The following is a 72,089-nucleotide window of genomic DNA, read 5'->3' as shown; positions in this document are numbered from 1 at the left end:
TGCAATTTAGACATCACTAAATTGACCAAACACTAACCACACCTGACAAGAAGCCATATCCATTAGGTTGAGTATGTGATAAAGCAAAGCTACAAGTGACTAGACAATGTAAACTTAGGTTTTCTTTTGGGTCAGCGTTTGTAGATGAGGTTGAGTTAGATATCGTTCCCTTGGATATTTGTGGAATTGTTTTAGGAAGTCCTTACTTGTATGATAGAAAAGCCATTTTCTATAGAGCTGAAAATAAGTATCAACTCGTTAAAGATGGAATAGAATATATTGTAAGAGCTCATAAACTCAAGAATAATTATACTCTCATAAACTCAGGGCAGATGAAAAGAATTGTAAATTCATGCAAGCAACTTTTACTGATGGTTGTAAAGGAAAAGAAACCTGATAAAACCAATGTATTTGAAGGTTGTGATGCTAAACAACAAGCTGATTTAGAAAAGGTTGTTTCAGAATATGATATCCTATTTCAAGAACCTAAAGGTCTGCCACCCAAAAGGGAAATTGTACATGATATTAATTTGCAACAAGATGCTCCATTGCCTAACATCAGAATGCACAGGTTATCCACTTTAGAGAATGAATAGGTCAAGAAGCAGGTACAGGAGCTGCCCGAGAAAGGTTTCATAAGACCAAGCACATCACCATATCTCCAATCGTGTTGGTGAGGAAGAAAGATGGTTCGTGGAGGATGTGCATTGATTACTGAGCACTGAATAAAATAACGATCAAGAATCGTTATCCCCTTCCTTGCATTGATGATCTATTGGATCAGTTGAAAGAAGCTGTTTAATTTTCCAAGTTGGACTTGCATAGTGGTTACCATCAAGTTAGAGTAGTAGAGCCAGATGCATGGAAGACTGCTTTCAAAACAAAGCAAGGGCTGTATGAATGGCTAGTTATGCCTTTTGGCTTAACTAATGCTCCTGCCACTTTCATGAGAGTTATGAATGATGTACTCAGGCCTTTTATTGATGATTTTATAATTGTATATTTAGATGACATTCTCATTTTCAGCAAAACATGGGAAGAACATTTAAAGCATGTAAAGCAGACTCTAGATGTTTTGAAAAAGGAAAATCTCTATGTTAATTTATCAAAATGTAAATTTGGAAAAACATCTTTGAATTATTTGGGTCATATAGTAGGGGTTGGTGAATTGAAGATAGATCCCTCTAAGGTTGAATTCATTGTAAACTGGCCTAAACCCAAATCTTCTATAGAAGTTAGAAGCTTCCTAGGAGCAGCACAATATTGGAGAAAGTTTATTGCTAACTTTTCCTTAATTGCAACTCCCTTACATGCTTTGACAGGATTGAACAAGGTGTTTCAGTGGGGAGGCAAACAGCAGAAAGCCTTCAACACCTTGAAGGAAAAAATTAGTACAACACCAGTACTAGCATTGTCAGATCTTCAAAGGCCATTTGAGATTGAAATAGATGCTAGTGGCTATGCCATGGGAGCAGTGTTGATGCAACATGGTAAACCCATATGTTACCATTCTGAGACATTTAATTATGCAGTAGTTAATTATCCCACATATGATAAAGAATTGTATGCATTAGTACAGAGTGTGAAAAAGTGGAAACATTACTTAATGGGCAAAGAAACAGTTATACACACTGATCATCAGCCACTTCAGTATTTGCACTCACAAACTAAATTGCAGCAATCAAGACACTATAGGTGGATGGGTTTCCTACAACAGTTTCATCTAGTCATCAGATATAAAAAGGGCATACACAATAAAGTTGCAGATATGTTATCCAGACCAATTATAAATGCATCTACTATCCTTAAGCATAACTCAGTAATGCATGAAAGCTACATTGAACAATATGCTCAAGATATAGACTTTAAAGATGTATATGCAACTTTAAGTCATGGCAAACAAGTAGAAGAATTGGATTACTATGTCAAGGACCAACTCTTGTATCATTTGGGAAAGCTAAGCATTCCATAAAATGAAAGAGTTAACATAATTAGGGAAGCACATACTTCTCTGGTATCATGTCATTTTGGTGTAAGTAAAACAATTGCACAGCTGCAAAGATTCTGCTATTGGCCAAAAATGCATGAAACAGTTTCTAGATATGTAAAAGGGTGTACCATGTGTGCTAAAAGCAAGCCCAACAACAGAAAACTAGGCTTGTACACTCCACTTCCAGTTCCTTCTTGTCCTTGGGACAGTGTTTCCATGGACTTTGTTCGGGGATTGCCAAAATCTAGAAAAGGTCGTGACTATTTATATGTTATTGTGGACAAGTTCAAAAAAATGTGTATTTTAATACCTTGTAACAAGCAGATTACAGCTGAACAAACAACAAAGTTGTTCTTCCAGCATGTTTGGGTGCATTTTGGGTTACCCACTTCCATTGTATTTGATCTAGATTCCTGATTTGTTGGGAATTTATGGTCAAGTATGTGGGAACTAATGGACACCAGACTGAAGAAGAGCACAGCCTTTCATCCACAAATAGATGGCCAAACAGAGGTGGTCAGCAGGACAGTGATCCAATTGCTCAGGGGCTATTGCAACAAGCATCCCAAGCTTTGGGATGAACATTTATGTTATGTGCACCATGCTTACAACCGTGCTAAACATTCTTCTACACAAAGATCTCCTTTTGAGACTTGTTTTGGTTTTATACCAAGGTCTCCCTTGGATTTTGTCTTTGAAAAAGACATAACGGTTGATGGACACAACGATGTGGACAAAGAAACCAGGTTCATTGAACAGATCCAAGAAATTCACCAGGCAATGCAGGAACAGCTATAAAAGAGCCAAGCCAAGTAGAAGGCAAGGCATGATAAGCATCGGATGGAGCATAGCTTCCAAGTTGGTGATCAATTTTGGCTGTATATTAGTAAAGACAGAATGCAAGGTGAAGGAAAGAAGTTGAAGCCAATAAGGTATGGGCCTTTCAAGATACTTGAGAAAATTGGTGAGAATGCTTTCCACCTTGATTTTCTAGCTTACATGCACATCTATTCAGTGGTAAATGCAGAAAATTTAAGACTGTTTGAACCTTCATTAATTGAAGATCCCGAAGAGCAAAGTCAATTGCCTTCTATTGATGATCTGTTGCCTGAATATCTCAATGAGTTGCAGGAAGATACAGTTCTGGACAGGAAGGTGAGAACTACGCGCAGAGGGGATGTTGAGTACCTAAGAATTGGACTCAAAGGTTCAAAACCCAGCAATGCAAAATGGATAGAGATTGGACAAGTGAGGAAGTTGTATCCTCACTTGAGTGATGCTTGAAAACCAACTTTTGGTGGTCCAAAAGCCTTTTCAGTGGGAAGGCGTGATCCAAATGGATCCTAAAACACTCTCTAAAGTCTTCGAAATCTACTTAAAATTGTTTAAAAGACCAAAAAAATCGCATGAGAAAACCTTTAAAAAAGGCGGAAAACACTATTGGCAGCCAAAATTATGAAGAAATAGTGAAAAAATGGGTTATCGGCAACTTTGCATAGTAGCCGTCAGATCTGGCCAATCAACGGTCCAGATCTGATTAGAGAATTGCAATCGGTAGTGGCAATCAGCGGAGATCATATGTATGTTGCAATAGAGACCGACGGGGTCAACGAGGACCGTCGATCAAGCGCGTAGATTGATGGCCCATGTTGCACCGCCATATCGCATCGGCGGATTTCAATAGAAGCACTTACCACGACCCGGGGCCCATGCGACATGCGACTGCAACTAGTCGCATTGCAAAGTCGCATCGGAGCCATGCAGAAGGGCGGACACACACACACACACACACACACATATATACGTGACAGCTGGACCCAATAGAATTACAAATGACATGCTATAAAGTTTCGGATTCGTCGATTGACATTTTTAATATAATTCCGTGCATTTTGAAATACAAAGAAACAACGCCAATGCGATAAAACTCGGACCTGGAGGGGTTTGGAATGAAAATACATAATGTTTGAAGTCTGGAGGGAGCCATTTTTATGTTATTTTCACAATTTTAATGTATTTCCAAAATACAAAGGAACAAGCCATTGCGACATGCGATAGTGACTTACAGGTGGACCTGATAGGAGAATAGGGTGCAATTCTGAGGATTTGAAGTCCAGAAGACTGCGTTTTGGCGGATTTTCTTAGTTTCGAATACATTTCTCTGTGTTGACAGAGAGCGGCTATTTCAGGGGTTCCAAATGCCCAAGGCACTCTTACGTTGTAGAATAGGTGGCCACCTCCCCTTATTGTGTTATTCAATGATTGTGTAACGCTAGAAGAGGGATTCGAGCGGGCAGAGGCTGGGAGACAGAAAGCCGAGAAGGAGAAACGAACAGGTAGCCCAGATTGTCTTTAAAGCCACACACAAAGAGCAAACAGAGGCAAGCAATATTGCAGGCAGTGCTAAGACAGAGAGAAAATATAGAGACAGAGAGTGATTGAGAGAGTCTGTGTACTCATAGAAGCTTGAGAGGTTCAAGCTAACTCTTGCTGTTGTATCTATTGTGTGTTGAGACTCATGTTGAGCTCACACTATTGTAAAACTCTGTTCTAAAGACATAATAGAGAGATCACCACTGAAGGCTGGACCATGAGGTGTAGCCCAGGAGTGTTGGGTGAACTCCATATTAAATTTGCTGTGTTTATGTGTGTTAGTCTATTATGCTTCTTTACTGCTTCATTGTCTGTATTTCACAATCTTATCGATCCATTGCATAAAATAACATAGGCACATCCATGCACATGAGTCTGTAATACCTTAATACATGTCTTAGATCTCATTATCAGATCATTTCACTAGGGAAGTTACATTTATATTCTCATTTTGAAATCCTCCCACATCTTTGAACATATTTGAAATAGGGTTTAAATTCATCTTTGAGCATATTTATGGAATAGTTTGTCTATGTCATTTTAATTTACCCAATAAGGAATATATCAACTTCAATAATGCATCATACGCCTCATATATGAAGAATGTTACCCATATGTGAAGAAAATTATATTCTCTTTTATGATTGAATGAATTATCTTGGATGAACTTTAACTTACTATATATATATATATATATATATATATATATATATATAAAGAATGAGAAAATTCTATTTTTAATTATTAAAATAAATCAGATTTAATAATAATGGTTTTTTTAGGTCATTAATGCTTTCAAAAAGTTTTATAGATGTTAATAGAGCCATTAAAACTTAAAATATAAATTCTTTACTCCATATTTAATTTATATCAATTTTGTGGCTCAAATAATTGAGATAAGTCAATATTATTCCACTCACTTAGGTTTAGGTTTATTCCTTTTCCCTCTTAATTTCTCTTCATTTTCGCAGCCTAGGACTCTTGGCATAATACTTCAAAAAAAAAGAATTATTCAAAAAAACTGACACATCAACTAGAGAAGGGTACATTACTGTTTTGTTCTATGTCTGGATGTCGCATCATTATTTTATTTTATGTGCCCATTTATTTTTCCAAGTAAAAGAAATATTCACCTTAAATTATAAAATGTGTAATATTCCAAATTCTTTGAAAAACCATTTGACTGGAATACAATATATGGCCGTCAATGACCTGATCAAACGGTAGACATTCTATCCCATCTTTAGATTCAAATCCTCTTGGTAGTTTTGCACCATTGCACTTATCCCTCTCAACGAGCTAGAATTTTAACAATTTTGGTTTGCAATCGCATAAACATTCCCCCAAAATCGATCCACCATCCAGCAGATCTCTCTCTCCATGACTTGCAACTGTTCATTTGCATTTCTTCATTGTCAAAACGAGTTCATAAAAGGTATTTTTCTGCAAGAGAGTGCTAAAATTGCAAAGTGCCATTATTTTTCTTGTTGCCGTCATGAATCCTCTACACTTTGTCCTGATGCAATTATTCAGAGTTCTTGATAGGAAAAATTGGCCATATTTCGACTTTCTGGAAATATTTCATTAAATAAGCCACCTTATTCTATGAACTAAATCTGATGAAAGAGGCCGTACTCAAAACACTGTTTTAAGTGGCATAATTAGAGAAAAAAAGTTCATTAAGGTATATTCACAAGGGTTCTTTCTGGTTCAGTTATTCTGAGCTTTCAGTGGAAAATTTTGACTCTATTTTGGCTTATAGGTAAGATTTCATAACCTAAGGCTCTCTATAAATGGACTAGAGGAAGTTGTGTTCAAAATTTTATTTAAAAAACGGAGGTGAACCATCTTCAACATAGGAGCATCCACATTCAATCACGAGGAAACTCAGATCCACATTCAGCAAGCCGGCATCAAGCAGAAGAAGGTCGACAGACGGGACACACAATAAATGCGCCCGAATCCTGCAATGTAGAATCGAAGATCTGAAATAAGCCCCTTAATTAATCCAGCATGGCATGAATATGGGTCACAACAACAGGGCTCACCCCCCACATTCAACTGCCACCATCTCGATACATAGTACCTTCTTGGTGTGCAGGACTACGAAGACCGTCAACAGGAGATAGGAAGGGATCCAGGTACCGAAAACCATGCCTTCCCTACCAGTGTTTGGGAAGAAGTTCATTGAGTTAATGGATCAGTATTCAAATGCATTTTAAGTGGTTTGATTGAATGATTTCTCTCTTTGTTATGCACATTTCAAAGTTTTTGGAAAATGAAAATTGATAATTCTCATATTTGATGGTGTTCTATTCAAATTACACAGAAGAAGATAGAAATCTAGGGCTTTTAGAGGCTAAACGTACACAATGCCACAATCTTTACAGATTTTCGTGATATTTTTAAGACTGGAAAATAGGATAGAACATTAGGGATTTCACTAAGCCAAGAAAGCTAATGCCACATTCTTTACAAATTTACTTCAGAGTTCTAAGACTGAACATTTTTAATGTTCAGGTGGTTCTTAGATATCTTCAGGCAGTTTCTATTTGTATGGAATCAAGAATTTGATACCTCAACATGAAACACTATACTCCAATAGGTTTTCCCTTTCAACTCGTCTTTGTGCAATGGAATACACTCTTTAATGCTCTTTAGTGTCTGAAGAAGTCAAAATTAATGCATCAGGAAGCAGGGGCTATACGAACAATTAGTAATGGAGGGAAACACTATCCTTCACAATATAGCAATGTAGAGGAAAACGCATGGTACATTTTTGCAGTTTTGGCCAGAATAGGCCGTCCAAGCATGCTGTTAGAGATTTTAGAGAGAATCTCTTTGTTTTATTTAGCGCTAGTTGAAGTGGATAACTTTTTCCACATTCAGGGGCTACCTCTGTTCGATATAGAAGGTGGTCTTGTAACCTGCATGGAAAATTAGTGATGGGTCAAATATTTGGTGCAAAATGATACCTGTCACAGAGCCAACAAAGTTCCAAAATTAGATCCAACTTCACCAATTAAAAACTGCAAACAACTTGGAATCCTATCTTTAGGACAAGATTGTCTAAAGCACCTCAAAAACTCACTTATGTTACTACTATTTTTCCTTTCTATAGCCAGGAATTATATCATTTATTGCTGTAATATCCGTGATATAGTCTTGTTTCAAGCATTTGAAAGATAAACAGCGCACAAAATTGCGCATCCAATCTTTGCCGGGAAGTACAAAAGGAGAGGAAGTTGAATTAACAAAAAAGGAACGATTTTATAAAGGTACTATGGCTCCATGAAGTCGTTTGAAGCTTTCAACGTCAAAATTGAATGAATTTTTTAAATATTAAATTGTTAAAGGTCAAAAGAAGATCAAAAGAGGAAAGCTTTCATTCTTATTTAAAAAAAATGGGCTTTTCGAAATGTTTTTAGAAAGGATATTTTAAGGAGTTTTTTTTTTTTTTTTAATTTTAAAGGTCTTTTAAATATAAGGAATTTTGTTTTAATAGGATTCAAGGCATTGGTTAAAAGGCTCATGTAATTTGAAATGCGGTGGTATGATTTGAAAGGGGATTATGTAATTTTAAAGAAATGGCTCATGTTATCTATCTTTTAATGTCCCATAGAGCTCATTTAAATTCTTTTAAAAACAAAGGGGGTGTTGATGTTGGGTGTAAGAATTGTAATATTGTTTTTTTTAGAAATAAAATCAAACAATATAAGAGGGGTTTGTGAAATCATTTCTTTTGTAGAGAATTTGTAGACGGACTTGATTTTTCATCCAGTTGATTATGAGACTTTGTACTCAAGGTTGTAAGGAAAAAAGTCCAATACTTTTTAGTTAGTCAAGCATAAGTTCTCGAAAGTTAAATAGTAAATGTTGTTGGATATGTAATTATCTCACCACCTACTTCATATAGATGCTCAACCAGAGTTGGATATCCCACTCTCTGTTTTAGATTTCTTTGTTTAATTTAGCAGTCGCAATTTCGTTTTTAGTTTGTACTATTTTCCTTCAAGTGGTATTAGAGCCGGCCTGGGCCTACTCCCCTGTAGGAGGGACTAGGAACAAGAGTAGAGAAATAATTTAAGTGGTTTCTTTGTCCATCGACTGATTAGCGCTGGAGCTACCATCTTATGGAAAAAAACTATAGAAGTTGATATTGTCGCCCATATTCGCTCATTTGAAGAGCTTGTGAGGTTGAGTTGCATGGAATTTAAGAACCATGCATGAATGAGCTTTGTGTTATTTGTTGTGTAAAAGGAGATGTAGAACCCGTGAGCTTTGTGTGTAAATCACTAAGTGAGTATCCTGGAGATTGATTTTTGAGATTGGTCTAAGGATATGAGAGTCATCACATATTTGTTTGCCTGGAAAATCATTGTGTGCAGCTGCTAAAGAAAGGATAAAACTCAACAAATCTCCGACTATGTTTTATTTTTTTATGTTGTTTTCTTTCAGCCATAATGAGGTCTATACTATAACCCGATATTTCGTTAGAGTTTCTGTTTCTAATAAGGGAGCTCACAATTTGCTCCTGAAGTCCATAGTTTGTTCAAAAAAATTTACTAGGTGAAATAGTAAATGCATCCATGTGAGCATGGAAGATTGTTTATGAGATCCATCTTTGATCATGTCCGCCTAAGGCAATGATTTCTATTTGGATGCTTGGCATAGTGAGGCCCATGTTGTCTTTTGCCTCGTCGTCATTTAGCTTGAAGTAATTTGTGAAGTACTTATCACTCTATTGGAATTGCAATTCTTGTTGAGAATTTGGAATATTGATAGAAGGAGATGCACAAACTTTACTAGATTAATTGTTGTGCATGAATTGAGGGAACCTGTAAGTCATTTGGTCTGGATAGTTTGGCAAGCTGAAGCCCTAATCAATCGTTTTGACATCAAGAACCAGCAGCGTGAGCCAACAATATCCATCCATGCATGAGTGATGCCCTTCAAAAGGGTGAAATCACTGACTTTAATGACGTACATGTATGTAACATTCCATGGAACACATTCCATGTGGAACAGTTAATGTTCGAGCGGTTAGCGAGGAGAAAATTTCATGTGGTGCGGTAAGAATGGAATCGTTTACATGTTTTTAAACCTACGCGTTGAGTGGAGCCTACAATGTGAGGCTATATTTAATATGGTTTAAATGACATAAATCCATATGTTTGTTTTATTCTTTGAATTCATCCTTTAAATTAAAGTGGCACACATAAAATTTGATACATGGATTTGAGACATTGAAGAGGAGGGGCTTTGAAGTAAATTAAAGAGTTCATGAAAGCATCATTAGTATGCATAATTTTAAAGAAGATGAGGTGAAGTAGACAATTCATCTTGGGATGAAATTTAAACGAGCTTATATATTTGGGTATATAATTGAACTTTGCATTTATTGTATCTTACTTGAGATTATTGTAATAAGGCATTGTGTTGTAAAGGGTACATGATTGGTAGTATTTGACACCCTAAAGTTGATTTCTCAGGTGTGTTGTATGCCTTGTCGAGTAAGATAGGCAATGTTTATCCATATTAGGAAGAGAGAGGATGTGATACCAAGTTGTGGAATTGACCACTAGATACATACAAAAGGTGTACTTGTATCTATGCTTGATTTGTAATTATTGAGTTAGAAATGTAGTTTTTATCCCTCTTTGGTAGAGAGAGGATGTGACATCAAGTTGTGGAATTAACCACTAGGTAGATACGAGGGTGGTAAGTGTACTCGTATCTAATATTGATGTGTAATTGAGGAAGTTAAAATGTGAGATGGAACCTAAATTTAAGGAATCAAGTCAGGAAGAGTTTAACATGATTGATGAACCATGTCGGTGAAAAGGATTCCTAGAGAACTATCGAGTACAACGAATGGTACCCATGTACTTTGGTAGATGGATTTCTTTTTATATGGACATAATTAATCAATTGTATGTAGGTACAAATGAGAGAAGAAGAATGCCTATTGTGATGAAAGCCCAAAGAGAAGATAATAACAATAAAAAAGAATGTTTCTAGAGTTCTACAGATTACAAGATCAATTTGTATAAATATTTAGAAAATCCTCCACAATTTTTTGGTGAGATAATTAAGGGGGAGAACGTTGGAGGTGTAATTATCTCACCACCTACTTCATCACCACCACACTACCTCAGTCTTCACCCTTCACCACCTCTGTCGTCACCATCTCAACACACCAAAGTTCGAAGGGCCAAAACCATCTGGCCTCATCAATACTCGAAGAGGAAAATTTAATTTATGTAATTGACTTAGATTTGTATAAATATAGATGCTCAACCAAAGTTTGATATCCCACTCTCTGTTTTAGATTTCTTTGTTTAATTTAGCAGTCATAGTTCCATTTTTGGTTTGTACTGTTTTCCTTCAACTGTCTCTATCCAATTGCGCACTGTGCAGGCAGGCATATCACTGATTTTAGCAAGCCTTAGCATTTTCCTCTCTACCTGAATAAGGAAGAAAAGTGCAAATGAATAATTGTCAGTGACGCAGGGTCTACCCCACATATACCCACAGTATGCATGTTATATGCATAATCTTATCTTTCCCAGGAATTTTAACTCACAAAGGAGTCAAAATATTCAACATCTATTGGTTAAGGCCCTATTCATTAGTTCCTTTATATTGGAACTCAATCACCCTGCTTAAACCTTCTATAGGAACTTTGAACTTCCTCATAACCTTCATTATCCCATAAGCCACATATATATAACCTTATCCCTTTAATACATTGGTTACATATGTTTTAACACAATAAACCTTCCATCATTGGACTTATATATAAAATCCCATATACCCGCGCCTAATCCTTTATAAACTAATTACAAAGGAAATATATACACAAACATACCTTTTCCACCTTGGTACGACCTTGGCACATTTCTCAAGGTTTACCTTTATCGCAATCAGGTATCGGCTCTTCCGTGGTCACATTACATATGTGTCTCATCACCCCTTCCCCTTTGATATGTGACTATCAGAAGCATTTGAATAACGCTTTAGTCTTAAAAGACTTAGGCACAACACTTTAACACAATACAAAGGAATACAAGGAAAAACTGCTCTGAACACACATATAGCGGACCTAAAATATTATAGACTCACTACTATAACTCCATTGGGTCCGCACCTTCCAACTATTCTACAGCACTTCTCTGATCGCCCCAACCTTTGATTGCCGATTTACACTTTATCGCTATCGGCGTATCGGTGTATCCACTGCCCAACCTCTTCCACTTGAAACCGTCGATCCAATATGCCTTACAGACCCGATAAGATTATCGGTTATGTTTGATAAGGTTTTGGGTCCGGCTACCAAATCGCAAATTGCTCTTTCCTTTGCCAAGGTTCATTCTTCCCTTTGGATGATTGCGATGCAACTTTCTGGTTCCGATTTGATCCCGACCATTGATCTTAAAGATCCAATGGCTATTGTGCAACCATACTTCACTTCTCCGCTACTCTATTTACTTATGTTTTTACGCTATTTCTTCAATTTCCCTTTGTGGTTCGGTTTTCTTCAAAGGTTCTAGGTCTTCTGCTATTTCACTGTGCACTCTTCCTGAGCTTGTCTTCTGCGAATTCTTACATCGCCTTCTCTTCAGAGCTTCACTCTGATCATCCAAGTGGATTCAATGATCCCTTACGATTCCTCTGAATCATTCTTCTCCTCTGCATATTTCTTTAGAACTCTGCCTACAACCTCTGTTACAGAACCTATGAATTCAAGCATAATCAATCATTACACACTTATTTCACACATTTACACAGTACCAAAATGAACCTCTATATATAAATATGAAAAATTGATTACATTCGAGACTCTCTATCTCTCACAGGCCTAATCTTCAATATCAGTGGCCTCCTGTTTCCTAATCTACCCATAGGCTTACAATCACACTCTCCCTGGCTGGCTGGCTGGCTAGCTAACCTCCCCAACCTTTCTCTTTTTTTTCTTTTCAATACATCATTAGTAGTTTCTTTACAGTTGAGGAACTGTTCCTCAGTTACTTTTCAGTTGTTCAACAATTTCTTCAAATTAATCCCTAACTAATCCTAATCCTCTCATGTTCTCCTACATTCGAGAACATTTACAAATATGCCTCTCATTAAAATCACTCATAAGCCTAAATATTCACATTAATTCAATACTTAGGAAACCAACTTCCTTAAAACACAAGACCCCCTATGTCTACTAAAATACAACGATATTGCTGGGCTGAATGCTCCTGCATTAGACTCCCAAGGTAGAAAATAATCATGATCTCTTGATCATGTGTCTTCATATGTTGTTAGAAAAAAAAAAACCTCCAGGGTCCCAAACATTAGTTTGCAACCGCCAAAATGCTTTGCTCCTTTGTTTCTGTTGCATATCTGCTGTCTTTGTGATCCGGATTTATACAGGAACGCAATAGATTACAGAGATAACCATAAATACATAGATGCGATAACAATAAAAACAGAGATGCAGCGGAAATAATACTTCATTTCATTAATGGAGAATACTGAAATATGCTTACAAATAGAAATAACCCAGCTAGGGCGATGGTAGCTTATCTCTGAGAAGAGATGTGTCGGCTACATGCCTCTGAACTGTTCCGAACTGTGTTACAATGAGGCTCGAAGGCCTATTTATTATTGAGAAACAATGGAAAACCCTTCACATCCCAAAACCTAACCCTAGAAGATGAAACGCCAAATTGTGGGCCCTGTTTTGGGGTGAGTTGGACAGCCAACTTCCCAGGGTCGCGAATTGGTCGTATTATCTCCGTTTGACGCACATGATAGCCCGTTGGAAAGATCTCTCCGAGGACTACGACGGAGAAGGCGATTTTTATCAAAAAAATCGTTGGCGGTAGATTTTCCAAAAAACGTCGTTTAGGGCCTCAAAACAGCTCCGGAAGTTTAGGACCCGAAAAACTGCTAAAAATAGTAAACTGCGCTATAATTAAGGAAACTGAAAATGCTGAGAGGAACAATGGTGGGGGTCCAGGTGGACTTGGTAGGTGGCCACCAATATCCACCTGGATCATTCCTCCCCCCTTACGAAGCAATGGTCCCCATTGCGTTGAGTTCCTCCATGAGATGGGGAAACTTTTGTTGAACTTGGTCCCTGGTGAGCCACTTGCCATTGTGAAGGAGTTGGCCTGCTTTGACAACTCGATACAGTTGAATATTCTGTTGGCGAGTATTCTTGATCTGTGTGTCCATGATTCGATCAGTTGCAGCTTGTTCCATGCAATCTGGATTTAATTCTGTGGGTGTGAGCTGTTCTGCAATGTCGGATGTGTCTAGCAATGGTGGAAAGTATGGCCGAAGGCGGTCCACATTGAACACTGGGTGCAGGCCAAGGAATGGGGGAATGCTGAGTTCAAATGCATTGTCTCTCACAGCCTTAGTAATGGTGTAGGGACCATATCGGAGTGGTCTCTTTTCGATAGGGTCCAATAAGGCGTTCCTTTTGCAAATGCAACCAGACTTTGTCACCCACCTGGAACTTGTGTGGCACTCGATGTTGATCATGTCGCTGCTTGAACTTGGCATTTGATTTCTCCAGAATGTTGTGGACCTGCTGGCGAATATGTTGGATGTGCTCAATGAAGCTGTTCGCCTTGTTTGTTTCAGACTGGACATGAGCCAAATCTGTGTGAGTAGCTGCAAATGGCATGGCCACATCAATGGGGCATAATGGCTGGAATCCCAAGCCCACCTGAAAAGGGCTGTGGCCAGTGGAGCTGTGAAGAGCTCGGTTGTAGCTGTGCTGAACATAGGGGAGGCTCTCGTCCCATGTGCGTGGATGCTTTGAGTTGTACATGCGCAGAATGTGTACAATCATCCTATTGACAACCTCTGTCTGGCCATCAGTTTGAGGATGGAAGGCTGTGGACTTCGTGAGTTTGGTGTCCAGCATTGACCAGAGACTGGACCAAAATGTACTGAGGAATCGACTGTCCCGATCAGAGATGATAGACTATGGGATCCCAAAGTGCACCCACACTCGTTCAAAGAAGAGTTTAGCGGTGGCTTCTGCTGTGATGTTCTTCTTGCATGCCGCCATGATGGCCATCTTCGAGAACCTATCGACGACCACAAAAACACAGTCATTTCCATGCTTAGTGGAAGGAAGGTCGGACATGTAATCCATGGAGATGGATTCCCAAGGTTGGCTAGGGGTAGGCAGTGGGGTATAGAGGCCTTGCTTCTTGATGGTCGGTTTGGCAATGGCACAGGCAGTACATGATCTGATGTACTTCCCAACATCCTGTCGAAGATTCGGCCAATAGAAATACCTTTGCAGCATTGCCACCGTTTTCTCGACCCCGAAATGACCAACAGCTCGACTATAGTGTGCTTCCCAAATCATCTTGGCACGCTCGCTTGAAGGAACAAAAAGGTGACCCAGATGGCATAACAAGGCATCCTGGAGGTGAAAATCTGGAACATGCTGACCCTCCAAGAGTGTCTGGTATGTGTGGCCGAATTCTGGGTCACTTTTGTAGAGATGTGGCCAATCAGAAGTCTCGTGCCCACAAGAGTTGAGCACAGTGGTTAATGCCATGATCGGTGGTTGACTGAGGCAATCTGCAACATTATTGGTGCTGCCCTTCTTATACTTGATATTCAAATGGAACTGTTGCAGGTATGTAGACCACTTCTGATGGCGATCATTCTGCAATTTCCCTTGGGTCTGTATGAACTGCAGGGGTCGGTGGTCTGTGTGGATGATCGTTTCCTTCCCCAAAATGTAATGCTTCCATTGTCGACAAGCCTGCACAATGGAGTACATCTCTTTATCATAAGTGGGATACTTCCGGACTGTGTCTGAAAGTGTTTCACTGTGATATGCCACTGGATGCCCGTGTTGAGTAAGGACTGCCCCAATAGCATAGTCAGAGGCATCTGTCTCGACCTCAAATGGTTGTTGTAAATCTGGTAACACGAGCACGGGTGCTGTGCAGAGTCGATCTTTCAACTCTATGAATGCCTTCTGTTGAGATTCGGACCAAAAAAATTTCGCTTTCGCTCCTCCCTTGGTGACTTGACTCAAGGGCCAAGTGATATGAGAAAACCCCAACACAAACCTGCGGTAAAAGTTGGCAAGACCTAGAAAGCTGCGGAGCTCTGTCAGAGTGGTTGGAGATGGCCAATCCCGAATGACTTGGATCTTGGCTGGATCCACATGCACCCCCTGTTCATCAATAATGTATCCCAGATATTGAACCTGGGTCATGCCAAAAGTGCATTTCTCCAAATTGGCACATAGTTTGTGTTGCCGCAGTGTTTGGAGTACCTGTCGGATGTGGTGGAGGTGCTCTTCCCAACTCTGGCTAAAGATCAGAATGTCATCCAAGTATACCACTACAAATGAGTTGGTGAATGGATGCAAGATGTCATCCATTAGCCTCATGAAGGTTGCAGGAGCATTCGTCAATCCGAAAGGCATCACCAACCATTCGAAAAGGCCCTCCTTGGCTTTGAAGGCAGTCTTCCACACATCAGAGGGTTCGATTGGCACTTGGTGATATCCTGACTTTAGATCGATCTTGCTGAAATATTTTGCCCCCTTTAGTTGGTCCAGGAGGTCATCAATCCGCGGGATCGGGTACCTATTACGGACAGTGATCTTGTTCAGTGCCCGATAGTCAATACAGAGTCTCCAAGTCCCATCCTTCTTCTGTACCAACACGATTGGGCTCCCACAAGGCGATGAACTCAGACGGATGTGACCTTTCTGCAACAGCTCCTGAATCTGCCTCTTGATTTCATCATTCTCTAGAACGGAGCGCCGATAAATTGGTCCATTGGGTAGCGGTGCACCTGGGGTCAGATCGATGGAGTGCTTGACCTGACAGTGCAGAGGAACCCCTGCAGGGGAGGTGAAGATGTCCTCATACTCTGCCACGACCTTGTCCATCTGTAGCTGTCGTGTAGAGGGGCCCTGTCTGGAGGTTGTGGCCATCGTCTTCTTCTTTCCTTGAGGGCGTATCATCAGGAAAACAAATTTCCCAGTTTTGGAAATGAGCTTACTGCATTGTTTTACAGTGATCAAAGAGATGGCGGTAGGCAGTGCTACCTCTGGTATCCTGTACAACTTATTCCCCAATGTAATGATAACAGCACGGAGCCTTGATGCATACACAGCATGTCGCTTCCACAAGTATGGTTGTCCTAATAATACATCACAAACTTCAAGGGGAGCAATGTTACACAATACCTCATCTGTGAAGGGCTTGATGTTGTATGGGAGGCGACACTGCTGGCTCACGCGAAGATCCCGTCCTTGGTGAAGCCACCCGATGGTGTATGGTTGTGGATGTGCTGTGGTCGGTAAGCCCAACCGCTTCACGACCTCTGCCGAAATGAGGTTCTTTTGGCTCCCGCTATCGATAATGAACTGTAGCGGGGAGCCTTTTACCCACATCTGGGAGTGGAAGAGATGCTCCTCCTCCTCTGGATCTTCAGGTTCATTTTTCTGGATCTTGGAAGTAGCAACAGTCGCATTGGGATCCGCATCAATGATATGCTTCCCTTTTTCATTCCCTTTGTCAAGTTCTGACTTAGAGTTAGAACATGCATCTGATTCTGAAACCTTTAGCTCAGCCACCAGTGACTGCTTGGCCCGACACTCACTTGTGTTGTGAGTGGAGCTCTTATGGAACTCACACCATTTTCCCATGTCCTTTTTTGGTTTTGCGGCGCTGTTCTTTTCTTGCAGCTTTGGCGAGTTGTCTTGGGCTGTCCCACCTTGGCTTTGTCCTTTCTTCTGTGGTTTAGGGGCACCTTTCCCTTGCTTCAGATTCGCAGATCCAAAGTCGTGCTTCTTTTGTTTAAACTTATCCTCAACCTTGACAGCATATCGGTATGCTGTGCCAAGCGAGGAGATGTTTAGGAATTCTATTTCTTCTTGGATGTACTTGTGCAAGTAGCCGTGGTATTTGAGTATCAAATGCTGCTCCGTATCCCTGATACCCAACTTTGTACGAAGGGTATGGAAAAGATTGGTGAACTCCAACACATCTTGGTCCCTTCCCTGCCGCAGCGCGGTCCACTTTATGTATTCATCCTCATAGGTTCCGACAGGGTAGTACTGCTCCTTGATGGCATCCCGGAATGAATTCCAAGTGGGTGCAGCTGAAAATAGTGAGTCGGTATTTTCATCCTTCTGCTCGCAGTAGGTTTCCCACCAGTCCTTGACGTGGGGGGCTGCTTTGAGAAGAGCGAAAACAATCTTTTCTCGACTCGAAAATTCATGAACAGAAAAATAACCCTCTAGCAGATTTAACCATTTATCTACGGCACCGGCGTCTATCTGACCCTCGAATATGGGGATTTCAAAATTAACTTGTACCTTAAAGGGCGTGGCATTTCTAGAGTAGCTACTGGAAGCCGATGCGTCACTTCTGGGTAGCCGCTGAAGGATCTGGGCAAAGTTGTCCATCATCGCGTTCCGTTGTCGCTCGAGGGCTTCTTCGAGCAAGATTTTGATAGGATCTCCTGCCCCCTCGTCTTTCTTCTCATCCGCCATGGGAGGCCGTCGGGATTTGCGAGGCTGGTCTTGCAAAGGTTCGACCAGTTCAAGCCCTAACTCCTTATATTCCGACCTCGTTGGGGACATGCAGAAAAACAGAAAAAAAAGCAGACCGCTCTGATACCACTGATCCAGATTTATACAGGAACGCAATAGATTACAGAGATAACCATAAATACATAGATGCGATAACAATAAAAACAGAGATGTAGCGGAAATAATACTTCATTTCATTAATGGAGAATACTGAAATATGCTTACAAATAGAAATAACCCAGCTAGGGTGATGGTAGCTTATCTCTGAGAAGAGATGTGTCAGCTACATGCCTCTGAACTGTTCCGAACTGTGTTACAATAAGGCTCGAAGGCCTATTTATTATTGAGAAACAATGGAAAACCCTTCACATCCCAAAACCTAACCCTAGAAGATGAAACGCCAAATTGTGGGCCCCGTTTTGGGGTGAGTTGGACAGCCAACTTCCCGGGGTCGTGAATTGGTCGTATTATCTCCATTTGATGCGCATGATAGCCTATTGGAAAGATCTCTCCGAGGACTATGACGAAAAAGACGATTTTTATCAGAAAAATCACTAGCGGTAGATTTTCCAAAAAACATCGTTTAGGGCCTCAAAACGGCTCCGGAAGTTTAGGACCCGAAAAACTGCTAAAAATAGTAAACTGCGCTATAATTAAGGAAACTGAAAATGCTGAGAGGAACAATGGTGGGGGTCCAGGTGGACTTGGCAGGTGGCCACCAATATCCACCTGGATCACTTTGCTTTATCTTTCTCTCCTTGTCAATTAGGTTCATACTCTGATTGATCATCCTTCCTATTGCCATCAACTTTCTCCCTATGGACTATTTTATCATCAATTGCCACAATTCTTCAATTTCTTTTTCTAGCACATCTTTGGGTTGGTCCATACTCTGCCACTTACTTTTTCTTCTTTCTCTCTGCCTCAGGTTGTCGCTGCTATCCAATAACTCTTCAAATTGTTGTTGGTTACTTCCACCATGTAGTTGTTGGTTCCTTACTTGTTCCTCGCTTGTTCTTGATGCCTCCCTTTCATCCTTACCCTCTTTCACAGTTATCTTTGTCTGCACTGAATTCCGACTTTCCAGCATTCTCTCCAGCAATTGAACCTCTCTGTTCCATGGATTAAATTCTTCCATAGAATCTTCTTCTTTCATTTTTATTTGGCTGCTCATCTGTGCCAAATTTCCTCCAGCATCTGCAACTATACCTGCACTCACAAAACAATTGTTAAAATCACAAACATAAGGCCTCAGTGCCTCTTCTTCCTTTGGCAACAACTTAGTTTGCTGCTCTAATTCTTCCTCCTCTGTCAGCACATCAGTGTGTTGTTTTGAATTCTCAAAAGAATTCATGAGACTGTCAGCTAGTCTCTCCTCCACATCATCTGCTCCAATGATGTCTTCCTGTCTTTGTTCACTGTAGTGAACTCCTTCCTCTGCAATCACACTGTCATACTCTGAATTTCCCAGTAAATACTCCAGCAACTCAATTTCTCTGTGACACTTCATAAGTACTTCATCGTTACTTATGATTCCTCCTTCTTTCACAAGAAATTCTTCTTGTGTTGTCACAGCTTCAAACATCAATGCATTACTAAATTCTTTCTGTTGTAATAATTCACTGTTCTTCTCATTTAAGAGACATTCTCCATCCTTCTTTGCTTCAGAGTTTTCATCTTCTGAAAGATGCTCTTCCATACTTTTGACAGCTTCAAAAGATTTCTCATCCTCCTTTGTAAAACCTGTAATCACATCAAAATTATTAGATTCAATAATACAAGGTTTTACATCCTCTTATTGGTCTATCCAACAGTTCAGAAAATCATCAATGATTTCTACTTTTTCACCCAGAACTTCACCTTGTTCTGGTTCACAAATGGATTCTTCCATTTCCAACTCAGCCTCTCTAAGTTCTTCCACCTGCCACTTTACTTTCTTCTGTTGTAGCTTCCTTTGCAACTTATGACACTTCACTGGCTTTTTCTTCAAGACCCAACCTAGTATTTGGCTTTCCTCAAGTGTCATCCTCAATACATTGAGTTGTTCTTTTATCTCTGCAAATTCCATGTCAATCTCCTCTTGACTCATCCTCTTGCCATTTTCCTTGGCAACCTCTTTCTTCATCTTTCTTCTACTGTGGTCTTCCTCAGAACCTCTGTTACCTTTGTTATGACTATCAGTAGTCATCTTCTTCTCTATCTCTTATGAGTTCCTCACACTCACTATGAGCTGCACTAAAGCCTCTGCAACAACAAGTCCTCCTTGTTGCAACTTACCTCACCAAGCTTTCCTCTATACTTGGTCTTTTGGCAAGTACTTGGTTCTCTATCTCTGGAACCTCCTTTGAGAACTTCTCTCTAGTCCTTCTAAGCTTCAACTCATATGCACCTTTTAAGAACACAACTGTTAGGTTAGGACCACCTCTTCTTTCACTCAAAAAGTCTTACCAGCTTCTTTCATCCCTTAGCAATTCGGCCCACATCCTTTGTGGAATTTCTTTTGTGAGCTGCAACAATACCTCTGCAGTAACAAGTCTCCTCCTTGCTACATATGCCCCGCTAAGCTTCTCTCCTCTGACCTCAGTCTGTTAGCATTGCTATGGTTCTTTCCTCTTAAACCAATTGAGCACTCCTTGCTCTAGATTGCTACAACCTTCTCATCTTCTTATGTTGTTACTTGTGTATTAGTGTAAAAACACACATTCTCCAATCTTCAAATCAATTTAAAACAAAACATGTCATCTCACCTTCAAGATCTCTTCATGATCTTGTTCCACCATTCTCCTGCACTTTGAATGGATTGTTCTCTGTCTTCTTGCACCTGCAAGTTCTTCTACACATCACCTTATGTGTGCTTATTGTTTTTCAAATTAAAATTTTATCTCCCTTTCCTGCATAAACATCTTAAAACATAACTCTGTTCTAAGTTTTCTCAAAGAGATTTAACTTGCTCTAATACCAATTGACGTTGACGCAGTGGCTACCCCACGTATACCCACAGTATGCATGTTATATGCATAATATTATCTGTCCTGAGAATTTTAACTCACAAAGGAGTCAAAATATTCAACCATCATTGGTTAAGGCCCTATTCATCAGTGCCTTTATATCGAAACTCAATCACCCCGCTTAAACCTTCTAGCGGGACTTTGAACCTCCTCATAACCTTCATTATCCCATAAGACACATATATATAACCTTCTCCCTTTAATATATTGGTTACATATGTTTTAACACAATAAACCTTCCATCGTTGGACTTATATATAAAATCCCATATACCCACACCTAATCCTTTATAAACTAATTACAAAGAAAATATATATGCAAACATACCTTTTCCACCTTGGTACGACCTTGGTGCATTTCTCGAGGTTTACCTTTATCGCAATTGGGTATCGACTCTTCCACGATCACATTACATATGTGCCTCATCAACCCTTCCCCTTTGATATGCGACTATCTGAAGCATTTGAATAATGCTTTGGTCTTAAAAGACTTGGGCACAAAAATTTAACACCATACAAAGGAATACAAGGGAAAACCGCTTCGAATGCACATATAGCAGATCTCAAATATTATACACTCACCACTATAACTCCATCGGGTCCACACCTTCCAAATATTCTATAGCGCTGCTCCAATCATCGCGACCTCTAATTGCCGATCTATGCTTTATTGCTATCGGCGTATCCACAGTCCAACCTCTTCCACTTGAAACCACTAATCCAATATCCCTTATGGACCCGATAAGATTGTCGGTTATGTTTGATAAGGTTTCGGGTTCGACTACCAAATCACAAATCGCTCTTTCCTTTGCCAAGGTTCATTCTTCCCTTTGGATGATTGCGATGCAACCTTCTGGTTCTAATTTGATCCTGACCGTTGATCTTAAAGATCCAACGGCTGCTGTGCAACCACACTTCACTTCTATGCTACTCTATTTACTTACGTTTTTACGCTATTTCTTCAATTTCCCTTTGTGGTTTGATTTTCTCCAAAGGTTCTAGGTCTTCAGCAATTTCACTGCACACTCTTCCTGAGTTTGTCTTCTGCGAATTCTTACATTGCCTTCTCTTCAGAGCTTCACTCTGATCATCCAAGTGGATTCAATGATCCCTTACGATTCCTCCGAATCATTTATCTCCTCTGCGTATTTCTTTAGAACTCTGCCTACAAGCTCTGTTACAGAACCTATGAATTCAGGCATAATCAACCATTACACACGTATTTCACACATTTACATAGTACCAAAATGAACCTATGTACATAAATATGAACAATTGATTACATTCGAGACTCTCTATCTCTCATAGGCCTAATATTCAATATCAGTGGCCTCTTGTTTCCTAATCTACCCATAGGCTTACAATCACACTCTCCATCACTGGCTGGCTGGCTACCTAACCTCCCCAACCTTTCTCTTTTTTTCTTTTCAATAGATCATTAGCAGTTTCTTTACAGTTGAGGAACTGTTCCTTAGTTACTTTTCAGTTGTTCAACAGTTTCTTCAAACTAATCCCTAACTAATCCTAATCCTCTCATGTTCTCCTACATTTGAGAACATTTACAAATATGCCTCTCATTAAAATCACTCATAAGCCTAAATATTCACATTAATTCAATACTTAGGAAACCAACTTCCTTAAAAAACAAGACCCCCTATGTCTACTAAAATACAATGATATTGTTGGGATGAATGCTCCTGCATCAGTCAGTATTATCACTAGTTGAACAGGATAGGTAAAAAGCACTATTTCCTTAAATTCGTTTCATCGTTTACCCCTATAATAAGTTATTGTGTCAGGTTTCTGAACTCTTCCTTGACACACATGAAAGTCAGATGCAGTTTCTACAATGGAATTGACAAATAGTAAGAATTTATCGCACAAGAACATTCTTACAGTCCTTGCTTCTCAATTCAAAGTAGATGCTGCAACGAGAATTTTTTCCAACCATCCAAAATAGTAAATACATAGCTACTCCTTCCTTAGTCTTGTAGCTATTGTAGTATGATTAACGGATCAAAGATTTCACTGTGTCCTTAACATTAGCACTGAGATGATACACAGTAAAGCCTGCCATAGTCATTCTAGCTCTCCATTTTCCTTTAACTTCATACCTCTCAATCCTTTCTTTTCTCTCACAAGAAATTATGTTCATTGTGTCTCAGGCAAGGCATTGTTTTTCAACATTCATATGATCTCTACTATCCCTTTCAAGTGTAGCATCTAGAGAATCAAAAACTGATGAGTAATAGTTTAATTCTTCCATGAACCAGGGGAAGAAAGGTGTAGTATTAGTGTTAACCTCTTGTTCTACTATTGTGACTACTTTAGGGTTGAGAGATTTCAGTATGCTTAGAAGCCAGTCACGTGGGTTATTTCTAGACACACTTTGGTCAGGCATGTGATGCAGTTGGAATGCAAAGTTGAATACTAAAACCTCATCTGGATTTATCTTAAGAATCCATGGTTGGACATCTGATTCCACATCCATATAGTTTCTAATCTTTATGTTGGGATCTGATTCCACATTAAGACTCTCCTTCTAATTATGTGTGTGTGAACGAAGTGGTTTATAAGGAATTACATGTGCCCAAAATTTTTCCAATTTGGAAGTTCTCGATATGATGCGATGGCATCCTCCTGCACTTTGTTATTAACATCGTCAATGGTTTTAGTGTTATGCCTTGTAAGCCCTTTTTTATTTGTGTTTGTTATCTATGGTGTCCATGATAATTACAGATCTTAGGTCTTACTCTTAGTCATTGTCTTAGGCTGATTTTATTTATTAAGTTCTGCTAATTTGGAAGTTCTCGGTATGATGTGATGGCATCCTTCTCCACTCTATTATTAACATCATCAATGAGTTTAGTGTTATTCCTTGTAGGCCCTCTTTGGTTTGTGCTTGTTATTTATGGTGTCCATGATAATTACGATGAAGACATTTTTCACTGCGGGGTTAGGGTGAGAAGACATTGTTCACACCAACCAATGGCTAGTTTTTATTTTCGTCGTCCCTCGCCTAATAAAAAATGGCCACATGGCATATGGATAGTGAAAACTACTATCTCTATTGGTTGTTGACTAAGCGGTAGACCAACGAAATCGTGTCCCCACTCTCTTCACTAGTAAGAAAGGCTCAAGAGTCAAGGTCCATGCCGAATGTTGATATTATAGGTAGCCATTACTTTTATGAAGTCTAGGGTTCATCTTCCATGGCTATGATGGCTATTGTAGAAGATTGTGATAATTTGACAAAGATCTTCATCTACATCATTTTCAAGATTTGGTACAAGGGTGTTTGATTCGCGAAGTGTTTGACTTACAGAAACCGTCTCCATCTTTGACATTCGCAGACTAAATGGAAAGGGTGACCGACTTTCGCGCCATCACGGCAATGTGGTTTTTTTGGCATTCTTTATCAGATTCCATGTTTAGTATTAAACATGTAAGAGCCATTTTTTGGCAGACAATAAATGGGGAAAGAGGTCTTCATGAACTTTCCAATGACAATATTTGATGCAGAACCCACTAAATCAATGACTGCAAGTCAAATTTAGGTACCATTTTGATTGTTTTTTCCGTTTCAGCTATGCCCATGATTAGAATTTCGCACCTGTATTCATTTTCTATCTAGAAAAGATATATGTTATCCTTTTAAATAATGGTTGTTACAAGTTGGGAGCATAGAAATTCCCAAATATTTTTCCTTTGAAGGTTGAATTCCTCATTACGCTCGTGGAAAATATGGAAAATCGATGACCCAAATTGTATTAGTAGAGTTGGGAAAATATAATTTGGTTTTTTGAGTGAAAATTATGGCAAAACCAGGTTTGGGAAAACTAAGAAAATACTTTTGCATACTATATAATCTAGGGTTTTTAGTTATGTTGTTTTTCTTTCTGACCACAAAAAACCTTGTGAAATCCCCTTTCTTCTTTGTGGGGATTCTTCAAAAGCCTCTTTTAGATGGAGGTCGATGAGATTTGAATCCAACAGTGGCTCAAAAGCATCACAAAAATGGATATTTAATAGAGATAATTCAGTTTCGGATATAGACTGCAACAGGTCGAAAATTATTATTCAAAACCCATCATAACCAAGCCTTAATTTTTAAGGAATTTTGGCTAAAATCCCAGCTAATAAGCAACAACACCTGTAACAGAAAACTCGTCAAAAACAAGCCTTATGCTACCAAATGGTTTGGAAATTATACCGAATGTTTGGTCTGATTCTCTATGTGCAGGATTGAACACACAGGATATGGAAGCCCACAAGCAGTGCACATCCGAGGGAGTTTTTTAGTACATATCATTTTTCTATTTCACATGTGACAAATAAACCACCTTTGTTTGTCATCTTAGCTCTCTAGCTTGTTGTGTTATTCTATATGTTGGGTAGCACTGTGACAGATTACTTTTGTTGTTATTTAGAGAAATTTTCCAAGCTTTTGAAGCTACCACCAACAGTGGCTAAAGTGACTCTTCTTCCTCTTGGAAATGGAGCACCTCATTTGTTTGCAAGTATTGTTGCTTTTATGGGGGCTGATGCTGGTGAGGTGGGACTCAATACTATTTTAGGAGGAGCAATTTTTATTACCTGTGTAGTGGTTGGATTGGTTTCTCTATTCATTGTGGGTTCACATGCACAGATTGATCACCAAAGCTTTATACGGGAAATTTGTTTCTTCCTATTGACCCTTGCTTCACTTTCTCTGATTTTGTTCATTGGAAATATTAATTTATGCAGAGCACTAGCTTTTATTTCAATATACATCCTATATGCATTCACTCTCTCAGCAAATCAGTTTATGAGGAAACAAACTCGAAACTTAAAGTGGGATTCAATGACATCCATGCAATCTTTCCTTGGAATTATTATTGCTCTCAATTGTGAAGATGAATATGATTCCATGTATAGTCTTTTGTTGTATTTAGAGTCAACTACAACGGTTTTTTCTGGTCATGGACACTTGGAGACTTCATTCCCTCAGTGGATGTGGGCATCAAATGTAGCTATTTTCTCAAACCGGGGATTGTCAAAGACAATATAAGAGACTAGGCCCCTGTGGTGATGGAGTGAGGACAATGAAAATTATCAAATAAGGTGTTCTTTATTTGGCTTTCTACAATGTATATAGTGAAAAATTATAAAATACTAAAGGCCAAAAAATTTAATTTGGTACAAATTTCAAATAATCCAAGGAAAAATTTATTCCTCTTTCCTTCCTTCTACCATTTAGTTCCATCATCTTTCCCAAATATTTGCTTAGGTTCAGGTTAGAATAACATCAAGCTCATTTTGGATTAGGATGGAGTCTGCCTTGACCAGTTAAGACCCCAACACGAATTTACTTAACCCTTAACATTGATGTTTGTCGACTGGTTAGTATAGAGATTTCACCATAAATATAGAGTCTGTACACAAAATAGAACAAAATATAGATATCATCTAGGGCATAATATGTTTACTCCATCACTAACATATTAGATAAATCATAATACTCAGAATCTTCTGACAGATCTAACCATTATTTTTTGTAGTCTATTTCTCATAACCTAACATATTCATACCATCTCCATTTTGTTCTCACATCATCTCTTTATCACATAAACGAATTCAACTCTTCATGGTACAAACCCATTCGTCTTATATATGTTTACTTAATTCATAATTTATGATAGTTAATTACTATTGATGATACCGACACAAGCATATCACACGTCAATCCACTCTCCCAACTCTTAATCAAAACTTTATAAGCTTTGTTAAGCTACTGACCTAAGCTTCTAAGTCAAACTTTATGCTTACATTGAGACAATACAATACAATGTCAATCTGCATCTCTACACTTCAATCTATAGTCAATCCAATCAGCATAAAACACTCCAGCTCCATGAGTTTTCAATTTACTTGTTTGATGAAAACCTATGTTAATAATATATTATAATATGTACTTTTATAATGTCATCCTATACTGGAATTAGTCACTATGACCTTCATGTAGTCGTCACTCTCTTATAATATGTCCTTATCTATATCAATCCTAGTTCAATCCTCCTTGTGCTCAGTTTATGATTGCATAATAACCAACCAGTCAAAAATTCAATATTTTTCAGGTTCAAGTATACAACTAAAAAGTTAAAAATTTGCAAAACAAAAAAACTCTTAGGTATAATCACATAATTTTATACCTAGATAGGTTAGAATTTGGCCTTAATCCAAAGCTTTTCTTCACTCTCAGAGAATTTCTATAGCCAAGCTTTCATGGCTATAAGTTTATACATCTTTAAGGAAATTCCTTCATCAATTTTGTCCATAATGGAAAGTTGATCATTATTCATCCCCTGAGCACTTACTTGGCATATTGCATCCATAACATCTAGGAAGCCCTGTTTGAAAGAAAATCTTAAAGCCCCTCAAGCATTACCTGATGACAATAGCTCCTATGGAATAAAACCTAGAAAATCCTACTTGTTTCTCCTCTACAACCACTTCTATATTATTATACTTTATTTGTGTAAGCTCCTCGTTATTCCACTCCTTTTGCAAAGTAAACCTTGCGCTCATATTCAAATTTAAAATCTTTAAAATGCCCTATCCTTTTCAATGATGCCATTGGTTAATTGAGCACCCATTTCTCTCCCACTTAAACAATTATCCACTCTTCCTTAATTAGTGTTACACTTTCATGGTAAGTCCAACAAAATCCATGTAACAAGCAGCTAATCCCCCAAAACAAGTTCAATTCATCCAATCAATCAGGTGAGTTAGTTATTTGTCAAACTCAATATCATGTGCACACAGGGATTAATGACCTCTTCAACTTGGGAATATATTTGGGTTTCTACATTTTTCATCTTTGGAAAACCATCAACTATTACTTCTCTATGCTCTCTTGAAAATAGTTCTTTTACGAGTTTGATATTTTATTTGCTTTCTTAAGTAGCCTTTCCCCATGCTCAATGATTTGTTAATGCACTTCTCTTTGTTGTCTAACTTTCGTCACACTATTACAGTGTTGTGTCCTCGATCCAAATTCCAATTGGTACCATGAAGTAAAACTTGATGGTACTATGAAATCCCCATCTCAAATGCACAAACTTCATCTTTTGCTATGAAATCCCCATCTCATTCATCTCATGTCCAACCAAACAAAAACTTACAACATTGATTTTACATCTCCTAAAAGCCACATCAAACAAGCACAGATCTAGTGAAATAAGAATGATTTTTACCCAATATTTTAATTCTAACAAATCATGCAAATTACCAGAGATTTAATTAGTGATTAATCCCATCAAAGTGTATGGTCCTAAAGCCACCTCATAACACCAATCATTCATGAGTATTGTTTTTGGATTTTATTTTTTAATCCACTACAAGACTACCATTGGGAAAATCAATGAGATCATTCAGAGTGCTTGTCGAATTCACAGAATATTGAAGTGTTTGCCAACCATTTTATTATTGGTCATTGTACTGAAGAAAACTAAAAAAGAGTATTGAAAGAAAGGAGCCCAATATATAAGTTCTAACACCATTTATATCAAATGCTAAGATCCATTATCTACATATACAATATCTAGAATAATGGAATTCTCAAAAACCATTACAATAGTTGGACTTACAGTACTATAATTAGTAAAGAAAGCAATTAGAATAACTAGAAAATCAAAATTACCATTGGGAAAATCAATGAGAGCATTCAGAGTGCTTGTTGAATTCACATAATATTGAAGTGTTTGACAACCATTTTATCGTTGGTCATTGTACTGAAGAAAAATAAAAATAGTATTGAGAGAAACGAGCCCAATATATAAGTTCCAATGCCATTTCTAGAAAACCTTAAGATCCATTATGTACATATACAATATCTAGAATATTGGAATTCTCAACAACAATTACAATCATTTGACTTACAATACTCTAGCTGGCAAAGAAAGTAATCAAAAAAACTGGAAAAACTCTAGCTAGTAAAGAAAGTAATTAGAATAACTGGAAAAACTAGTTTCACTAGCAAGGTACACTCTAAAGCTAGTAAGACTCAAGGTCTAGATAATTAGCTAACACAAGACTTTTCCAGGGATCAAATTCCTTACTTTACTAGGGATGAAATTCCTTACACATTACAAATATAACAAAATACTTAAGTCATTGTCAAGCAAGTTGTGGTCAAGCAGTAAATCAAGTGAGTCTTCTTTACAAAACTTGGGTTCAACCCCGCCAAAAACACGTTGCTCTACTAACAAAGCCAGTTTGTTGTGCTATATTGTGATACCTCATATTCAACTGAGCCTCAGTGGTTTTCCCTATGCAAGAAGACAGGACCAAGTGCAAGCCCTGGGTGCTTTTTTTGGAATAAAAGTCCCTCAAATACATCTCCTCAGCCAAAAGTTTCTAGCCAATAAGGATCGTTCCCCAAGAGATATTTAACTAACTAAAAATCACACTTTAGAGTACACACTCCACACTTATTGGTTAGATGTCAAATAATAGAGGGAATCCTCCGACAACTCTAAGCACTATCTCTTCCACTCAGCATTTTTTTGGATAACATATTGACATCCTCTCCCATTTACATGCTACCTTGTAGCATCAAAGCCTACAAATTTCCTTAATACAATAAACATATTATTACCAATCACTTTTCTCTTTGGGTTTCATCAACAATCACCCGACATCTATCTTACTAGCTTAATTGAATTCTCCCCTATTCATTAGATACAATGCCACTCGAGCATTGTACTTCTTCATTTGGAGTTATGTTACACAAGTTACCATTCTAGAACTCTTAATCCACTCTACGCATTTTGGATTTGTCCTGTCAAGGAAACGTTGATATTTTTTGTATTATTATTGGTACACTCATCTAATGTTGGTTTATCCCAACAGGAGTTGATCTACCTGCTTAAGCCTATCTCACTTCTTTGGTCACTCAATTCCCCAGTAGCTTCATTGCTAGACATGTACAAGGCAGGTGGAAAATATTTCTTTGGCTCAAATATGCCAATAATTTCTTTGGAGAGATGCCTCGGGGTTCCAATAAATCCATGCTTATAGGTACCTACATTTTCACCATATTTTTACTGTTCTTTTTAACTTCTTCTCCCATATATTTGGGCATATTTGGAATAGGATTTAGGGTTATCTTTTGAGCATGTTTGTGGAATTACTTTTTTTGCGTTTAGTTTGTATACGTTGTTTCACTTTACCCAAAAATAAAATATATCCACTTCAATAATGCATCATGAACAATCACTATTTGTTTTTTCTGGACCACATATTTAGACTCATAATTAGGTTTTGAATCAATGATTAATATGTTTGCATTGTTGGAATAAGGAATTACTGAGAGGGGTTGGGGTGAATCAGTAATTAGTGAGGTTTGTTTTTGGATCTTAAGCTCAATTTAGACCACATATCTAGGCTCATAATTAGATTTTGAAAGAATGATTACAATATTTGCATTGTTGGAATAAGGAATTACTGAGAGGGGCACGGGTGAATCAATAATTAGTGAGGTTTGTTTTTGGATCTTAAGCTCAATCCTTGATTTCCTATCACTCTTGGCAATTATTTATGTGAGCATTCTTAATACAATACATAGGAAACAATGCAAACCATTCACATGAAAACACAATCCATCAATTTAGTAGCATGCACTTATTGACACAAGTATTTTTACGTGGAAAACAAAATGGAGTAAACCACAAATCTATTTGTTATTATGACGTAATTTAAGCTCCTACTTAATTACATCAAGTTGTTTGTGAGAACCCACTCAAAGGAGGCCCCAACCCCCTTTAAGATAACAAGTCACTACTTGCTAAGAGGCACCAACCTCTTATGAATGGAGGCCACCACCTGCTCTACCCACATGTTTTGATTTTCATATAATTTTCAAATTGAGGAAACAAAGGCCTATATAAATTCACAAAAATATAAAACTTAATCAGTTGTTCCACACAACACCTTCCTCTCTGCTCTACAATCCTTCTTTGTGTTGAAAAATGTGTAGCTGGGTTCGGTCTTCATAAGTATGAAACATATTCTTGTAAATAAAAAATGAAAAGGAAATTATTATTATTATTATTGGAGCATGTGTTTCATGCTCAAGTTCTTTTATTTTATAGGTGAAGCACCCATTGAGTGCTTCTAGGGTTTTTCCTAGGTATGAGAGTCATCATCATATATGGAAGGCAAATGGTCACATTGTAAATTGTAAAGGAAAATTTATTTTGTCTTGGAAGTGTCAAAATACTTCCAAGATCAAGTCAGCCTAAGGAGCTATCAAGTTGACCTACATGAAGAGCGACGTCCACCCTTGAAGAAGCCTATATATAAGAGGAACTCGTCCTCATTTTGGATCACCCACTCACTCTCTTGATATGCAAAGAAGCAGAAGAAGGAGAAGTGGAAGAAGGAAGTCAAAGAAGTCAAAGTGTTTTGTTTTGGGTCTTATCTATCTTTTTGGGAAGATGGAAGTTAGGGATTCTACGTTGGGATCTTCTAGGGTTCGATTTTGGAAGCAGAAGATAAGGGAAGGCACTAGGAGGTCTCTTAGGGAATCTTACTAGCCCTAGGACTCAAGTTAAGGCAAAAAAATTCAAGAGTAAGGCTATTATAGGGAGATCAAACTCTCCAAGAGAAGCAACAACAATTGTAGTAGTTACTGGGAAGTAGAATTTCAGATCTACTGGGAGGTCGAAGATATTCTAGTAGAAGGTTGTGGTAAACTTGATCTTAGAGGGTATTTTTTTGAGCCTCTAGGTCATGGTATTCTTCAATTGAAAGATATAAAATATAAGAAGAGATTTACGTGTTTTCCCCTCAAGAGGAGGGGTTTTGGCCTTGGCTTGCAACCTATATATTGTGTCATTGTTCTTATTGTTTTGGTAGCTATTTGATGTATTTCACATTGGAATAATAACAAGAAAATATAATAAGTAAAAGGTAACACAAAAAATTATCAAGTTAAGAGATTAACATATTCATTTCCCTATTAAATTCTCAACACTTTGCACTACACACTTTACTGCTCAATCAACTATAGCCTCAGTCCTCAATCGCTCTTTATAAATATCAACTCTTGGCCACCATTACCCTTCTAGTCACACTTGGTTACCTATATTCCCTCACACACTTCACTCTGCATAGAATAATTCTCTCCTAAAGGCTCAATGTTTTCTAAGCCTTTTTGTTCACCACAAACATAGTGCACAACACTCCCTGTCAGCTCATAAACCACCGCATTCAACACATATTGTGGCACACTATTCTTCAATTAAAATATTGTTTATGGGATTGGTTCAATCAACCTCTAGCACATGTATGGTCTCCATTCTGTTGACACATTTGATTACTTAGCCTCTGCAGCAGAATTAATTATGTGATTGAACTTCATAGTGTTCTTCCATACTGCGAATTAACTCTCAGCCAAACTATGTATGGGAAAAATTATCACTCTTCTTTGTACAACTCCTTGACCACTGTAACTCTTATTAATTCAAGCAATGGGCACCTGAGCATTCCTTTCATTTAATTCTTCATTCAGTGCAAGGAAGACTAGGGATGGAAAAATCTACTTGAACCGGGCCTTTTAATTTAATTCCGTAATTTGTGGTCCTTTAGGCCCATAAGACCAAGTTTAGAAACCAAAACCTTTAATCTTCTATGAGATCCTTTTTACCTTTAAGCCCCATGGGATTACCTTTATCTGCGTCCTTGGTCACCAACCACACACAAAACTACATCTGGGTCTCTTTGAGCTATAACCCTCAAGGGCTTAAGCACCACACATTCACCTTCCGCTCCCATGGTCACACTGCAACACAAATCCTTATCCTAGGCTTAACCTAAACCTTCCTGTCCTAATGTTTTTTCATCAAAATATGCGTAAAGGGCCATGATTTTCTACCATGTGAAACCTTCGCAAAACAAGCTCCTAGGTGTGCCTTCCGTCATTTGACAAAATTGTTAAATGCCGGAAAAAAAATCTATCTCTTGGATTTTTTATTCCAACCAAATCTCTAGTGCACCTTTGTTTTATTTCAAGGTAAGTCGTACATGCTTACATGTCCAGTAGGGTTTCCCTTTCTATTCTTTCATTGGCCTATGGTTATGCCCATACATGTCGATGTGTCCCAACACTGTCACCCCAATACTTTCTCCCTCTCCCCTTTTTATTTCCTCTAGGGTCATGCCTCAGGGATGATGTGTCTCATGGGTTCACCCAGAGCCTTTTTCATTGGCCTTATTCTCGGTTCCATTGGATTGGTCCAAGTCAACCCGCTACTTCTACCTGTGCACTTTAATAAACCTTTAGGATAAAGCCTCAAGGATGACATCATGCTTATTTCATTAGCCCCATGTGGTGCCTCCTGAGTGGTGACATGTGTCAGTTGGATTTAGCCCATTAGGCCACCCAAAAACACCTAATCTTCCTACCACGTGTCACCTCTATTGAAATCATGTTGATGTCATCAATGACCATTACAATTACGGAAAATTTTAGGGGTGAAATTTTGCAAATGGGCTATCTTTTGGACATTTTCTGAAAAACATATTCACCAATTTGTTTAAAAATTCACTTATTTTTTACATATATATTATTAAATGGATGATGTTTGCCAAAAATTTACCAATTTTAATAGTAAATTACATGTTTTTTATTGAATATTTACCCACATTCTACATATGAATTTTCAAACCTGAATAGTTGCCTACAATACTATATATAGGAAAATATTTAAATCCTTAAAAAATACAATGATTGTAATGCTTCCACATACCTTCCATGAGGAGAGAGAAAAAGGGTCCCAGGCCTTGTGTTTTTCTACCAATTCCTTTTTTTAAATTTCAAAGGAAAAACCACTCGATTCAAGCTTTTGAGCCTTCAATACTATCCATTTCTATGCTACTACCACTTTTCCTGACTATTCACCATCCCGAGTCTTCAATTTGTGCATGCTATGAAGTTTCTGAGGTACACGCACATGGATGACATCATCCCTAGCTTACGTCATTTCTATGGTTCCCTTTTCTCCCAACCTTGAACCTTCCAAGGAAGAGTCTGTCGGGATGAGTTGTGAAATGGGCCTGCCTCTGGGCTAATAAAAAGTATTTGCGCTACTCTTTTGTGTGCCCATGTTTTCTCGGTCTTCTCCTTTAGTTTCTTTGCTACCTGTTCCACTTTATTTGGAATTTCGTCAAACAAAACTTGCTCCAAAGTGTCCTCCACCATCATTTAGCTCCGCAACTTTGACTTAGGGGCACCTAACTTTGATTAAAAATAAGTTGTGATCTAGGAGGATCTTTGGGGACTTCATCATACCGTTGGAAAGCTATTTCGAAGAAAAATCCAAATATGCCATTTCCTATAGCATCTTAGCTGATATCCTGAGGAAGAAATGCCTTCAAAACCTGGGACTCCTAACCATCATAGTCATAATATTATGGCTTCTCCAATAAGTCTTCTACTATGATGATTCTCTACAAAATACTACAACAACCATGGGAGTCCCCGTGAGCATGAGACACGATGCATTTGTCTCCCTTTTTCATTTGACATCAATGCCAACATTATGCTAAAAACTATCACCCTTTAGCATTAATGGAAACAAACCAAACTCCCCATGAAACCAAGCATGGTTTTTCTCTATACTCCTCCTAACTTCTTCCCCCCCTTTGACATCAATGGAAAATGATGTATCCAATGGAAGAATCTCCCCTTGACATTTTTCAACCTCCTCTTCAAATGCTCCACTAAGCTAAGTAGCTTCCAAGGCATATTCAATTTGAGCCTTTTTGGTGCAGGAGCCACAACTCATATTTATTTCTAGAGATACCCAAAGGGTTCTCGTGCCAGTGGCTTAGTGAATATTTTTGCAAGATACTCATTAGTGGTCACATATTCATGTCAAAAAATGTTAGTGACAACTTGTTCTCATAGGAAATGAAAATTGATGGGAATGTGCTTGGTCTTTGAGTGCATAACAACATTTTTAGAAATACTAATAACACTAGTATTGTCACACATTATTGGAATTGAATTAGTCAATTTTACCTTGATTTCCTTTAAGGTCTGCGTCATCCACAAAATTTGTGTGCAACATGCAGCAACAATAATTTATTTTGCTTTAGCTATTGATAATGAGATTGAGTCTTGTTTTTTACTAACCCAAGGCACTAAACTATCTCCTAGTAAGAATGTTACTCTAGAGGTGATTTTCCTATCATTGACACTGCCTGCCCAATTAGCATTAGTATAAGCCTTTAATTTGAAATCTCTTCTTTTAGCATACATAGACCATAGTCTGTTGCGCCTTGCAAGTACATGAAAATTATTTTACAACAATGATATGGATTTCATGGGGGAAGGCTTGAAATTTGGCAGACAAACGTACTGCTTGCATGATTTTTTGTCTTGAGGTTGTGAGGTACAACAAGCTTCCAATCATTGATCTATGGACTATCTGATTTACTGGAGGTGTCTCATATTCTTTACATAACTTATAGCCAGTAACCATGGGGGAACTAAATGACTTGCATTCTTCCAATTCAAATTTATTTATTGTTTCTCTCAAATACTTGTATTGGGAGATGAATATGTCATCGTTTGATTGAGAATTATGTAACCCCATAAAGAAGGATAGCTCTCCTATCATGGAAATCTCAAATTCTTTCTGCATATAGTTTTCAAATTGGTGTCCCAACTACTCCAAGTCGCTTCCAAAGATTATCTCATCTACATAAACCACCACAATCAACAGGTGATCATCTTCAGATTTTATATATAGATTGTTATTCGTAGTGCCTCTTTTGAAGCCTTTTTGTTGGAGGTATTTATCCAACCAGACATACCAAGCTCTAGGAGCTTTCTTGAGCCCATATAGAGCCTTTTTCAGTGTACAGACATAATCTTCTTTCTTTGAGGGCATGAATCCTTATGGTTGCTTGATGTATACTTCTTCTACCATATCTCCATTGAGAAAGGTTGATTTTAGATTCATTTGATATACCTTGCTGTTCTTATGACTAGAAAAAAAAAGAAACATTATGATGAATACTAATATTGCTACAATTGTAAAGATTTATTTAAAATATATCCCTTCTATTTGAGCATACCCTTTATAGACTAGTAGATATTTTTTCCTTATCAATTGGCCTTTCTCATTTAACTTTTTTTTTAAACCCATTTAATGCCTATAGCCTTTTTTAGGGTCTGACCCTAACCCCTTTATTTATGTAATAGGTTTGAGTCATAGTTATAGTTAGTTAAAGTTTCAATAAACCTTGTATTAATAATTGTAAGTGGTTGACCCGCATTTAAGAAAGGGTCCTTAGTTAGTTGCAAACAGGCCATGGTATTAGATAGATGGTATTGAGAGAACCATGGTACTAACCCATGGTATTGCATGTATGAATCCTATATAAAGGATAGAGACCCCCGATTAAGGAGCGTTGTGTCTTATTTTGTAACCGAGATCTGCTCTGTTGGAGGTTGCCCCCTCGAATATGCAAGTGAAGATTGCTTTCATCTCTGAATAATAAAATATTTGTTGTTTTTCTCATTCTGTTTTGTATTCTGGGTTGTATTTCTTTGCATATTTGGCATCCTGGCATCTTCTCGTAGGTCAAGAGCATAACAAGTGGTATCAAAGCACTTTCCAGGGCCTGTGGTATCTCCATTTTTGGCAGAATGTTTTTTAGGCTAGAGAGGTGTTCCGACGTCTTTAAACCACATGATCTATCATTGAGCACATAAACCTGCAAATTTGGGGAGGCATGCACACAAGAAATAAAAGAGGTGGTCACGCTTGTTGGACTCCCTTATAACCCCTGTGGGTACCCCTTTGAGTAGTAGCACATTAGACAGAACTGCGCACGGACTGTCTTCCATGTACCCTCTAGGTATATCGGAAGCCCCCTAGACTCACCTGAAACCTTGCCTTAGATAAACAGTCAGCGTCTTGCTGCTATAGTACACCGAGAATAACACTCGAGGAGATTACTCACGCGTACGATAGGGTAGTCGAGTAGTACAACTAAGGGTACGGTTGATCCTCCTTAGTTAGTGCCCTGAAAGATTGGGCTGAGTACTATTGTTGGACCCTTATGTATATTGTGATCTGTAGCACTTGACACTCCTTGATACCATAGTTCCCTCAACTCTCTGAAGACTTCCCATTATCTTCTTTGTCAGATCAAATCTAGTAGTTGGGGTTCTGTCACCGCCGCAACAATTAGATCCACCAGTTGAGGTTCTACTGCCACAGTACCATTCAAATCTAGCAGCTGGGGTTCTGTCACCGCTGCAGTCCAACTCACATTCAACAGTTGGGGGTTTCGCAAGAAGATCTGACCATTTGTTCAGTGAGGCTTGTGGTTCCTATACCCTAGGGTGATTCTCGCATGACATTGGACAGGATTAAGTTTTCTGGAAATTGGCCACTGCAGTATTGATAAGAGGGGAGTAAAACTCCATTTAGAGTAAAAAGAGACTTAGCCCATAAGAATTAGGATGACGAGCTGATTGCCATGGTACCATTCACTTGTCAACTTCAATTTTTGGGCGATCCCAATTTTTTTCAAATTGATGACAAGTGACCAGGATCTGTGTATGGTAGAAACCAGAGCTAAGACCATGACCAACGAGAAGATCAAAAGCCTTGAAAAACAGTTGGATTCTTTCAAGAACATAGCATACCAGATGCAACAATTCATGGATGCATTCAAAAGGAGCACGTCGGGGTTGCATTCATAGGCACATGGTATTAATGAATACCTTGAAGGAGAATCTAACCATCATATTCACTTCCATGGAAATCACCAACATTCCCACCATCAACCACCCAAGCTGGACATGTATAAATTTGATGGCTCTAATCCGGCAGTATGGGTAGCACAAATGGACCAATTTTTCATTATGAGTGATATCTTAGATGATGAAACTAAACTACATGTGGGATCCCTTTATTTGGACCAAGAGAGATGGCAATGGTGGTAGTGGCATAGGAAATGTTATCCCGAGAAAATTACTTGGCACGTGTTCTCAAAATCCATTTGTGACCGCTTTAACTGCGAATCTAATTTTTTAAGTCGTCTTACTATGCTCCAATAGACAGGCACAGTAAAAGACTACATTTCAGCCTTTGAGACATTGGCCATCCGCACAGAAGGTCTGGGAGATGAATTCTATTTGGAATGTTTTATAAGTGGTCTCAAAGAATCCATCCAAGTCCATGTATGGATGCACCACCCACCTATATGGATGGACGCTTGCACAAAGGCTATCGAAGTGGAACGTGCTTTCGCTGCCCAGTCACCTCGTCCAAATTTCATATCCAAGGGACACCCCACCCAGGCTCAGGGAACTACCCAAACACTTAAGGTTCAAAAGGTGTCCCTAGCAAAAATGGTTGAAAGAAGAAAACAATGATTGTGCTACTACTGTGATGACAAATACTCCTTGGGCATAAATGTAAGGAACCAAAATTCTTTCAAATTGATGTTACTGATCACAGCTCATCTGAGGAAGCCCCACCCCTTGAGGGACTAGAGGAGGGAGTTGAGGACGTCCAATAGGACAATGAGCTCCCAACTACACCAGAAGAACCAATTATCTCGCTACATGCTTTGGCAAACATTTCTGCGCCACAAACTCTCAAAATTAAAGGTTTTATTAAACATCACCCTGTAGTAGTATTGATTGATAGTGGCAGCACTCATAACTTTATCCATCAGAGAGTCGTCGAAGCTGTTAATTGTTTTGTCAGGACAATCTCTAATTTCTAGGCTCAATTTGCTGATGGGGAGACAATGAAATGTGAAGGCCACTGCAAAAATATGAAACTTCAGATGGGAGACTACCACCTAAAGACCCACATGTTTGCAATCAACATGGGTGGTTGTGACATTGTCTTGGGTGCTGAATGGCTTCATGCACTAGGCCCAATCACAATGGATTTCTAGGAGTTATATATGAGTTTTAAGCAGAATGACCACATGCATACCCTCCGTGGACTCCAGGCAGGTGCTCCTTCTATCATCAGCTCGCATCGAATGGAAAAGTTTTTGAAAAAGGGCCATCATGGAGTTACCACCCAATTTAATGCCATCTAGGCCATGATCCCACTACTCTTCATATTCATCCTGAGATGCAACAGGTCTTAAACTACCACTAGCAGATCTTTGACAAAACTAAAGAGCTTCCACCCTCTAGAGGGGAACATGATCATAGCATCACTTTGGTTTGAGGAGCACAACCACCGAATGTGGGCCCATATAGATATCCTTTCGCCCAAAAGAATAAAATTGAAAAAATCATCAAGGAACTCCTGGAAGCAGGTGTCATTTGTCCTAGCATCAGTTCTTATTTATCACCAGTGGTCATGGTGCTCAAGAAAGATGGGGAATGGAGCATGTATCTAGACTTCAGGGCCCTCAACAAGCTCACGGTCAAAGACAAATTCCATATCCCAGTTTTTGATGATTTGCTAGATGAACTACATGGTGCTCAATTCCTTACTAAGCTAGATCTTCACTCGGGCTATCACTAAATGCGCATGAAATAAGTAGACATTCCCAAGACTGCTTTCCAAACTCATGAAGGCCATTATGAATTCTTGGTCATTCCATTTGGTCTTTGTAATGCCCCAGCCACTTTTCAAAGCCTCATGAATCATCTGTTCAAACCATATCTCAGAAAAATTGTCCTCGTTTTCTTTGATGACATTCTCATCTACAACCCACCTGGGAAAAACATGTTTAGCATGTAGACCTGCTCTTGCAACTGCTCTGGAAGCATACATTATTTGTCCAATTGTCCAAGTGCTCTTTTGGCATGGAAGAAGTCAAGTATTTGGGCCACATTGTGGGTTGTGAAGGTGTCTAGGTGGATCCCAAAAAGATACAGGCAATGCAGGATTGTCCCCAACCAAAAACCTTGAAGAGTTTGAGGGGATTCTTGCGTCTCATAGGCTACTATCGCAAATTTGTCCATAATTATGGGCGCATTACTAGACCCCTCACTAACCTTCTCAAGAAAGATTAATTCCTCTAGACTAATGAAGCACAACAAGCATTTATGGCTCTCAAACAGGCCATGTGTTCCACTCCTGTATTGGCACTACCCGACTTCACCAAATCTTTTGTGATTGAATGTGATGCTTTAGGTACTGGTATTGGTGCCATCTTAATGCAGGAAGGTTGACCCTTGGATTTCACCAGCCAATAACTAAGTGGGAAACATTTGGGACAATCTACCTATGAGAAGGAGATGATTTCCATCTTACATGCAGTAGATACCTGGCGACCATACTTATTGGGGAGACGTTTCCAAATCCGCACAGACTATCAAACCCTCAAATATTTTTTGGAGCAACTTCTATCCTCGCCCCAGCAAAATAAATGGCTGGCCAAAACGCTGGGATATGATTATGAGATAATTTACAAGAAATGGCGTGAAAATGTAGTAGTGTATGCTTTATCACGCGAATTTGAGGATGAAAGCACCCTGCTATCAATCTCTCTTCCCATACCAGATTGGATTGAAGAAGCCTGCAAGGAGTGGTTTTCACATCCCTCTCTCTCCCAACTCAATAATAACTTGAGATCAAATCCTAATTCCATAATGGGCTACTCTTGAAAGGATGATATTCTTCGCTACAAGGATAGAGTAGTGATATCACCGACATCCACCCTCAAAACATGCATTTTGGCAGAGTTGCACTCATCTCCCACTATAGGCCATGTAGGCTTTCAGAAGACTTATGCTCGCACTCGTCGTTCTTTCTTTTGGACAGGCATGAAAACTGACATTCTTACTTTTGTAGCTAAATGTGATGTGTGTCAACACCACAAAGGAGAAACAGTCAAGTCCCTAGGCACCTTACAACCATTGCCCATCCCTGCCTCAATCTGGACAGATGTTTCTATGGATTTCATTACTAGTCTTCTGAAGTCAGGCAACAAGTCAGTCATCATGGTGGTTGTGGACAGACTTTCTAAATATGCTCATTTTTGTGCCCTAGCCCAACCATTTACCCCACTTTGGTGGCTCAATACTTTATGGACCAAATCTTCAAATTTCATGGCATGCCCACTTCCATTGTGTCTGATCATGACCCGACCTTCACTAGTAACTTTTGGAAATAACTTTTCAAGCTACGAGGCAGCCAACTCCAACTAATTACTTCCTATCATCGCCAAACTGATGGTCAAACTGAAGCAGTCAACAACTATTTGGAGACCTACCTAAGGTGCTTCACTTTAGAAAAGCAACATCAATGGGTACAATGGTTACCTCTAGTTGAATGGTGGTATAATACTAACTATCATGCAGCCAAAAAGATGACTCCATATGAAGCAGTGTATGGTCAACTCCCACCTTCACCTACTTCTTATATCCCTGGATGCTCTAAGGTGCATGCATTAGATCAACTCCTACAGAATCGTGCAACCATGCTAGCACGTCTCAAAGATAATCTCCATCAAGCTTAGAATTGCATGAAGCAACAGGCAGACCAACATCGTTTAGAGTGCACATTTCAAGAAGGGGATCAGGTATTCCTGAGGTTGCAACCATACAAGCAAACATCACTGAAAGACAAGGGCTGTCAGAAATTAGCTCCAAAATTCTATGGACCTTATCAAATACTTCAGCACATTGGAGCAGTAGCCTAGAAGCTAGCCTTGCCACCAACTTCAAAAATCCATCCCATCTTCCATGTATCATGCCTCAAGAAAGTGGTGGGGAACAATTGCATAATTCAAACTAGTCTACCTGAATTGGATGAAGAAGGTTCACTCTGACTCCAACCTGAACAAGCCCTTGACATGCGAGAATGACATCTGCGTGGCCGCATGATCAAGGAAGTCCTCATCAAGTGGAAAGACACCTCTCCAAAAGATGCGACTTGGGAACCAGCCACTATTCTTCAACAATTTTTGTAGCTTCAACCTTGAGGACAAGGCTACTTTTTATGGGGGAGGCCATGTTAGGGTCCAACCCTAACCCCTTTATTTATGTAATAGGGTCAAGTCATAGTTATAGTTAGTTAAAGAGTTAATAAAGCCTGTATTAATAATTGTAAGTGGTTTATCCGAATTTAAGAAAGGGACCACAATTAGTTACAAATGGGCCATGGTATTAGATAGATGGTATTGAGAGAACCATGGTACTGACCCATGGTATTGCATATATGAATCCTATATAAAGGATAGAGACTCTCCATTGAGGAGCATCGTGTCTTATTTTGTAATCAAGCTCTGCTCTGCTAGAGGTTGCCCCCTCAAAGAGGCAAGTGAACATTTCGTTCATCTCTAAATAATAAAATACTTATTGTTTTTCTCATTTTGTTTTTTGTTCTAGGTTGTATTTCTTTGTATATTTGGCAGTCTGGCATCTTCTCGCCAGTCAAGAGCATAACATCATTTTTCTCTTTGGATCTTGGAACAAGCTCTTAGGTGTCACTCTTATTAATCTAATCTAATTCTTCATTCATTTCCTTCACCTAGGATTTATCTTCACTTTCCTAGACTCAATTTGTGACAGCAGGGTAAGGTTAGTGCAACTTAGATTACCAAGGAACTCCCTTCTAATTTGAAATCCAAGTCTTTGATCACCAATAATTTTACTTTCTAGAAGTTGTTTATGCACATACCTGGAAGGAGTTTTGGGCCTTGGTGTTGTACTCATTTCTTTATCTTCGTAATCTTCCTCCGCCTCATTCTGGTCTAAGAATCTGGTGGGTGAACCTCATTCTCCATTTGAGCTTACATTTTCTTTGGATGGCTCTGATCATGTAGTATTTCATCCACTATGATGTCAATGCAATATTAAATCCTTTTTTTTCTCTTGTTAAAGCACTTTTAATCTTTTCTCTTGACTAAGTATCTAAGGAACATACTTTCATCAGCTCGAGAGTCAAATTTCCCAATATTTATCATTTATTTTGATAAAGTATTTTCTCCAAACACCTTGAAGTGTTTCACTGATGCTGGTCTCCCTTTCCATAACTCATAAGGAGTCTTATCACTATTAGGCCTGGGTTGTGCTCTGTTTTATAAATATATTGCTACTTGTGTTGCTTCTCCCCAAAATGTGTGTAGTACATCTACCTCATCAATTATAGCTCTAGCCATCTCTTGAATTGTTATGTTCTTTCTCTCTACTACTCCATTTTGTTGTGGAGTTATGGCCACTAAGTACTGCCTCCTTATTCCATGCTTATTACAATACTCTTCAAACTCTCTTGAAGTGAATTCTCCACCTCTATCTAATATTAAGAATTTTATATTTATATATTTCTCATTCTCAACTGAGCTTTGAATATCTTGAAATTTTTCAAATCTTTTAATTTTTCTTTCAAAAGAATTATCCACATGGCTCTAGTAAAGTTATCAATAAACATAATAAAGTATATTTCTCTTCTTGGTATTTTTGTCTTAGTTGAGCCATAGATATCAGTGTGAATCAAATCTAGAGGTTTAGAGGTTGAGAGCTCCTTTGTATTGAACTGAGTCCTTGTCAGCTTACCAAATTGACAAGGCTTGCAAATTGAGTCATGAAGCTTCGACAATCTTGGCAATCCTCTTAGTGTTTCTAGCTTGCTGATTTTTATCAAACTGTCAAAATTTATATGACCAAGTATCTTATGCCACAACCAAGTATGATTTGTCTTATTTAGATAATAGCTCACTTTGGAGTCATCACACATGTATACATTATTGTGAGTCATTACTTCCTTTCCCACTAGCTTGCTATTTTCTTCCTGTTGGATCTCACAATCTTTAAATCAAAAGGTCACATTGTAGCCATTATCAAACATTTGAATCACATTGAGTAGATTGTGCTTGATTCCTTACACATACAACACATTCTGAGCATTGGTTTTTCTATCAAGTCTTATTATGCCCTTTCCCTTAATTCTAGTTGGAGCATTATCTCCAAAAGTGACATTGTTCCCTTTGTCCTTTTCCTCTAGAGACAAGAATTTACTCTTATCCCTATTCATGTGATCAGAATAACCACTATCCACATACCATCTATTTTCTTGATCAAGTGCAGATAGAGCAAGTCCACACTCCATGGTTTTCTCATTCTTACGTTTCTAACTCTTCTTGTAGACTTTTGGAAAGGATATATGTCAAGAAAAATGAGATTTAGAAGCATACTCAAACTTGATTTTGGACTTACTAGCCTTATGCCCAAAATTATTACATTTAAAGCATTCAACTTCATCCATCAGGGGGGGAAGGATTCTTATTCCCGGGAAGTGAGTTTTTAGAACTAAAAATATGATAATTTTTGTATCTTAATTTTTCATCTCTTTTAACTTTGATTCTTCTGCAATTAATAGCTTTATGTCCAAAGATATGGAATTTATAAAAATGACCATAAAAGAAAATTTAGGTACCTAAAATTGAAGTGTTTATGAGTGTAGGTCGGTTGCAGGTACCTTTGTTGTCTTGTTGATTGGTTCATTTTTCTCTGGTGTAAGTCCTTTGATAAGTTAGACTTCTTGTTCCAATGTTGTCTGCCTCTCTGGTTTTATTTTTGTTTTTCTTCATTGATTCTTCATTGAAGCACCTTCACATAGCTCTGGAGTTCTTCAAATCTGGTGGACCTAAAGCTCATATTTTTCATAGAAGACTCTTGTGGTCCAGAATATCCCAGTTTTTTCTTGTTCTCTAGAGACATTTGACTGCTAAGAATATGGTTTAAATTTCTCGTCCCTTTAGAAAACCTATTATCCAAATCCTTCTCGGTCTCTAATATCTCAAGATTTGCTCTCAGCGAGACAATTTCTACCTATAGACTCTGATAGTTCTCTTCCCATTCAAGAATCAAATCATTAAGAACTTCTTCCTTCCATTTTTCTTCCTCTAACTTGAATTTGAGGGACACAATCTCTTCTTTACCTATTTCAAAGTTCATTTCCTCCTTTTTCTTCATCAACTCCTATTTTAAGTCCTTTCTCCTCCTCTAGCTTCTCACATGTTTTTTGTTTTTCTTCTAATCATAGAGCTAAGTTGTATTTACTTTTAATGGATTCTTCAATTTTTTCTCTTTGATAAACAAATTCCTCATTGTCTAAGTTATACATACCTTCTTCGACTCACAACATCTTCTCTTTTAGCTTCTTTTTCCTTTTTCTAACCTTCTTTAACTCATCAATAGAACTGATGAGCTCCCCTTCAAGGTCCACTATTCCTTCCTCTTATTCTTCTTCACAGTTCGCGACATTTTGTTTCTTGGAGTTAGCTTCAAGTGCCAAAAGTAGACATTTATTTGACTCACCCTATGAAGAATCCTCGCTATCTGGTTCTAGTGCAATGCTATCCTATTTGGAGTAGAGTCCCTTCTTGCAAAACTTCTTCTTTTGATATTTTTGAGCTTTATCTTTGGGATTTTGATCTTTTTCCTTTTCTAAATTTTCTTTGTAAGGGAACTTGGATGAAAAATTTCCAAGTCTTCCACAATCAAAGCATTTGAAGGGAAACTTGCCTTTGTACTTCCCTGGTCCATGCTTTAGTTTGCTGGAAAAATGAGCTAGCTCCTAATTAAACTCACAATTGGAACATTCCTGGTGATCCTTATGCTTCTTAGCCTTCTTAAACACCTTGAAAGTTGCTTCCTTTAGTTCAACATTCTGTTTTCCTACTCTCATCGCATATGCTATGAGGGTACAAAATAATTGGTCCATTGTGATATTTTCCAAGTATTTCATTTCCTTTGTGATTGAGATCTTAGCATTGAATCTCATATGCAGAGATCTCAAAACCTTCTGAGCAATTACTTATTCTTGGATAACTTCACCAAGTCCTCTAGTCATATTGGTTACTTCATTAATTCTAAGGAAATAATTTTTTATACTTTCTTCTTCACTCATTCTTAAGATCTCAAACCTCTTTCTGAAGGTTTGAAGTTTGGCATGCTTACCTTTCTCATCTCCTTCATGACTCTGATTAAGCTCGTCCCATACTTTCTTAGCTGACTTACAATGCATAACCTTTACAATTTCAGATTAACTGAGGCCAAAGAGAATGATATTATTGGACTTTACATTATTTCCATACACCTTTTTTCCATCTGTAAATATTACAGGGATTGGAAGGAAAACATAATCTACCAACACAAAGCTCCAAACATCTACCCCTAGGGACATGAGATAGGATTCAATCCTGATTTTCCAAAAGGCATAACTTGTCCCATCAAAGACTGATATCTTACTTAAGTAAGCATACTAACTCTCTTGTCTAGACATGATTCCTTATAGATCTACCTTCCAGTGGTTAAACTATTCCTGAAGGAACTCGGCTCTGATACCAATTGTTGGAATAAGGAATTACTAAGGGGTTGGGGGGTGAATCAATAATTAATGAGGGTTTGAATCTGAAGATCAATTTTTAATTTTATATCACTCTTGGCAATTACTTATGTGAGCATTCTCAATACAATACATATGCATCTGTGTAAACCATTCACATGAACACACAATCCATCAATTGAGTAGCATACACCCATTGACATAAGTATTTTTACGTCTAAACTCAAAGGAATAAAACCACAAATCTGTTTGTTATTATGATGTAATTTAAGCTCCTACTTAATTACATCAATTTGTTTGTGAGAACCTACTCACATGAGGCTCCAACCCCCTTTAAGATGGTAAGGAAATGCTTGCCAAGAGGAATTGAACTCTTATGAATGCAGGCTACCACCTACTCTAGCCACCTATTCTGCTTTTAATACAATTTTCAAATGGAGAAAACAAATGCCTATACAAATGCATAGAAATATAAAACTTGGTCGTTTATTACACACACCACCTTTCTCTTTGCTTTGCAGTCCTTCTTTGCATTGCACAATTTACTATTAAATCAATTATAGTATCGACCCTTAATCATTATGTATAACTATCAACTCTCTACCACCATTACCCTTCTGCTCACACTTGGTTACTTACAACCCCTCACACTCTTCACTCTGTGCACAATACGATTTCCCCCAAGGCTTAATGTTTTTAGAGCCTTTTTTTCACCACAGGAAAAATACACAACATTCCCTATCATCTCATCAACCACCACATTATATCATATTGTGGCACACTGGTCTTCAATTAAAATCCTGCATATGGGCTGGTTCACTCAACCTCTGGCATGTGTATGGTCTCCATTTTGTTGACACATATGAATACTTAGCTTCTACAACATAATTAATTTTGTGATTGAACTTCAAAGTTTTCTTCCATACTCAGAATTAAATCTTAATCAAAATGTGTATGGGAAACATTATCACTCTACTATGTATGACTTTTCGGGCACTACAACTCTTATTAATTCAAGGAATGGGCACCTGGTCATTCCTTTCATTTAATTCTTCATGTCGAGCAAGGAAGGCTAGGGATGGAAAAATCTATTTGAACCAAACCTTTTAGTTTAATTCTACAATTTGTGCTCCTTTTGACCCATAAGACCAAGTTATGTAACCACAGCCTTTAATCTTCTATGCATGCCCTTTTACCTTTAAGCCTTGAGGGCTTTCCTTTCTCTTCCCTCTTGGTCACCAACCGCACACAAAACTACTTCTGAGTCACTTTAAGATATAACCCTTGATGGCTCAAACACCACGTGTTTGCCTTCTATTCCCAAGGTCACACAACAACACAAAACTGTGTCCTAGGCTTAACCTAAACCTTCTTGTCTCGACAATTATTCATTTAAATAGGCCCAAAGGGCCATAGTTGTCTAACACGTGAAACCTTAGTAAAGTAAGCTTTTGGGCATGATTTCAATCATTTTATGGAATTGTCAAAATCCAACAAAAAATCTATCTCTTGGATCTATTATCCCGATCATATCTCCAGTGTGCCTATGTTTTCTTCTGGGGTAATCCTTATGGGCTTACGTGTCTAGTGGGGCTGCCCTTCCTCTTCTTTCATTGTCTTGTGGTTCTTCCCATACACGTCGATGTGTCCCGACACTGTCATCCCAACTATTTCTCCCTTTCCCCCTTTTATTTCCTCTGGGGTCATGCCCGAGGGATGATGTGTCTCGTGGATCTGACCAGAGCCTTTTTCATTGGCCCTGTGCTCTACAACATTGGTCCAGTGCTAAGTCAGCCCACTGCTTCTGCCTATACTCTTTGATAAACCTTTCGGATAAAGGCTCAAGGATGATGTCATGCTTGCGTCCTTAGCCCCACATAGTGTCACTTGAGTGGTGACATGTGTCACCCACATTTAGCCCATTAGGAAACCCAAAAATGTTGAATATGCCTGCCACATGTACCATATATTGACATCATGTTGACCTCATCAATGGCCATTATAAATCTACTACGTAGCTACCATGAGGAGGTAGAAAAAGGGTCACAGGCCTTATGTTTTTCGACCAACCCCTTTGTTAAAATTTCAAAGGAAAAACTAGCAAATTCAAGCTTTTGAGCCTTCACTACTCTCCATTATTGTGCTGCTGCCACGTTTCCAAACCATTCACCATCCTGGTCTTCAATTTGTGCATGCTATGAAACTTTCGAGGTATACCCACAAGCATGACATCATCCCTAGCTTGTGTCATTCCTGTAGTTCCCTTTGCACCCAACATTGAACCTTTCGAGAAATAGTCTATTAAAATGATTTATGCATTGGGTCCTCCTCTGGGCCATTAAAAAGGCTTTCTTCCATTGTTCTGTCTTCCCAAGTTCTCCTAGTCCTCTCCTTTAGCAACTCTGCTGCCTATTCTACTTTGTTTGGATATACCGCCAAACAAAACTTGCTCCAAAGGGTCCTCCACCAGCATTTAGCTTTGCAACTTTGACTTTGGGAACCTAAATTTGACTGGAAATACATTGTGATCCATGAGGCCTTTTGGGGACTTCAACACATTGTTGGAAAGCTTTTTTAAAGAATAATCCATGGATTTTTATGTCCTACTTTATACTCTGAGTAGGCTTGTAATTTGACATCCAATAAGACGTATTTTAGGTCCTTAACACAGTGGTTACAATGTCATGCTCTATGTGCATCAGTTGGTGGAGAATGTAGATGAGTGTATGGTACTATAAAATGAGGCCCTTTATAACATCTACTTCAAGAATCTCAAGCTCATAACTCCTATCTATAATTACATTTTACTATATCATCTAAAACCTTAAACACAGATCCATTTTACACATGCCTTGATACTTCGAAGTTCGATGTGGCATATATAAAGTTTTACATATGCATCTTGAAACACATATCAAATCTCATTTTATAGGGTAAATGTTACGTTTCTTCTTCGTGTTTGATTAGTTCACATCTCTACCCACTCTGTATAGGCTCTGTATAGGACTCTTTAAACTAGGGTGTAATCAATGAGGAGAGGGTATCAACTAAAACAATTAATGTATATCTGTTTGATGCAATAATAAATAACCTGCACCGATATGTATTTTTTCCATGATGCTAACCAAAACATGCAAGTGAGGAGCCTCGTCCCTCCTAACCTTGCCTACCCACTCCCATGCATTGTTTGAAGGGCCAACCAACCCCACATAATAGATTGCCTCCTACCTGTTTATGTTGTGTATTATTGTATGATTTCAATAACTATTGTATGTGTGTTGTGTGTGTTATGTATGCGATGTTTCAATCTAAACATATAAATGGGTTTTGTTGTACTCGGCAAATGCCATAGTTTATGGGGAGTCGATTTTAGTGTATACATCGTTAAATGCGTTTTGTTTTTACTTTGCGACTGTAAAACATCATGCTAGTTGTAATTAAAAATGGGCATAACCCATCTAGATTTGACTTTATCCATATAAAATTTGTTTTTAGATGGGATTTTCTTATTGCCTATATTCTGTGTGCTTAACCTAGTGTTCACATTAAAACATCATTTAAATGTGTTAAGAACGTATACTTCTATGTGGTCACTATCTTCACCAGGGTTATAGAGTGCCATAGATTTTAGATTTGCAGCGTAAAACTAACCCTAATTCTTTAATCCTTTAGAAAAGCCATAAATTCATAGACATTTTTATGTAGATTTGTCTTAGTTTCAAATTGTGGGTTCATCCTTCATCTCTTTTGTATTTTATTACCTAGTTTAGCTAGATGAATGAAGAAATCTTACCAGTTTCATATTTTTGGATGGTATGTTCAATAGTAACCAATGTGAAGGATATACCAACTATAATAATTGAAGTTGTGTTCCCCATTGAATGAAACTTGGTTAAGATAGGTTTCCTAACAGCTGCCCTGAAATCACTCATAGATTGTAGCTACAAGATCAAAGGTGTCATGATTGGGCTTGGGACCATGGATCTTCGACAACTAGTTACTTCCATTTAGTATTTTCATCTTGATGCAGGTTTACCACTTGTAATATGAATAGAGGGATGCATAACTCCATCTCATCCAATGGTGGTTTAGGATCATCATGATCCTAATTATGTGGCTTTATTTAGCATCTTTCACATGCTAAAAATTTTTTCCAAGGAAAAAAACGGTAACCTTTTATTAATAAATTAATGAAAAGTTACACAAAGCAGATGCATTGAAGCATTCTGTAAGTTGCCACATGGGCCCGAGTGCTTTCGCACCCCACGCAACGTTAGAAGACTAACGTGCAAAGAATAGGAAAAAGAGAAAGAGAGGAGAGAGAAAGAAAGGGCAAGAAAAGCTGAAAGTCTCACGCTTCAAGCTTTTCTCCCCTTTTTCTTTTCAACCTTGCGCCACTCACCTTGAGTGGGCTCGATCGAAGCAATGACTAACTGTGTTTCTGCATTCTGAGGCCCTGTTTCTTTGTCTGAGTCTGAGGTTTCTGAGTGGTGATGCCGTTTGATGCCTCCCACGCTTGGATCCATGCTTGTCATCTCTGCGTGATTTTGATGAATCTTTGTGCTCTTGTATGTTGATGTAGTAATTTTTCCGGAATCTGAGGACAGATGTTCCTGATTGTTTACCATTGGGGTCGCTGCTGCGGTATTCTCCCCAATAGGATCATCATGTTGTTCAGGTGGGGCGTTAGGCTCCCCCTCATCCTCTATTTCTTCTTCTGGATTCACTGTACATTGCCAGCCTCTTGGTTTGTGCACTTGTTTCTTGTTCCTTCTGTTTTCTCTTTTATTTTGCGGACAGTTATTATGTAGATGTCCTGTTTGTTGACAGCCTCGACATCTGAAGGCCGTGTTTTCATAATCAAGAGGTTGTTTCCACTGAGAGTTGTTGTGAATCAAAATTATATTGTCAGGAAGCCCTTCACTGAGATCAACCTCCACGCAGATTCTGGCGAAAGTATGAATGCATCTTTCTATTCTTTCAACATCATGCTTGATGAATGAACCTATGGCATTCCCTATCGCTGCAAAAACATTAGGGAACCAGAAATGTAATGGTAGATTGTGGAGCCTGACCCAAACCGGCATTTTGGAAACCACCATAGTGGAGGGGTCAAAACCCGGAAACCAGGGGGTCATGAAGAGACCAGCATTGCCCCAGAACCATGGCCCCTCATGGAGGGCAAAATCTTTTTCCTTCGCTGAGTCGAATTTTACAATAAAGAAACCCTTGGAGCACAAATGTATATCACAATTTGTGGTCCATGTGGAGAAAATCCATTGTCTTAAAGCATCTGTTTTGGGCCAAAACCCGTTGAATCTGCATATGACAGCCAATGAAGCAAGATCAGAATGAAATTTTTTTACCTCAGGCAAGTCGATTTGCAGAGCAGGGGTCTGAGATCTTTGCTCCACAATGTAGGGACCAGGAAGATCTGGAGTTGGTGATGGCTTTTTTTTGACTTCCCCCTTCCCTTTGACAGCATCTTTAAAAGAACCAATGCCTTTAGGGCCTGAACCAGAGCTTCCTCCTCTCAACCTTGTGCTTATAATGATAGTTGAGTCGACACCATAGCGCATCCAAATGGGACATGGGGGCTGCCTCTCTGCCATACCAGTGTATAGCATTCACAAAGGAGAGCGTATCAAGAAAAAACCAGTTAAGAGCCTGTTGTTTTGGGGCGCGAACCTCCGGCCAAAGGATTTCTGGTGTCGCCCTGAGATATTCGATCTGTAACCTGACAGAGGGGCACACCGGTCGCAGCCTCCTTTGATTCGAACCGTATAAAACCTTCTCCTCAGCAGATCCTGCCCCGGACCAGAGAAAGCCAGCGAGTTCAGGGTATCCAGCGGCCAGGCGTCTAGCCGATCCATAGCAGAGCAGTTCTTTTGGAGCCCCGGCGGCGCAGAAACTCTCCTCTGAAACCCTAGATCCAAGAAATGCCTCCATCGCTCCAGTCCTTCCCTCTCCTCCTTTCACATGCTAAAATTGAAGTACATAATCAAAATTATTAACCCCCAAAAACTAAAAAGCCTTATAAAATTTTTGAGGTATGGTTATATGCAGTGTTCGAATTTAGATTCCTCTTTACCCGTCATACAATTATTTTTTACGTTTTGGATTTTTAGACTTCCTATCAAGGAACGTTATGTTTAAATTTTTCCCTTCAAAAGTGGTGTTCTAATAATAAATTAACCATGTTCACCAATAAATGTTTCATTAAAAAATTACCCTTCAATATTATAATTATGTTAAAAATTTTCACATATTTATCACAAGGAAAAACAAAGTGACCATAACACACAAATGTCTTCTTAAAGCTTGAATCTTGGTTTAAAATTGCATGGAACACTCACAATAAAATATTAGGAACTTGAAATCAAATGTCCTTGAACTATACATGCCATAACATTTGTATCTATAAGATATGACTAAGAAGATCTTATAGGACATATAAGATGACCACCATAGTAAAACTAATGAATGTTATCAATAAAAAATCAAAAGTATATTAAATAATATTATTTACATAGTCAGATATATACTATTAGATTTAAACATAAAGTATACATTTTACTTTATATATTTTAGTCTTTGGCTCATGGGATATACACTAATATTGACAAGATTGAATGCATAGTATCTGAACCTTTTTAAAATTAAAAGCCTAACCTTATAATAAATGGACATTGTGGATCTCTTAATATTATGTTATAGGATTATGTTATGATTTCCTCCTTCGATATTACATTCTCATAGAGAAAACACATATAAGTATTAAATGTGGTAAAAACGTACTTTGATCAAATCTTTACACACACATATATAACAAAACCATTGTGTATTAAAGTAACATTGAATAAAATCATAATGAACTCACTCTAATAATGCTCTATATTTATTTTTTAGCAAAACAAATTTATTGAAAATTGAAAATTAATTTGATGTAGAACTAAGAATTGTGCAATATTGACCAATATTCACTATAAAGGAGCATCGTGTTTATAGACCCAGGTTCAACTTCGAGCTACTATGTTTTTAACATGCATAGTTCCTAGTTTGATAGAGCAAACTAGCAACGTATGATACAAAGCATATACCTTGTTTTTCCAACTTCTTGTCACCATTGGTTGAGATTTGACATGAGATTTCTTTCTTTTCTTCCTTACCTTTGTCCAAACTTCATTTGATGTAAGTGAATTACTTGGTAAGCCCAGAGGATCTCTAGTTAGAAATTCTTCTTAAGATAAAAACTTGGCTTGGTTAGGTTAATCTTCCCAACTTGTAGCTAGCCACTTAACATTGAATTCATATATATATATATATAAAACATAAATGTAAATCTATCTTAATTTTGAATATATTATGCTCAGAAAATAATCAAATATTTTAAATGTAAATATTTATGAGAAAATTAAATATGAATAAATAATTACATCTTAAAAAATTTAATATCTTTATAGATAATAAATTTAAAATTACATTTTATCTCTTTATAAAAAATAAAAATTAATTATATAAATATTTAAAAAATTAGATCGTTAACTTGCACTTGCCCATAAGGTTTATAAGAAGTCTAAACAAGTAGCATAAGAAATTGAAATTCAAAAGATAATGATATTGGATGACAAGAGCTTGGTCACGAGGTTTCACCAAAATCTTCCCTATGATCTACGGGAGAGTTCATCATAAGGTTTTATTATATTTTTTAAAATGACAAAGGGGTAAAATGTCAAGTTTTTCAATGGTGGCCAAATTTTAAGGAGCAAAAGAATCAAACTGACAACTTTCAGTTGATTAATTTAAATGGAAAGAATAAAAAGCATTTCTCAAAACCAATTTTAAATAATTTAAATTAATCTTATTATTTACATGTTCATATATTTATTATTATTCTTTAAAAAATAAATAATCATTATAACCATATATTAACCATGTTTCCAATCTTCTTTGCAATTATAAATAGTTTATATCATAAATGTAAATATTTATTAATTTTTTAATATTTAAATTTAATAAATTAAATTAATTACACTAGTCAAAATGTGTTTTTTTATAAATTATTAATTAAAAATAATATGATTCTATGTGCTTCTTGAATAATGATATCAACTTAAAAATAATAATGAGTAAGGATTGTCTTTCACCATTACAAATATGCATTATTATTTCTATTAAACATAGATGTTTATTATATTCCTTTTTAATTTAATTTATTGGTGATTAAGGTGAAATGCATCACTATGGGATGTGGGCGTGCTACTCACACAGGTAGGATTACACAGTTTGGATAAGCTCGGTTTGTGGTTATAAGGGTTATATTTCTAGGTATGGTCTATAATTTTCTCGCAGGAATACTATCTTTCTTGGTGCCTCGCTTGTTAGGTCTAAGGCTATATTATGCATCAGTTTCTGAGTTGTCATGGTTTTTTATAGTCTTTCTTGTTCTCTTATTACACAAGTTTCTTAGTGCATGTGGTTGCTTCGTGTTGTTATGAGCACAAGTTCAGGGGATTTTGGGCATTGGTTAGTGCTTTGCATCCACATCCTACACTCTATGACATACTATAGATGTTTTGTTGGGTCTTCTTTGGATTCCTCATTATAGTACGCCTACATACAATCCTGATATAATTGGCCTCCTATTCTTCTCTGAAATTACCCACATCATCTTGATATTCATCACAGTTGTATACATTCTCATATGTATCTTTAGAACACACTATACAAAGCCTTCTCGATGTCCAGATGCCATTCTAGACTGACCTATTGTTGATTTCTTGCCCAATTCATTACCAAGGGAGGGAAGTTGCTTACAGAATAACAGTTACATTGGTCTGTGTTGTTGTTGGTGCAACACTTTCATTATTTCACGTCCATGCAAGGATTTTGGTATACGTCTATGTTTTCGATGGTGGTCTTGCTTGGGTTGTTATTGCATATGTTGTTGTAAGGGTTTTTAGGTTGTTGTGATTCATCTCCCGGTACTAGTATTAACTATGTCCTACATACCCTGGTTTTTCCAGTGTATGAGTTCGCTCTGGTGATTGGTTTTTCATATTATCTGGTGTCATTTGAACTTACACGTGGCGGGAAGTTGGAACATTATACCTGATTTGACATGGATCTATATCCTTCATATTAATTCCAGCTACCACCTGATGTCATGGGCTGAGAGTCTGTGCTAATCTCCCAGATTGGGCACTATTAATTTTTAGATTTCAGGGGTACATTTTTCCATATTAGGGCTTTGATCTGGCAGCATTTTTTTCCCTCGACTAGCATGATCCAGGTTGGTATCTGTGCAGGCACTGACATTCCCCCTGTTGGTTATGGATCCCGATAAATTCTTTCAGGATTTATGTTCTTTTTTCTGGTCGTCACACCTGCCTACTCTTCCCCTTGTTAATGCAGTAGTACTCCTAGATGGACCCATTCACGTCCGACAAATGAAGAATTTATTAGAGCCACCCTAGATGTTGAATCACTTCACCTCACATGCCCAGGGTCTTCACAGGGGGTGGGCCTACTCCCCTCTCAGGTGGCACCTCTCGGGGATGGGCGAGATTTTTGGACAGATGGTGGGCATGCTTCACATGAAGCACATGGGGCACGTCACATGGGTGGTGCTCGACAGGGTGGCCATAAACAACATGCCACTAAAATCTCCTCCCCGACACCTTTCCTTAGTTTTGGTTACGACGTCCTTATTGATAGAGTAACCAGTTTACGGAAAAGAGCCCTGGTTGGGAAATGGTATTTTGTTGAGGTTGATGAAGTAGCGATGAGTGACTGGGTGGCCATGAAATGGAAGTCACTACTTGGATATATGCCCTCTGTGGTTTGGCTTATGGGAGGATGGTACAACTTTCATTTCCTATGCGAGGAGGATTTACACAAAATACAGGCTCTCCCATGGATCAAGGATCGGGGATTCCTTTCTCTGCACTCCTAGTATATCAAATTCAATCCACTAAAGGAGATGCCAAAGAACAAGCTTATCTAGGTTAAGCTGCCTGGCTTTCGAATTGAATTTTGGACCAAGTAAGTATTTATGGATATCGGGAATGTAATTGGTAAATTTGTTTATGTTGACCCACAATGTCTGGGTGCATGCGATAAAAAGAGTGGCATGGATATTAATTGAGAAGGATTATTGTGGGGCATATCCAAACCATATTGCACTGAAATGGGAGGATACTAATTTAATACAACATCTGTACTTCTGGGGTATTCCATTCCACTGCATGTTATGCCATTATACTAGTCATCTTATGGCACAATGCCCTTGAGGCAAGGGTGGTTGACGATATCCTCTTCATCGTCAACATTCTGGCACAAATGACTGGGTTGGGGGTGGACCTGTATCCCATAATCCGGGATGGGGGAAGAACGTTCTACTAAGTGGAGCTCATATTTGGTCAAGTAATCCTAAACACTCACAGTTTCATTCTTTTGATTCACCTCCATTGTAAAAGGATGTATCTGTTCCCATATACATTCCCTCATCTCCGTGGATGTTGGAACATTCTAGAACTCCCACTATTGATGACTCGTCCCCGACGAAACTGAACCCATTGCTTTCCGTCCGTGTCACCTCTCCACCCATTTCCGCTCCAGCTCCTATGCCTCTATTTGACGTCCTCTCCACATCCCACATTACATACACTCAGGCTCACATCCCATCCACCCATTCCTATCTCCCTACTATGACCCCTACTCGACTTATTTCTCTGAAGTCTCTAGTGATCTCACTGAAAAATTCGGTGGAAAATGACTTAGACTTTCTTCTTCAAAGAAAGACGTTCGACCTACATTCACTTACGATTCATAAACCCCCGTGCTCATCATCTTTGGTCATCAGTCCATCCTCTGCTGGCAACATCAATGTCAAAAGAAAACAAAATAGGGGTAGCCAACATTTCCGTTGTGGCTCCCGCCATACGACGTTTACCCCTACGGACTCCCCATCCCTTATTGACATCCCTATCACTTCTCCTATATCACCTCGGGCCCTTAGAGAAAAGATGCTCATATTTATTCCATCATGAACTTCATCCTATCAATGAACATATGGGGATTGGGGAATTTACATAAATTCCTTGACCTCAAGGAGATTTTTCTTATTACATGTCCATATATCATCCTCATACAAGAAACTATGCACCTGGCTAAACAATCAATTGACTATTTCAGGCGTATGCTCCCATCTTGGCACATGGTGGATACAGATGCTGTTGGGAGATCGAGGGGACTGGATGCCCTCTAGGACCCCCGCTGGGTCAGAATTAAGGCTTTCTCTTGCTCTACTGGTATCCTTCTGGTGGGACACATTAGGGGCCTCCCAGGAAGGATTCACACACTAAATGTATATGCACCATATAGGGATCATGACATATTTTGGTGCAACATATGTTCTTCTGGTATATTGCACCTGTTTTATCTGATTATGGCAGGTGATCTGAATTGCACTACTAGGCTACATGAACTATGGGGTTGAGGTCGTTGTCTAGATAGTATGGTTGACATACTAAAAGAAAGTATTTTTGAACATAATGTGGTTGATATATGCCCACCACATATCACGCCTACCCGAGACACTGGTAGGGCTGGTATGGAATATATTGCAAAGCGACTGGACCATTTTCTAATTCACAAACAAATGGTGGAGAAACTTGACTTTGTTCAATCCAGTATTTTCAGTAACTATACATCGACAATCGGCTTATTATACTTACATGGCATTGTGGGTACATAAGATTTGGTATGCCTTTTAAATTTAATCGGGGCTGGTTGGAAGACCCTGATTTTGAGACTCTAATTAGAGCACACTAGATTCGGGACAAAACTGCCAATATCTCGCCCATGGCTAATATTTTGCACAGACTTCGTGCCTTGAAGGATGTGGTCAAGGTATGGGAACACGGGAAGAAGTCTTAGCAGAAAAAATAATTGTATGAGATTGTCGCAACCCTGGAGTCTCTCCACCCTTACATGGTCACACAACTCCGATCTGTTGAGGTGTGCAACCAAATTCATGCACTAGAGCTCAAGAAGAAGGATATCCTACATAAAATGGAAATGACTTGGCATCTTAAGAGTCGGGCTATATGAATCAGGGAGGGTGATAAGAACAATATTTTTTTTCACCACTATGCAAACCATAGAAGGAAGGTAAACTCTATATAGGAGATATTAGATGTTGATGCAAATTGCTTTTAGTCATAACAGGAGATCACTAATCTCGTCGTTCCACATTTTTGACAAGCATATAGGCGCAGGGTGCTTGATTGTGGGGAGGAACAAGTTTGGAGGGTAAATTCTTACCCTTTAATGTTTGATGAGGAAGCAACTTTGGATTTCTATAAGGTTGTCTCGATTGATGAGATACACCAGGTGCTTAAAACACTTAAGGGGGACAAAAGCCTAGGTCCTGATGGCTGGACTATTGAACTGTTTGCCCATTTTTATGACATATTCCAAAATGATCTTTATGCCATGGTAGAGGAGTTGATATTACGGGGGTTTAGACACCAACAAAATAATTTCTACATACATTTCTCTCATTCCTAACAAGGTACCTGCAAGCACTTTCTGTGATTTCCACCCTATCTCATTATGCAATCTCATTTATAAAGTTATCTCAAAGACCATTGCTTCTAGGATGAAGCACATATTTTCAAAGTGAATTTCCCCGGAACAATATGGTTTTTTACAGAACAGAAAAATACATGATGATGTGGCTATTGCACAAGAAAGTCTACACTCCATACATGTTACTAAAGTGAATGCATCAATTATGAAGATCGATCTTAAAAAGGCGTATGACTGCCTAGACTAGGGATATCACCGGATGGTCCTTCACAAGATTGGGATACACACCAGTGGTGTGGAATGGATTATGGTCTGCGTTACAAATGTTAGGTATGCAGTCGTTGTAAATGGATATCCATCCCATTATTTTGGGGCGGGTAGGGGACTGAGACAAGGATGCTCACTCTCTCCCCTTTTATTTATTCTTTCAATTGATGTAATAAGTCTACACATTAAAAAATTTGTCGCGGAAGGACATTTTAAAGCTTTGCACATAGGTAGACAAATTTATATATCACACAGTTTTTTTGTTGATGATATTTTGATCATGGCTATGATTGACAGATTTAAATGGCTCACATTATTTCAAATATTTAACAAATTTGATCAAGCCATAGGCCTCATTATGAATATTGCTAAATCTACAATTTTATATGGCACATTTAATATAAGTGACATTGCATATATCTAGAGAATATTTGGGATGGGTGCAAATCCTCTGGATGTGGGCATGAAATATCTGTGATATCACATAAAGCCTTGTAAATACCGGAACATCGACTGGATGTGGCTGGTTGATCATTTTCACAAGAAAATACGGGGGAGGGAATTCTGTTGGAAATATTACTGAGAGGAGGGGGTGAATCAGTATTAGCAAGTCAATAATATTTCATTCCCATATTCAAATTCATATACGCTACTGCAGTTAATGAAACTTGCTTCTATACGCAAATGTATGTAAGGCAACTAGCATATACCCTGTAAAATTATAATTTAGTTAATTCTTCATATGTTGATCTTTAATCTATGCATCAGAACCATATAAACAGTAACCGGGAGCAGTAAAAACAGAACAGACAATCACACACATGAACCCAAGATATAAGGTGGAAACCCAATGTGGGTGAAAACCACCTGCTGTAATCAGCTCTATCTTCCTTTTAATAAGAAACTTCTTTTTACAATTTTTGTATTGGTGCAGTCTTATACCAGTACGAAAGATTCTACCTGCAGAAGGGTACAACCTTCTCTTGTTCTCCAGCTTCTCCTGGAAGGGAGTTACAACCCCCTAGCTCTTGTACTAGCTGATGTGTTTACTAGTATGCAGGTGCTGACCTACAGAAGGCTACAACCTTCTCTTTTCTTCCAGGGACCACGTTTCATAAATTTTCAGACTAGATCCATCAATAACATCAATCAAACATCAAATATATTTGCATCAACCAATTTCCTTTGCACCAACCAAAACTGAATCAAACAATCACTTCTCACAATGTTGTAACCAGAATACAGTAATAGTAATGAGAACCTAAGCTAGAACCCAGAACACTACAATAGCAAACAGAAGTAGCTAAAGCATATTTTATGAGGTGTACGCTACTTCAATGTGTCGAACCTATGTGCATAGGCACTTTTCTTAAGGCGAACCTACATATACGTTGTTTTGAAATATCGAACTAGTGTGTATACGCGTCTTTGCTATAGTGAACCTACGTATAGATCTGTAAATGATGATTTAACCTTTACAACTATTCAGACATCAGTTATACCTAGATCATCATATTTACAGATTACAACATGCACCAATTATTCAGATAAAAGATCAAAACCACACAAAGATACTTCACTTCAAGCCTTAAGATCTTGACCCATCAATAGATCTTATCCTTCATCAAGTGTTGAGGTTCATCCTTGATTCAGATCCAGCTATGCCCAATAACCTGTATTCTCGATCTTGCTCTTCATAAGATATTCAATACTTGAGTGCCTTTGCCTAATGATCTTCTCCTCCTTTTATAGTCTTAGGCCTTACTCAATACCATGGACCAAAACCACTTAGAACCAATACCTTGGACCAAATACCTGGGGTCAACACTTCGGACAAGATACCTTGGACCAATACCATGGATCACAATACCATGGACCAAATACCACGGACCAAAACTAAGTTTTCCAACATGTACGTGCCTTTCCTTCCGTGAAAGTGTGTGTATACGCTATGCGTGCCTTTTGGTCTGTGACCCCACGTGTATACGTGGCTTGGTCAATGGAGAACCTGCGTATCCCTCTTTTTCTTCATTCTATGAGTTTGAACTGTGATATATCGTTGAGTCTAAAATATGATTTGTCATCTGAGTGAGTTGCCATCAAGGACAACACCTGTGTCATAGCACCAAATCTATGTCATAATGCCAACAATCTCCCCCTTTGGACTTGATGGCAACCCCAAGTCACTCTCCCCCTTTATCATCAAGGGCAAAGGGTTATGCTCCCCCTGAGTACATGCTGAATTCTTTGATTGAGCTCCATGCTCGAGTCCATGCTCCCCCTAAATATAAGCAAGGTATGCAAAAAGATGACTCTATACATACATCATAAATGACCTTCCTATCACCAATGACTCATACATACATCCATCTCCCAACCAAGTGGGGATATACCAAGTTTGACTCATCCACCCAACCAAGTGGGTATATACCAAATGTTTATACATGTCAAAACAAGAGCATTACATCATCCATCCCATGCATAGTGGGGAAACAAAATAGGTCATTTCATGACCTTGACATTAAAAGATATACATGACATAGAGACCAAATATCTAAAACAAGACTATGATAGTTATCAACAACTATCATCAGCAGCATCTGTCAATCACCATCCAGACCAGCAACCATGATCTCCCCCTGAACCTGTTCCACCTAAATCAAGAACAACTGAATTTGTACCAAGATCTTCTAAGATAATGCCAACAATGCATTATTAGAAGTATATGCTCCCCCTGAACTTGTGCCAGAGATTACTGTCAGACCCATATCAGATTCCTTTTATCTTGAGTCTGGCCCATTATTTTTCTTCAAACCAACATATAAGTGACTGTATCCACAACAACCTACGTATGTATGCGGATACGCTTCATAAAACTCATGTATAACCACTTTTCTTTGAAACATATAAGTTTCAGCAACAAGATGATGCATCAACTACTCCCAACTTCTGTCTAAGATATTCAAATGTCTCTTGGGGTAGTGGTTTGGTGAATATATCAACAACTTGTTCTTTGGAGGGAACATACTCCAATTTGACCTTTTGTTCAAGCACTTGTTCATGTAGAAAATGATATTTGATGGTTATGTGCTTGGTCTTGGAATGCATGACTGGATTCTTTGAAATGTTGATTGCACTTGTATTATCACATAGAATGGAGATGGGTGGAGTACATGTGATCTGAATATCTTGCAATGATTGCATCATCCAAAGGAGTTGTGTGCAGCAAGATGCAGCAGCCACATATTCTTCTTCAGCTGTAGATAATGCAATTGAACTTTGTTTCTTTTTGAACCAAGACACTAATCTGGAACCCATATAGGATGCACACCACTAGTGCTTTTTCTATCATCCACGCTTCCTGCCCAATCTGCATATGTATATGCATGAAGTGTAAGATCCCCATCTCCAGGATACCATACACCAAAGTTTTATGTTCCTTGAAGATATCTAAAAATCCTTTTGACTGCCTGAAGGTATGATTCCTTTGGATTTTCTTGGAATCTTCCAACTATTCCCACTGCATGCATGATGTATGGTCGGGTACTTGTTAGATAAAGTAGACTGCCAATCATGGATCTGTAGGTTCATTGATGTACTGCTATTGATTCATCATTTGAGCTGAGATTGCATCCTATTACCATAGGGGTACATACTGGTTTAGAATCTTCCATGCCATATTTTTTCAAGATATGCTTGAGGTACTTGGTTTGTGATAAAAAAATACCATCTTTTTTTTGTTGAACTTGTAAGCCAAGAAAATATGTGAGCTCGCCAAGCAGGGACATTTCAAATTCTTTCTGCATTACCAAAGCAAAGTTTTGACTCGTGGCTTCCTCATTGCTACCAAAAATGATATCATCAACATACACAACAAGTATTAGCAATTTATCATTGTCAATCTTTGTATATAGATTGCTATCAGCTGATCCTTTTGAAAAACCTTGTTGATGGAGGTATTTGTCAAGACGGTAATACCAGGCCCTTGGAGCTTGTTTTAGACCATAGAGAGCCTTTCTAAGTCTACATACAAGTTTTGGATCATTTCCAAGGATGAATCTGTCTGGTTGCTCAATATATACTTCTTCTTCTAAGTCTCCATTAAGAAAGGCAGATTTTACATCCATTTGGTATACTTTGAATTTCTGAAAACTAGAAAGAGCAAGGAACATTCTTATGGCTTCAAGTCTAGCAACAAGTGCAAAAGTTTCTTCAAAATTTATACCTTCTTGTTGAGCATAGGCTTTACAAACAAGTCTAGCCTTGTTTCTAATAACTTCTCCATTTTCATTCAACATTTTTTTGAACATCCATTTTGTTCCTATGATATTCTTATCTTGAGGTCTAGGAAATAATTCCCAAGTATTATTCTTTTCGATTTGCTCAAGTTCTTCATTCATGGCCTTGACCCAACATTCATCTTTGCATGCTTCATTTACATTTTGAGGTTCGATGGAGGAAAGCAATTCTAGATAGCTTGAAGCTTCTGTAATAGTTCTTCTTGTCTGCACACCTGCCTCTTTCTGCCCCAATATTTGAGTCTCTGGATGATTTTTCTAAACATACCTGGATGGAGTCTTTTCTTCTACTGTTATCTGTCCTTCTGGTGCTTCATTGGTTTCTTCTTCTTCAGAATTAGTCTGATTTGACATGGAAGGATAATCCTCATCTTCTTCACAATATTCGATTTTTACCTGCTTTGGATTTTTGCTTACTTCATCAACCACAACATCAATACTTTCAACAATTTTCCCAAGTCTTTTATTATAACACTTATATCCTTTACTTCGGGAAGAGTAACCAAGGAGAATGCCTTCATCTGCTCTAGGTTCAAACTTGCCAAGTTTTTCATCAATCCTTTTGATGTAACATTTGCTTCCAAAAAATTTGAAGTATTTTACAGTAGGAGTCTTACCATACCAAAGTTCATGTGGAGTTTGAGTGTTGTTTACCCGAACGTTTGCTTTGTTGAGAATAGTGATGGCAGCAAATGCAGCTTCACCCCAAAAGGTTGTAGGAGTTCCAGACTCATCTAGCATGGCACGAGCCATTTGTTGAACAGTTCTGTTCATCCTTTCTACCACTCCATTTTGCTGAGGAGTCCTTGTGGTATAGAATTCCCTTTTTATTCCATGTTCTTCACAAAAGTTGAAGAATTTATCCGAGGTAAATTCCCCTCCTCGATCAGATCTGAGGCATTTGATTTTGCGATCTGATTCATTTTCAACCAAAGCTTTAAAGGCTTTGAACTTTTCAAATGCTTCATCTTTATGCTTTAGAAGTCCTATCCAACACATTCTGGAAAATTCGTCAATGAACAATATAAAGTATTCTTCTCCACGAGGTGACTTTTTCCTTGATGGACCACGTAAATCAGTATGAAAAGTTCAAGAGGCTTACTAGCCGATCCTTCCTTCTCAGGGAAATGTGCTCTGGTTTGCTTACCAAATTGACCTAATTTGCATATTGTATTTTCTGGAATGTTGATATCAAGAATATCACGAACAGCCTGGAATCTACATGCTTTTATTATTTGAGAGAAACTTAGATGCCCCAATCTTTTGTGCCATAGCCAGTGTTCATCGTTTTTGCTTAGGTAGCACTGTTGTTGTCCTCCCTTGAGTATGTATAGGTTGTTTGGAGTTCTTATACCTTTGATCATTGTTTCTCCTGTATCAAGCTCACAAACAACACATCCATTTGATCAAAATACTACTTCATTTCCTTGATCACACATTTGACTAACACTCAATAGATTATGCTTTAGACCATCAACATACATAACATTCCCAGCTTTAACCTTTTCTTTTAAGAGAACAGAACCTTTACCTTTTATGACAGCAGGAGTGTCATTTCCAAATGAGACCTTCTTTTCCTTTTCTAAGGCATTATATGACTGAAGTTTTTCTTTATCACCTGTCATGTGTTTCGAGCATCCACTGTCGATGTACCACTGATTTTCTTGTCCTTCTGCATACAAGGCTATACCACATCTTTCTGTTTGCGGTTCTTTCTTTCTCCATGTTTTGGGACCCAATGAAGTTTGCTCCTTCTGAGATGTTTGCCGAAATTTACTCCTGCATTCAGAATCTTCATGACCGAAGTTGTTATAGATAGAGCATTCTATTTCATTTTCAAGAGGAGAAATATTATTGTAGGTCCTTTGATCCAAATGGAAAATGGCATCAACCCATGGCACTCATCCACCCACGTTATTCATCCACCCATGGAATTTACCCATGGTATTGTAAGTGGCATCCATCCATGGTATTGTACGTGACATCCACCCATGGTATTCATTCACCCATGGTAATTGCCCATGGTATTGTGACATCCACCCATGGTATTCATTCACCCATGGAATTGACCCGTGGTATTATGACATCCACCCGTGGTATTCATTCACCCATGGAATTGACCTGTGGTATTGTGACATCCACCCATGGTATTCATTCACCCATGGAATGGACCCGTGGTATTGTAACTAAAAAATACTATAAGTAACAAGTCACATTTTGGAAAAGGACAAATGGTCCGCCACAGTGTAGCATTTATAGTTATTATTAGTTTTAATAAAAAATTTCTTTGTGGTGTTGTTTATTGGGCATTCTCCTCTTTTTCTTCTGGAAATTCAAGTTTTTAGATCTTGGGGGTCTCTCCCCCAAGATCCAGATTAGTTTTTTAGATCTTGGGGGCCTCCCCCCAAGATCCGGATCAGTGGTATCAGAGCAGGTTACGTTTTTATGGGAACGAGGGTTTGATGCATATTTCAGTTTTAAATTTTGTAGAGATATTCAACAAACTTCAGGCACGTGCTACATCCTCCACAGAGCATTTTCTTGGGCTAAGGGGGAAGAATTTTTTTTTTTTTTTTTTTTTTTTTTTTTTGCAGGAATGTTTTTGGGCTATGAGTTTGCAAATCAGATCTAAAAATTTTGGTACAAAATTTACAAAAACAAATATCAGATTTCTATTCCTTGCAAAAAATACCAAAATTCAAAAAAAAAATTTGGCCGGATCAGAGTCCGGATGAGGGAGATATCGCTGATTTAAAATCAGCTACGTTGTAGAATTTTTTTTCTTTTTCTTCTACCCTAAGATCCATTTTAATCTTTCAGATCTGGAGGGCCTCCCCCCATTCACATTCATCAGTTTCAGCATAGCAGCATTTGGCTTGGGTTATTTGGAGACGTGCCCTTCCACCCTAGGCTATGTAGGCACCTGCTACTTCATCAACAACCAACATCACGGTTATGGGTCAACCACACAAAATCCTTTTCATCGAAGTCCATTTGCTAGGCCAAACACTGTCAGTATCACAGTTGGTCACAGGTATTACAGGGTATCTCTATCCTCAGATCTTCATTTGTCATGGTTACGGGTCATCCACAAACCCACACTTCATCGAAGTCCATTTGCTAGGCCGCACATTGTCAGTACCACAGTTTCTCACAAGCATTACAGGGTATCTCTATCCTCAGATCTTCATTTGTCATAGTTATGGGTATCCACAAACCCACACTTTATTGAAGTCCATTTGCTAGGCTGCACACTGTCAGAATCACAGTTGGTCACAAGCATTACAGGGTATCTCTATCCTTGGATCTTCGTTTATCATGGTTATGGGTTAACCACATAAAACCCTTACCTTCAGTGGCTCTTCATTTTCAACAAAGTCTTCGCAGGAGGGAACTTTACGCAATGGGAACCATTGCTTCTTAAGGAGGGAGGAATGATCCGAATGAAAAATGGCATCAACCCATGGCACTCATCCACCCATGTTATTCATCCACCCATGGAATTTACCCATGGTATTGTAAATGGCATCCACCCATGGTATTGTAAGTGACATCCACCCATGGTATTCATTCACCCATGGTAATTGCCCATGGTATTGTGACATCCACCCATGGTATTCATTCACCCATGGAATTGACCCGTGGTATTGTGACATCCACTCGTGTTATTCATTCACCCATGGAATTGACCCATGGTATTGTGACATCCACCCATGGTATTCATTCACCCATGGAATGGACCCGTGGTATTGTAACTGAAAATTAATATAAGCAACAAGTCACATTTTGTAAAAGGAAAGATGGTCCGCCACAATGTAGCCTTTATAGTTATTATCAGTTTTAATAAAAAGTTTCTTTGTGGTGTTGTTTATTGGGCATTCTCCTCTTTTTCTTCTGGAAATGCAAGTTCTCAGATCTTGGGGGTCTCTCCCCCAAGATCCGGATCATCCTTTTCATGATCCCAATCACATTCCTTTGATTTCGTGCTTCTCTAGTCATGATGGTCGTGTAAGCAACACATTGAGCAGCTTTGTGTCCAAAGTTATGACATGAAAAACATTGGCCATTAAAGAAGTTCCTGCGATTATTGAATCTACTGACCTAGTGATTCATTCTTGAAACAAATTGAGTATGATTTATCTAAGGTTGGTTGTAGCTTCAGTTAATCCTTGAAGTAGATTGAACCCGATTTACCTAGTGATATGCTTTATGCCTTAGTTGATGATTGTCAAACTGTTAACTTCTCTTTGCTGCATCAAGATAGATTTTAGTGGAGGTTGACGGCTTTTGTGCTTGAGATGCTTCTTCAGTATATCAAAGACCTATCTTTATCATAGGATAATGCTATACTTTGATAATTTCATCTAAAGTTTCTGATCCTTTAGCAAATCTGAGATTGAGAGCTTTTGTTTTCTCAATATCTTTTCTTAGATCCACAATTTCACATTCTAGTTTTTCATTGTGTTTTTCTCTTTCAGCAAGTTGGAATGTCAGAGTATCTATAATCAATGTCAGAGTATCTATAATCATATTCTTTTCTTCTATACATATTTTGAGTTTAGAGATCTCTTCATAAAGGTCATCTTCATCTAAATCATCCAAGAAATCATCATCTTCAAAAGCCATAAGAAGTCTATAGTCATTACTATTTTCATCTTCATCACTATTTGATAAACCATCACTATCTTCATGCGTATAGTAGCTCTTCTTACTTACATTCTGTTTTCTATTCCATTTTTCTGATTCCTTACCTTTATCAAGCTTTTCTTTATGAGGACATTTGGCTGCATAATGACTGACTCTTCCACAAGCAAAACATTTGAAAGGTAGTTTACCTCTGAATCTTCCAGAACCTCGTTGAAGGTTCTTGACAAAGTTTGCTTCTTCCTCTCCTTCTGAAATATGTCCTGATTCATTGAGCTCTTCTCTTCCTAAAGCTTTAAATGCGGCTTCTCTCATATTTGATGGACCTCCTTTTCTCATTTTGAAAGCAGTTAAGATTCCGTGTAGCTGTGTCATATTAATACTCTCAAGATCCTGCTTTTCTTCTATGGCAGAAACTTTTGATTCAAACTTAGTAAACAAGGATCTTAAAACCTTTTCAACTAAAGTAACTTCTTTTATCTCTTCACCCAAGTTTTTCATGCAATTAACTATCTCATCTATATGTAGGAAGTAATTAGCTATACTTTCATCATTGTACATTTTGAGAGTTTCATATTGAATTCTAAGAGATTGTAGTTTTTCACATTTTACCTAATTGTCTCCTTCATAGCTTAGAACGATCTTGTCCCATATTTATTTGGTGGTTTTGAGCTGCATAACCTTGACAAATTCTGATTGTGACAGAATCCCCAGTAATGTATTGACAGCCTTGGCATTGGTTTCATATTGATTTTTACCTGTCGTATCTATAGGAATTGCTGATGGAAATGTATATCCTCCTTCCACGATTTCCCAAACATCTGTTCCAAGAGATTGAAGATAGGTTGTGGTTCTTACCTTCCAATAAACGAAGTTGCTCCCATCAAAGATTGGTGGTCTAATGGATCCCTCTCTTTCGTAGTTACTCATGATGATAGATCTTCCTTCAAGCAATCAAGCTTCTTCTGAAGGACCTGCTCTAATACCAATTGTTGGAAATAATACTGAGAAGGGGGGGGGTGAATCAATATTAGCAAGTCAATAATATTTCATTTCCATATTCATATTCATATATGCTACATCAGTTAATGAAACTTGCATGTATACGCAACTATATGTAAGGTAACTAGCGTATACCTTGTAAACTTATAATTTAGTTAATTCTTCATATGTTGATCTTTAATCTGTGCATCAGAACCATATAAACAGTAACCAGGAGCAGTAAAAATAGAACAAAAAATCACACACATGAACACAAGATATAAGGTGGAAACCCAATGTGGGTGAAAACCACCTGCTGCAATCGTATCTATCTTCCTTTTAATAAGAAACTTCTTTTTACAATTTTTGTACTAGTGTAGTCTTATACTAGTACTAGGCTTCTACCTGCAGAAGGCTACAACCTTCTCTCGTTCTCCAGCTTCTCCTGGAATGGAGATACAACCCCCTAGCTCTTTTAATAGCTTATGTGTTTACTAGTACATAGGTGCTAGCCTACATAAGGATACAACCTTCTCTTTTCTTCCAGGGTCCACATTTCATAAATTTTCAGACTGGATCCATCAATAACATCAATCAAACATCAAATATATCTACATCAACCAATTTCCTTTGCACCAACCAAAACTGAATCAAACAATCACTTCTCAGAATGCTGTAACTAGAATACAGTAACAATACCAGAACCCAAGCCAGAACCCAGAACACTGCAACAGTAAACAGAAGTAGCTAAAGCATATTTTATGAGGTGTACGCTACTTCAATGTGTCGAACATGCGTGCATATGCACTTTTCTCAAGGAAAACCTGCGTATACGCTGTTTTGAAATGCCAAACCAGCGTGTATACGCGCCTTTGCTATAGTGAACCTGCATACAGATCTGTAAATGATGATTTAACCTTTACAACTATTCAGACATCAGTTATACCTAGATCATCATATTTATAGATTATGACATGCACCAATTATTCAAATAAAAGATCAAAACCACACAAAGATACTTCACTTCAAGCCTTAAGATCTTGACCCATCAATAGATCTTATCCTTCATCAAGCACTGAGGTTCATCCTTGATTCAGATCCAGCTATGCCCAATAATTTGTATTCTCGATCTTGCTCTTCATAAGATATTCAATACTTGAGTGCCTTTGCCTAATGATCTTCTCCTCCTTTTATAGTCTTAGGCCTTACTCAATACCATGGACCAAAACCACTTAGAACCAATACCTTGGACCAAATACCTAGGGTCAACACTTCGGACAAGATACCTTGGACCAATACCATGGATCACAATACCATGGACCAAAACTAAGTTTTCCAAAAGGTACGTGCCTTTCCTTCAGTGAAAGTGCATGTATACGCTAAACGCACCTTTTGGTCTGCGAACCCGCATGTATACACAGCTTGGTCAATGGAGAACTTGTGTATGCCTCTTTTTCTTCATTTTGTGAGTCTGAACTGTGATCTGTCATCAAGTCTGAACTGTGATCTGTCATCTAAGTGAGTTTCCATCAAGGACAACACCTGTGTCATAGCACCAAATCTGTGTCATAATGCCTACAAATTCATGTGCCTCTCTTTGGGGGGGACTCATTACTCACCAGTGCTCACCCAGATGGGGGTCTCTTGGGCCATCTATATTAACTTCCAAAACTCATTGAACCATATTATGACACATTATATATGGTTTGGGGCTGCACATAATTTTAAATACCACCTGGTCAGATTGGAACATATTTCTAGACCAAAAAAGTTGGGAGGATGGGATGTTATAAATCTTTGGTGATTTGGATGGGCGTTACTAGTGAAGTTGCTAACAAAGAGGGCATAAGGGGTAAAGTGATAAGATTTATATATCTCAAAGACAAAGACTTTGTATTCTGGATGCGTCAGCGATCCATTGGCTGCAATATGAGGTTGACAATATGGCTTAGCTTTAACAAGATTAAAAGATTTTTCTCCAAAATCTATGTTGTCAATTTAATACTGGGCACCAGATTTTGATTGGAGGGGACTAGATCCTTGGTATGTGCAGGAATACAAACATTTCTATTGACCTATTACATATTATCAATTGTAGAGGTATTTGTTTCTGGAACCAAGTCATCCGGGAATGGCTTGGTTGCATACCTATTTGGAAGAGGGAAAATGAACTGGGATTGACAGACCATTTGGCTCTTGAATGGGAACACATCCGAATCATGATGAAATCACTTGGTATTTGCAGAGATGGTTGAGGAGACCAGGTCACATGGGCTGGTAAGAAGAAGATCGCTGCGATAGAGGTCGCAGCCACCTATTTCTACCTCTACTCGCAAGAGCTACAACACAATGTGATAAATTGGTTCTGCAGTTTTTGGCGCACGAAATTTCCCACTAAGATCATCTTGTTCCTATGGCTGGCCTAGAATAACAAAAACCTTACCTGGGACAACCTACCAAAAAGACAACGACAAGGACCGGGGATCTGCTATCTATGCTGGGATGAAGGAGAAGATAACAGTCATATTTTTTTAGATTGTCCATGCACGGTTCACATATGGAGACACTTTTCTGTTAATATGGGCTTTCCATATCTACATCATGTTAGTATTTCTGACTGTTTAAATTGGTGGAGGTCACAACGGCCCACATGGTGGATGATCCCACAGGCTGTTTTCTGGGAAATATGGAAGTGGTGCAACCAAATAATTTTTGAAAATGTCAAAGTAAAAGAAGAAAAGGTTGTGGCTCTCACTACCCAATGGATCAACGTTGATAGTGATAATAACAACATGCCAAAGGAAAAGACTGATATGGGGAATAGTCCATGCATTACTTACTCCGTGGGGTTTTTTGATGGGGCATCACAAAGAGGGATTTGCGGATGTGGTTTTTGGATCAAGTTTTTAGAAATGCAAGAGTACTGGGTACACTGGAATGTGGGAAGAGGCACGCACATGAAAGTTGAAGCCATGGCTTTATGGGGCTTACTGTGGTTCACAAACTTCATGGAGAT

Source organism: Pinus tabuliformis, chromosome 1_1 (assembly GCF_031772625.1).
Source record: "Pinus tabuliformis cultivar Carrire ecotype Pingquan chromosome 1_1, CPIR1, whole genome shotgun sequence".
Lineage (NCBI taxonomy): Eukaryota > Viridiplantae > Streptophyta > Pinopsida > Pinales > Pinaceae > Pinus > Pinus tabuliformis.
Note: the sequence above shows the minus strand (reverse complement) of the source record.